Consider the following 72,089-nt stretch of genomic DNA (forward strand, 5'->3'; position numbering starts at 1 on the left):
TTTGCCCTTGTATCCAAGAAGGCTAATGGCATATTAGGATGTATTAGGAGGAGAATTGCCAGCAGATCTAGAGAAGTGATTGTTCCCCTTTATTTGTCTCTGGTGAGGCCACATCTGGACACCATTGTGTCCAATTCTGGGCCATCCCCTCCCCCCCACTACGAAAGGATGTGGATGCATTAGAGAGGGTCCAAAGGAGGGCAACCGCAATCATTAGGGGCCTGGAGCACTTATCATACAAGAAGAGGCTGAGGGATTTGGTCTTATTTACTCTGCAGAAGAGAAGAGTGAGGGGGGATTTGATAGCAGCCTTCAACTTCCTGAAGGGAGGTTCCAAAGAGGATGAAGAGAGGCTGTTCACAGTAGTAATGGATGGAAGACAAGGAGCAATGGTCTCAAGTTACAGTGGCGGAGATCTAGGTTGGATATTAGGAAAAACTATTTCACTAGGAGGGTGGTGACGCACTGGAATGGGTTACCTAGGGAGCTGGTGGAATCTCCATCCCTAGAAGTTTTTAAGTCTCAGCTTGATAAAGTCCTGTTTGGGATGATTTAATTGGGGTTGGTCTTGCTTTGGGCAGGGGGTTGGACTCAATAACCTCCTGAAGTCTCTTCCAGACCTATGATTATACAATTCTATATGATCTGGCCAACAGGATAGCAGTGCTAATCCCTAGAATTTGGCCTGAAAGCCTCTCTCTGAACGTAGCTGGGACAAACCTGAGTGCTTTTGTGAGCCTGTATGTTGAGTTTCAATACCTGGAATGAGGTGCCTGGCCCTGCCCTGGGGGACAGGAAGCCCCACTCCAGGGTGTGGGGTCACTCTCTAACTCCCCCAACCACCAGTAGAAATATTTTGGAAGGTTGTGTAGGTCGCAGTTTCAGATTTTGCCCTAGGGTCCCAGAAATCTGTGTTTCCTCGCTTCTGAAAGTTTTGGCTGAAGGGTGAAATTCTGCTTCAGTTATGCAGGCGCATGTGGTTTTACATGGGAGATGTATGTGAGGGTATTATTGTGCCAGTTATCCACTCAACTGAGGCTGTCTGAGCTTTTCAGCAGAGCTACTACATACTGTAGGATTCTTATGACAGAAGGGCAAAGAAAAGGATTGTTCCTTAGGTACAACTGTAGCTAAAGGCCGATCATGAGAGGTCTTGAGGCAGCCAATCAGAACCCAGGAGGGCTATAGAAAAGAAATAGCTGGTGAGGTGCATTCTCACTACAGCTCTGAATAAATAAGTATCTAGCTGCCTGCTAGCATGGGCACTATAGTCAGAGAAGTGCTGGGGAAAAGTAGGTTGAGCTGAGGAGCCCTGGCCTGAGCATTCCTAGGCTGAGGCCCAGCAACAGGGGCCTGATGGGCATTAGGGTTGCAGAGAGGCAGCCTGGGTAAGCAAAGGCAAGTTATTGCATTTCCTCTATTTATGTTAGTCCCAAGCCTGACTTCACTGATATGTTGTCTTACATATGGCGTTCTCAAGTACACACAGTATCTCTTGCTGCTAAGTGTTATTTTTCTCTTGTCAGAGCTATGAAGCTGGAGGACTAACTTCATGGCTGTGCACAGTGTCTCTTTATTCTTGACCTGGTCAATCTTTATCTTTTTGTTGTGGGTGTACAGTTGGTCAGTATTCAATGCAGACCATGACTTCTCTGTGACCATGCAACTAATTTAAACAAGTCTTTAGGCACAACTCAATAAGGAGGCTTATTATAGTTGAATCTCAGAGGTATGAACACTAGCTTTACGAACTGATCACTTAACCACATTTAGACCCAGACCTACACAATCAGGCAGCAGCAGAGACAAAAACAAAATAAAATAGAGTACTGTGTAAAATGTAAACTACTGTAAAAATGGAAAGCAGCAGCCTTTTTCCTCTGAATAGTAAAGCTTCAAAACTGTATTAAGTCAATTTCATTTAGTTGTAAGTTTTTGAAAGAACAACAATAATGTTTTGTTCAGAGTTATAAACATTCCAACGACAAACTGCTTCCATTCCTAATGTGTTTGGAACACTGAGGTTGTCCTGTAATGTGGATTTTGACTGTCCAGTAAGACAATACTGCCTTTGTGAGAAACACAGGTCATAGCCAAAAGAAATGCTGGCAGTTGGAATGGGAAATCTGTAGTCTCTTCCACTGGAGGACTATCTTTTATATACTTTTATGGGGATATTCTTTGGGGGAGGGATGTAGGCTTTCTTGTACACATAGTTGGAAGACTCATGCACAGTAACATATTTGCTGCTCCTTCCCAGTCCTGTGTTAAGTCTGATAAAGATACAGGATGTACCTCTATGGTCTGCCACACTCAAGACCAGACCTGTCTTGAAACAGGGAATTTGTCAGTTCAGCAGAGGTCAGTGCTGGTCCCCCTGCTGCTGCTGGCTGTGGGGCTCCTCTCTAGTGGCAATAGAGGGGCCAGTAATGACTGAATGAGGACTGGGAGAGGGGGAGCAGTCAAGCAAGAGGCAGGGAGTGCACCAAGCCCTGCAGTTTCTGCTCTGCACTTCTGGCCCCCAGCCTTGGGCCACCCTTCCTCTTCCTAAGAGTCTCCCCATTCCTGCCTTCCCTTTCTGAGTTTTAACATCACATAGTAGCTATTTGTGGTGCTCTAGAAGCTCTGAGAGAGTGGGGGAGGAGTTGCAGAGAGCAATCTCACTTTTCCCAATGAGTGCCACAGCTCATGAGGATCCAGAGGGATGCCAAACCACAGATGTTTCCAAATGGTAGAAGTCTTGACTATAGAGGTCATTTTGGTAAAACAAATGTTGTCCACTAGGGAGATAAACTCTCCTGATTTATATAGACAAACTGAGGTCAGGTTGTTGCCTTTGTGTCAATGAAAGGGGCTGGATGATCCATGGCAGAGTTAGCTTGCATATCTTTATGACAGTCAATTTCTGACTAGCTCTCCTAGCCTTGGTTCTTGTGTTCTGATAAATGAGTTGGAAAATACTTCCCCATGAGTCATGGGGCAGGAGATAGGGATCTTTGCCAAGGTATAGGATGCTGACACAGTCCTTAATGAGATTCCCCTTATGAACCCATGCACTGCACTCATTCATTGTGTTTCTAAGGTCCCCTGGGTCTGGGAAAGCACCAGGTTTTTTTTTGTTCTCTTCAGCTTGTTGATGACTGTGGTCAAAGAGTTGCTCCTACAGCATATTCCTTTGTGATCCTGAACCTTCCTGTCTTTTTCAAACCTAGTTTTAGCACCTTCCTTTTTTTTCTGTTTTTCTTCAGGATTCTCCATCACGCTAATACCTTCAGCAGACAACCTGGGTAGAAGTAGGTTTCTCTAGCCTGCAGCCCTCCCATTAGGGTTGACATTCCAATGGAAAACTGCTTAATAAGTCTCAGAGGGGTAGCCGTGTTAGTTTGTAACTGGAAGAACTTTAAAAACAACAAATAGTTTAGCAGCACCTTAGACTAACAAAACGCGTAGATGGTGTCATGAGCATTCATGGGCATAACCCACTCCTTCAGATAAATGGAGTTTAAGGGGTTCAGTTTTCAACTAAATAGCACAGAGAAGGTATGGGGGTAGGAGAAGAGGAGGAAAAAGAAGGGGGAAAAGGGGGAAAGAAATTGCCAATTAGAGTGCCCATACTAAATGAAGCTGATCAGAGTACTTAGTACCCACTCTAAGTACCCTTTCTTTGGTTTTCTTATGTCATTAGCATGTGGAATGTAGAGGGCCATCCAGCCAATGTCTTGGTTTAGACCTCTGTTGTAGGAATCAAACTTGTAAATGAAATTAAGTTCTGTAGCTTCCCTGTGGAGCTGGCTTTTGAAATTGGTTTGGAATAATACAGTGACTTTGAGATCCATCCTGGTAATTCCCAGTTTCCCAGTCTGTCTCAGATAATATCAATACAAAAACCTTAATAAAAGCCACAGAATTTTTTGACATTTATTGTCTGTTTTGAAGCCTCTTTTTATGTTTTACCTTTGATACTTTTTAATAACCTTTTGTACCATAACTTTCTTATGCATAGTTGAGGTTAACCATACATTTTGCACTGTGTTCTCAGGAAAGTATATTTGGAGAAAGTTCCATGTTTTTCCTAATTCAATCTGTAGTTTTACAGATACTTAAGAAATCAGTTGTGGAGTGGCTGGACCTACTTTTGATGGGTGCACTGATATCTCTTATTGCAGATATTGGATACTAGTATCCTAAGGATGTTAAGTATTGGGTAATTGGCTAATCTAATAGTCAATGCATTTTGCTCTTGTGCTCAGATTTTCTGCTGTTTAACGTGACAGCTGTAAGATTTAGAATTTCACATTGTTTAACAAGTGTTAAACTATCAACAGAAATGCAAACAGTAATTAATCAACTTTAACAGTGGTCAACAGCCTAGCCTACAGGGTGCTGATGAACACAGCAAAAGACTGTCTGTCTGAACAGAGAGCAAATATAGCATTTTTAAAAGTCTCTACTGTGGATTAAATGGACAAGTCTCTACTGTGGCAGAAAATTGGAATAAGGTGGAAGGAAGGGCAAACAGTGACAGAAAAAGAAGGGAGTGACAAATATGACAAATTAGAAATCAGCAGGAAAAAAGTAGAAAGAAAATTATGTATAACTCAGCTTTTATTTGCCATCTTCTACCCTTTTAATTAAGAAGTCCTCTCTGTAGAAAGATGTGTTTACAAAAAGGAGCTATTTTTAAAGCCTTGTTTTTAAAAAATGTTTTTAAATTTAGTCATAACAACATGAAGATTCTCCAGGGTATTTTTATTAGTCCATTAATACATGCCCCTGGTGACTGAAAGCAATCAGACTCAAAACACCTTGAGAAATGTCTTAATGGTATAATAAAGCATTTCCTGGAGTCTTCTAATGTTAAATTACTATAGCTTTATTTCTTAGGGGATGGGGGGGACATTTGAATGCCTAAATCACCTTACTACTTAAAATGCATCCTATTGGGGAGCTAGATGAGACTAATTCCAAGGTCATTTTTCTGTAGTTCAATTTTAACTCTTTTCAGTGACTCATCAGTCTGATTACCTGATCACATGCAGTTTGCTGAAAAACACTGTAAAAAGTAATTGTATTCAACATAATTATAGTCACAAAATGTCTTGCAGACTTCTGTATACTACTCCACGAATGTCAGACCATTATCAGTCATATGTGAAAAGAATACAGTAAAACTTGCTTGACAAACCAATACAGATGAAATATAACTACTGTTCCTCTTCAGTTAACTAGCATTTCTAGAGGAGAAAGCTCACCCTTTTTTTACTCAAACCAAGCTGGAAAAAAATTTCAGTGCATTAAAAAAAGTCAACCAAATTTCATTTTGGGTCAAACAAAATATAAAATGCCTATATAATTGTAACCCTTCCTGTTCACTAGCCCATTGTGAGGTTATTCATTGGAGGGGAAGCTTTGTGACTTCTTACACAGCTTTGGGAGACTAGGCCTGAGGCTCCTGAGTGTGCTCTGCATAGTGTATTAGTGTATGTGCACCTCAGACCAGACCTACTCAGACAAACCACCAGGAACAGGCTTCATTCTGTATAAAAACATAGAACAGGATCACAGTTCAGCAGCCCCTCCTCTCTGCAGCAGCCTGAGTGCCTCAATCCTTGCTGAGACACTGCTGGGGGCAGAGGATACAGCATACATCACAGACCCATTATAACATGTTCTAACTTCCATGGTAACTAAGCCCCACAACAACCAACTCCATGTTCTCCTTTTGGCTATGTCTCGACTATGCTCTATTTTCAAAAAAGGAAATTTGCATATCTTCTGCAGATCTTTCAAAAGTAGTGTGGATGCGTTTTTTTCAGAAAAAAACTCCCTTTTTTTAAAAAAAAACGCTCTTCCTTAAAAAGAGCATCCAGACTACTTTCACTTTCGAAAGTGAGATCGGCAGAAGATATGCATATCCTCTTTTTAAAATAGAATGTAGTTTTGATATACCCTTTGTGTCACCTAAACTCTTCTCAGGATGCTCTATAGCCCTTTTTGGTCCTACCTGTATAAAAACATAGAAAAGGATCATAGTTCAGCAGCCCCTCTTCTTTCACAAAAAGGCTTTTTCTTTGTAGAATGAGGATCACCAATGCCAGAAAAAACCCTCTGTTCTTTTGATTTTCTTGCAGAAGAATGCAATTGCAGTGTGGGCATGCCACAAGTTTTGTGAGAAAAATGACCATTTTGCCAACAAAACTGTAGTATAGACATACTCCTGGTGAAAAGGTGAACAGAAGTGTGACTCCCATCATATCTGAAGTCAATTCTTCAAAGCATGGAGATTCCAAAACTTCACATTAAAAAGATTATAGGGTAACACTGGCAAAACACTTTTTCTTATTCTGAGAAACAGCTGAACTATTTGCTTTTCGTGAAAATTTTCTCCCAAAATTCACTTTGAAACACAAACCTGCAATGGAAAATGTCAACTCTAATTGTAGAAAGTTGAAATTCTGTGCACCTAAAAACAGTGTTACAATGGAAATGTCTTTTCATGGTGTTTCTGTCCTCTCTTCTTAGCAGGCTAGAAAGAAAGAATTATACAGTGTGTAAAGGGATGGATGGTGAAGTGGAGGCCAAGGGAAGGGATTGATGAGAGTTTTACTGTTCTCATCAATCTGCTTAGTGTTTTAGCAGATCCATCATAGATCTGTATTGCATTTGAGAAACAGCACAATATTACACAACTGAAGTCACTAGGCCTGGTTCATCCATTTTTCCAATGATTACAGTGCAATTACAGGATCTGTTACAACACTGAGGGTATGTCTAGATTACATCCTTCTGTCACCAGAGGGATGTAAATTAGACATACCAACATTGCAAATGAAGTGGGGATTTAAATCCCCTGCGCTTCATTTGAATAAAAATGGTGGCCGTGTTTTGCAGAGTCAGCAGTTTGTCGGCAAAAAGCAGCTCTCAAGACAGGGATCGGGCGACAAAGCATTTGTCCCCCAATCCTGTAAACCTCCTTGCAGGATGCATAAGGACAAAGAAAGGTTTGCAGGACAAAGAAAGCCTTTGTCGCCCGATCCCTGTCTTGACAGCTGCTTTTTGCTGACAAACTGCTGACTTGGCAAAACGCAGCCGCCATTTTTATTCAAATGAAGCGCAGAGGATTTAAATCCCCACTTCATTTGCAATGTTGGTATGTCTAATTTACATCCATCTGGCAACAGAGGGATGTAATCTAGACATACCCTGAGTTACTCTTGTCTTACAGCAGGCATGTCCAAAGTCCGGCCCGCGGGCCAATTGCAGCCCGTGTTCCGGTTTAATACGGCCCCATGGGTAATTTGGCAATATCTATCTTTTATGGCCCCCAACGAATCCATATGTATTGAGATGAATACATTGTAAAATCTCAGTTAATGTCATTGGTCTAAATCAGTTATAAATATATTTGGACACAACATGTATACCTGGTGTTATGTTCCTGTTCATATTTTTTTAACTTAAAAGTTGACAGACAACCTTTATTACCAATAATATGTAATGTACTTTACAATGTTCCTGACATATATTTCAGCTTCCTGGATTTTTTCTTTCATCTGGCCTTCAGATATGAAGGGCAGAGTGATTTAACACCTGTTTAGATTTGTCATCCATGTGACGAAATGAAAAGTATGCCGTTTGCAATAAACTTTGCATAAAATAGTTAATTTGCATTTAATTTTAATGGTTCAAAGAATGTCAGGCAAAATGGTCGGCCCTCACGCATGTTCACTTCATCAAATATGGCCCTCTTTGAAAAAAGTTTGGACACCCCTGTCTTACAGTGATGTATCAGACCCTGTATAAAAATGCATATTCACAAGGGGGTAAGTTTTTTATGGTTGTATAAAGGCAACCTTAAATTCTGCATTTTCAGACTCCTGAGTGCTCCGATTTATAGAGTTAATGTTTATTCAATTAAATCTTCCCCTGAATAGGGCTCAGCACAAGACCTATTCACTACAGAAGTCATAAAATAGATAAGGGAGCTTAAGTTCTACCTAAAGGGTTCAGTGGGCCATCTACGCAGCTGGAAATTCAATGGTTAACATAACTTTTACAGCATTTGAAGACATTTTTCCTTTTCGTTTTTAAAAAAGGCATACATTATGCAACTCCAGACATGCAAGGTATTAGTCTTATCACAAGAAAAGGATATTGAATGTGTTCAATTTGTATAGACCTTTGAAATATGCAAAATCCTTTTATTTTTATAACACAGAAAATAGTTTGCTTTTCAAAGTTGTAGAAAAGTGGAGAAGTGCATTACTTTGTTCAACACATAAAGTTACGTTAAATACATAACTTCTTACTACAGTTAGAACTCTTGGTGCAGAGCTTAAACAATTGCTTCTATCAAATCTATCAGTAGTGGACTGCACAGATTGTTTTATTCAACTGCAGCATATTTTGACTTATAGTGTGAATGAAGTGCACCAGCATAGGACCATGTCATTTCTTTCTGTTCACTTAGCTGGAAAATGTATCAGACCGGAACAAAAAGACCTTGACGTATGAGCTCGAGAAGTGAGAACTTCTGACCATTAAAAATTGTTGCTCTAGGAGTATTTTCTACCTTTCAGTAACATCTATAAAATTGACCTTAAAACAACGAATAAAATAATCACTCTTATATAATAGATTCTGTTTTAATAGATTGCATCTGTTTCTCCAAATATCACTACCTCAGTTAACTCTTAAATTAGAGCCTTTAATTATAGTTTTACAGATCAAATAGTCTTGCTTCTATCTTGTAAAAACAAAGTATATCACTCTATTATCTATTGTGAATAATCTAATATAAAAAATGTGGGTAGTGTGCAAGTAGGGTTCCATTTAAAACACTTGCACATTTTGTTCGGTGGTGCTGTGTGTGTGTGTCTAGATATGGAAGCCCATGTTGTATGTCACCTTACTGAATATCTTTGCAGAAGAAAAATAATTCGGAACCCATCTCATCCCTTTATTCCTGACACTAAAATTCTTTGTCTTTCTGAATTTAAAAACTCAGTCAAGTTTTAAATGTGTAATGAGGTTGTCTTAATTTTCTTTATAATTTTTTGGTATGCTATTAAAATGTATATGCCCTGCTTTTTATTTAATAATATAAATAATTAGAAAAACCAATTACAAACATGGGCCTGATACAAGTTTATTGAAGGTATTTAGAAATATCCCATAAGGGGGATGTCTCGAAATACCACTTTATTTTGAAATTTGGTGCTGTGTAGACAGCACCAAATTTCAAAATAGCCTATTTTGAAATAAACTTGAAATAAGTACTCAATTTGCGTAGTGCAAATTGAGTATCTTATTTTGAGTTTAGAGTGCAGTGTAGACATAGCCTTCATGTTTAACTAGTCATCAGTGTAAGAAAATTTGCAGCAATTGCATTCATAAATGAAGGTGCTAACTTTTTGCTTTTTATTAAGTTAATTAAAAATGTGACTTTTTAAAATAAAGGGCATAAAATCAGAGGCATTTTTACTTGCACACTGAACTAAATCCACTAATAGGTTACTGTAATGGAACGTTAAACTGTATTATACTGATCAGTCACTATGTAATGCTATGTATAAAATAAATAATTTAAATGAAACTCAGCCACAGCTGGGAGGACATAAAGTAATTTTAGGATAATCTCTCTGTGTATAAAAAGGCTCTGTGACCAGTCTATATCAGGTGTAGAAGGATATAACATAGTGTAGACAAAGTGGTAATCTTGGTAAGTGAAGGCATACATGGAGACATTTAATCGTATAGTACATAGCGGTCATATATTTTGATTGGCTGTTGATACTGTTCTATAGGCAATCCCTTTGATAAATTAAACCAAACACACTAAATGCAAGTATCTAATTATCTTTATATAATTAGAAACAGGCAATTTGAAACAGATAGTAAATCAAGTATAATTTTTTATGAAATATTTTGTTATTACCACATCATCATTATGAGGCTTAATATCAACCATATAATACTGATGATTTACTATAAATTGGTGTTAACCAACTTACTGCTCTGCTTTTTGCAATCACAGTGCACCAAGAGAAATTAAATAAAAATATAAATTCTCTTTTTGGAAGGCTGCAGCATAACACTGTTTTATCTTAGAATTCAGAAGGATCACACAAGAACCTGAAAACAGGCTGCTTCCTATTGCAAAGAGGCACAATCACTCCACCTTGCTTTAAAATAATTCTTTCCATGATAACTCTGATTCTATGTCTTCCTACAGAGCCCCCAAGCGTGCAAACACGGCCAAGAGATTCTCCACGGTTAAAATGATAGCCTATAATTCCCACACACTTTAAATATAAAGGGCTTCCACATTTTGAGTGGGGGAGATATATTAATTTCATTTTGGGTGTTTATTTATACCATTTTTTAAATTTGATGTCGATACAAAAATTAGGGTTTCCAAGGCTCTCTCTATAATAAATACTTACAGTACATACTATTTTTAAAATTAATGGATTTAATGTAGTGTGTTTTAACATGATGTTCTTGAAACAGCACTATGTTAAAGCACACTGGGAAATGTGTAATGCATACCCACAGGGACCGCATAGGCCAATTAGTGCACAACACACTAGTGTGCTTTAGAAATCACACCCCTGTAGCTTGAATTATTACTTTTTGTAGATAAGCCTTTAGATATAAGAAAACAGTTTTGTATTTTTTCCCTCTGGGTTTGGTTATATAAACATTAATTCCACTTTTTAAAATGAGGAGTGTTTCATTGGTTAAAATTGAAAATCAGAAGCCTAATTAATGCACCACACACTTAGCCTTATATGACTACTTGTGACTCTACTTCAGTCAAGGGAGTTCTTTTTGGCCCACAACATTCATGTGCAATCACATGGTTCTAAAATGTGCATCTAAACTCTTGTCTGCATAAGCATCGGTGGATTTTCTTATTCTGTAATGTGTGACTTATTCTGAACTAACTAAACCTGCTTTGAAAGTGGACTGAGCAAATTTGGAATAAAGTGCTTTTATTGGTGAGTAAGAATTTAAAAATATGTTGCTCCTTATGCCACAATCTGGCATACTCACATTAATTCTTTGCACCTGGACTACAGAACATCTATAATAATCAAGTACAATGAGTAATTTACCATCGCTGTTTTCTAAGTTTCCAAAGGGGGTGATGAGAAATTCTATCATTGTTCAACTCATGATACAAGTTCTTTGTAGAATTTTCAAAGACATTATTAAGGGAAAGTTGAGAATATCTGATTTTGCAACCCCACAGCCTCTAACCTTGTTACTGTCAGAGGTGATGTGACTTGTTCTATATCACTTCATCCATAACCATAAATTAATTTTACCTTGAATCTCTATAATACAGGTTACTTGCTACAGTTATAATTTCTATAATTTAAATCTGCTTCAGTACCAGATTAATGGCATTACATTCGCTATCCTTCAGTTTAAAAAAAGGCTCTATAAGTGATCCTTGTACTTACAGGCCAGTAAGCCTAATGTCACTACCAGACAAAATGAGTAACTGAAAGTATAACAAGAACAGAATTATCAGACACAAAGATGAACATGACTGTTGGGGAAGAGTCAACATGGCTTTTGTTAAGGGAAATCGTGCCTATTAGAATTCTTTGGGGGGGGGGAGGGGAGACAAGGATGATTCAGTGGGTGTAATGCACTTGAGCTTTCAGAAAGCCTTTGACAAGATTTCTCACCAAATGCTCCTAAGCAAAGTAAGCAGTCATGGGAAGGTTCTCCAATGGATCAAAACCTGGGAGAGAGGGGGGGGGGGAGGGAGAGAGAGAGAGAGAGAGTTTTCAGAATTAAGAAAGGTAATAATGGTGTCCAGGGGATCTGAACAGGAATCAATGCTGTTAAACATATATTCATAAATGATCTAGAAAAAGAGGTGAGCACAGATGGCAAAATTACTTAAGATAGTTAAATCCAAAACAGACAGAAGAGTCACAAAGGTATCTAACCAAACTGGGTGACAGGGCAAGAAAATGACAGATGAAATTCACTGTTGATAAATGAAGAGGAATGCAAGCTAAAAACATAATCCCATATGAAAAGGAGGAGTCTATTTAGCTGTTAGCACTCTAGAAGGGATCTTGGGATCATTGTGTACTGTTCTATGAAAACATCAGTTCAGTGTGAAACAGCCACCAAAGCTAACAGTTAGGAAAGTGATAGATAAAGAGACACAAAATATAATGCCAATATATAAATTCATGCTATACTCACATATTGACTATAGTGTGTAGTTCTGGTCACTTCATCTAAAAAAAGAAGATGTATTAGAACTGGAAAAGATACAGAGAAATGTTATGGAACATTTTCCCTAGAAGGAGAAATTAAAGACTTCTTCACACAATGCATAGGTATCCCATTCCTCCACTGTTGCACCTGGACAACTTTTTGTGTGTGTTCACAATTTAACAACATATTTCAATAACATATATGTAGCAAAGCTTTACATTAACCAAGAATTTTAAAATAGTATCTCACACAGCATACTGTCCCAGGCCAGCTCTGACTTAAAGCTTTTTACCTGAGAAAAGCACAGCTGTTTAGGGTAAGAATTGGCATGTAACAAGTTTCTAGGTGGATTAGAACTAGCTAAGCATTTTTGTCCATTTTAATTTAGTAACTTACTTAGATCAGACTGTGGTCATTTGCAACCACTCAAATCCTACATTTTATAATTAATAAAAACATTTTTTGTTTGCTATGAAGCCCAGTGTAAATAATTGTTACCTGGGGAGCAACCACTGGGCATAGTCTCTTTAACTGACCTTATTAGCTTTCCCTTTGTATCCATTTGGGGTTTTGGTCCCTTTTGAGGATTGGGGGTTTGTTTCCTAGGTGCTGAGCCCTTATAGCTAAACCCTCCCAGAGTTGATCTGGCTCAGTGTCTGTGTTGTTCTGCAGGGATGGTGATAACCCCAACTCTATGCCTCATCTGGGGAAGTCAAGAGGATCTGTCCCAGCAGGGCAGGAGGTGGAGAGCCCCTAAGAGCAGGATGCTGGAAGTCAGTGTCATAATCAGCACACTAGGGAACAACCCCCCAAGGGGATTTCTGTGATTCAACCTGTCACAACAGGTATTGGCCTTTAATTAAACTGGCTTGCTGGAGATAACTCAGTATAAGGCAGGGAGTTGTATAGCCTCAAAACCCCTGGTTAGCAAAGAGAGAGAGAAAGAGAGAAGGGTCTCCACCCATGCAAACTTTCTGGCTCTCATTTGTCACCTCTCTTGAATAGTTCAAAGGGATCATACAGGAGAAATATAGGTGTTGTTACACTGAAAATGTGACATCAGTTGAATTGCTTATGAGAAGCTTAACAAGATGAGAATGTTTGGTGAGAAGGTATGATGGCTATTCTGTACTCAAAATTTTTTTATAGAGTTCTGGGCATTTGTATTTATCCTTTTTTAAATACAGTTAGTAAAGTAGACCAATGAATTTGAGATACACAATCTTAAAACTGAAAGTAATTGCTTTATTTTCTCTATAAAGCATAATTATTTTGTGGCATTTATTGCTACCACTGAGCTAAACCTTTATGAGGCTAATGAGAATATACAATTCTAAATTAGAAAAGATGTATTTTGGAAGGGAGATAAGCCATCATGTTTCAAAACATAAGCCAAACCTAATTTAAGGTTGTTGAGAAACTTTCCCCTATGTAAGTACTAAGTTTCCAGTAGAGTTTACATACTACTAGTTGCCTTGATGAACGCTATTTCCTGTCTATGCTAACAGCTGAGTTATGTTTAATATAATATATATTAATTCTTAAAAACTGTGGTCTAATATGACCTAATTGACTACAAAAGATATTCCTTGGGGATTCTTGCACCTTTCTCTGCAGCATCAAGTACCGTTCTCTGCCAGACAGGATACTGGATTAGATGGACCACCTGATCTTGTAAGGTGATTACAGATTAGTGGTTGCTTCAATTTGCAAATTGTATGCAAGTTAATTAGTATTTAATTCATACTTCTTTTTTTAATTAGTAAAACTTCTTAGACTCCAGAAGGCCCAGGCCCACCGACAGGAAGGGGGCAAAGGAGACAATTGTCAGGGGCCCAGAAGCAGTGGTGGCCAGAGCCTGCAACCTTTAAATCATCACTGGTGCCCTAAGCACCGTGCTCCAGAGGGCACTAAGGGCTGGCTAGTCCCAGCCATATCCCTTCTAACAGAAGACCTACCCCTTAAGGGAGCAAGGACCTTCACCCACCTTGCCCACTGACTCAGCAATTCTGTCAGCCTCTGCCCTTCTCGACCGCCCCTCCCCCCCTCTCGGTAGGACAATAGCTTTTCTCCTTTACAATATTTATTTTTATATTCTGTACTACTTTCTGCTTGCTTTCTTATTGAAAGCTGAGCACATTACTGCCTATTAAAAGTGTGATTAGTGTTATGACAATATTGTAAAAATGTGTAAAGACCAAATGAAAGAGGATGATTGGTCTGAGAGCACTGACAGCATCTTCTAACTGGATCAATGTTTATCATTCATATTTAGCAGCTGGTTTCAGAAGTAATAAATCTTCCTTGCAAAGTTTTGATTTCAGTTGTATTCAGAATGCTCTATAGTACCATCTTCTGGCTCCTCATTTGGCAAGTGCAATTGTTGACATTAAACTCTTGATTATTCTTTGAGTCTTCATTTCCTTCCTCTACAAAAGAAACAGGTGGGTCTGACAGCAGGCGCTGCATAGTTGAATGATCAAAGATGATAGTTGTTGCTGCTGATAAACAAAAATGGGGAAGATTACAGAATGCTGAGAACTTAGTAGTGTATAATTTTAATTTTAAATTAATACAAATATATGCAAAGCACAAATTACAACGACATTTAAAATTGAATTAACTTGTAAGTCTGACACAGTCTAATTTGGAAATTCTTGTTATTTGTGCACATAAAGCTAATGTTTGTAACAGACTGTGTCAGATTTGAATCAGCAGCTATGTTTTTCTTATTTGTATTCTTTCTCCTGGTTCATTTAGTTTGAAAGCATGACCTGCTGTAATTTATTATCAACAAATAGATCTATAACCATATGCTTCTCTTAAAGTAACATTGTGATGAAAAGATCTGTACAATTTTTTCTGGCATATGCAATTACTCCTGATAATTAGGTGTAGACATTAAATTCAACATACAACTCAAAGCTCTTTTGCTAAAAGGTTAATACTCTAAATGAAGTGTCCTCAATACACTTAGCAAGGCATTTAATTTAGACTCAATAGATTAATATATACTAAGTAAATGTTAGCTTACTTTTAAGAACCTAGTAAATCTTAATTGTGAGGTATAAAAGACACATATAGCCTGGGATATGAACAAGTACAAAGAAAGGGCTTCAGGGATTTGAGTTTACTGTCACTATAGACTTCCATCAGAAAAGGCATAGAAAAGGTAAGTTGGAGGACTTCCTTGAAAGAGTGGGCATAGGACTCTTCTTACCAGTCCATTGATGGCAATAGCCATTAGAGTACCTATTCAGTTTGTGAAGTTTAGTGTCAGTAGCTTATAGACATCTGTAATCTGATCATAAATGAGACCCCTCACATAGTTTCTAGAAAAGACATAGCTGCATGGTAAATAAAAGGTCTGTATTAGTCCTGTCCTTCTTTTGTTGGGTACTTGATAAAGAACTGTATTTAATGAGAATATAATAGACATTGCGAAATCTTTGTGGAATGATGATAATCAATGGGTCACAGTAATACCAGGATATAAAATATGTAGAAATGAAACAGTAGGTTGTCCTGGTGGGGGAGTGGCACTATATGTGAAATACAGCAAGGAGTCAATTATAGTAAAAACCTTAAATTACTCAAACTGTACCATAAATATTTATGATAGAAATTCTATGCTTGAATAAGAGCGTAGTAATTACCACACATTTGACCAGGATGGTTGTGGTCATGATTATGAAATGATCTGGGAGATTACAGATGCTATAAAAATGGAAAACTAAGTAATAATGAAGGATTTCAACTATCCTCATTTACTGTATATTAACAGAATGGGATGCAGAGATGTCTAGAAAAGTTACCATTGATTCTTAGAGCAGGTACTCCTGAAACCTTTAAGGGAAGAGACAATTAGTGGTTCAAGAGACTATAGCAAAATGCCTCAGTAAAAGTGACCATAATATAAGTAAAATTAAAATCCACGTGGGAGGGAAAATACCAAAGCCCACCACAATAGCATTTAATTTCAGAAAGGGTAACTACACAAAAATGAGGAAGCTAGTTAAAGGGAAATTAAAAGGTACAGTGCCAAAACTGAAACGCTTGCAAGCAGCATGGAAAATTTATGAAACACTATGATAGAGGCTCAAATTAAAGGGGTATGCAAATCTTGCACTAGGATGGAAGGAGTTAAAGGACTATATTCAGTCTGGTTAGCTCCCCTACTCCAACCTGCAGAACATGCTCCAGCTGGAAACAAGGTAAAAAATGGAGACACTCAATTTGGAAGGAGGAAGCTGGTTAAGAATAAAGAGCTATCAAGAAGGCTCCTGCCAAAAGAGGCTGGAGAAGCTTCCCTGAAGGAACAAGACCGTATGTGGAGCCTATCTGGGGCTGGGTGTTTGGTCTCCTTTCCCTTTTTCTTTTCTTCTTTTCTGGGACCAGAAGCTGAGAGAGGAAAGCCATGGTAGGAAGTGACCTAGTGAAGGTAGATCCTATAGGTCAAATGCTGCTGGCCCTTCAAGGGTGCTGGGTTGGAATTAGGGAGGGTGGGCAGGCCTGGATTCCCATACCCCTGCTCCACAACTGAGTGGACACTGGTATGCTGAAGGGCCGAAGAGGTTAAAGACCTTACTACAAAATAACACATTTAAAAAACTAATAAGAGGACTGAGAAAGTGGGACCATAGATACACAACAGAATAAAAAGTGTTTAGAGTTAAAAAGGCATCCTTTAGAAATGGAAAGTCAAATTCAACAAAGGAAAGTAGAAATAAGTATGTCTTTCAAATCAAGGCCAAAAAATAATTTGAAGAGAAACTAGCAAAAGACACAAAAAGTGTGTACATCAGAAGCATGAAGTCTGCCAATCAGTTGCACCACTGGACAATCAAGATACTATGGAGCATGCAAGGAAAACAAGGCCATTGTGGAGAAATGAAACTGATTATTTGCATTGGTCTTCACTGCAGAAGATGTGAGGAAAATTCCCACCTGAGATTAGGTGAAAAAGAGAAACTATCTCAGACTGGGGTTTAGAGGTGTTCAAACAAATCAATAAATTAAAAGAAGTAAGTCACCAGGACCAGATGGTATTGACTCAAGAGTTTTGAATGAACTAAAATAAGAAACTGCAGAACTAGAAAAATACAAAATATGATAAGCAGCCTATCACTTAAATCAGTTTTTGTACCAGATGACTGAAGAGTAGCTAATGTGATACCAATTTTTAAAGAAGGTTTAAGAGGCAATCCTGGCACTTTGCAGCCTGGTTAGCCTAACTTCAGTGTCAGGCAAATTGATTGAAACTAGAGCATAAACAGAATTATCTGACACATACATGAACATGATATTTTGATCTGAGAGGGGTAGCCATGTTGGTCTGTAACTTAAAAAAAAAAGAGTAGTTCTGTAGAGCCAAAGGGCATGTCTAAACTACATCCCTCTTTCAAAAGAGGGATGTAAATTGTAAATTAGACAGATCGAAATTGCAAATGAAGCTGTGATTTGAATTTCTGGTGCTTCATTTGCATAATGGCAGCCACAAAGAAAAGAGTATTTCAAAAGTGAAACTGCCATCTAGCTGTGGATCTTTCAAAAAAGGTGGGGTTTTTTTTTCAAAAGAACCGTGTCTAGACAGTGGTTTCACTTTTGAAATACACTTTTTCAAAAGTGTGTACGACCGCCATTATGCAAATGAAGTATGGGAAATTCAAATCCCAGCTTCATTTACAATTTCAATCTGTCTAATTTACATTCCTCTTTCGAAAGAGGGATGTAGTCTAGACATGCCCTTAGAGACTAACAAACAATATATATATACAGGCAGTCCCCGGGTTACATGGATCCGACTTACATCGGATCCCTACTTACAAACGGGGTGAGGCAACCCCGCACTAGCTGCTTCCCCCCAGCAGACCAGGGAGACACGTAGCGGCTTTTCTCAGCAGACACCTCACCTTGAGAATAAAGGACTGAGGGAAGTGAGGTGTGGGAGAATAAAACTGAGCTCTGGAGAAATGTTTGGCTAGAGTTTCCCCTACAATATGTACCAGTTCCGACTTACATACAAATTCAACTTAAGAACAAACCTACAGTCCCTATCTTGTACGTAACCCGGGGACTGCCTGTGTATGTATATATATATATATATATATATACAGGGCTCGACAAATTATGTCATCTACTCGCCCGTGGCAAGGAGATTACAAGCTGCAAAGACAGCACAGCCTGGTCTGCGCATGTGCAGACCGCAGAACTGCACGGCTGGTGAGCAGAGCTCGCTGCCACTTGGCAAGCCCTGCAATATCTATGTAGTATCATGAGGTTTCATGGGCAAAAGCTTTCTCCACTTTCATCTGGGGAAATGGGTTTTGCCCTTGACAGTTCATCTCTCTATATATATATGAAAATGTTTTTCCTGCAGGACAACAGAATGTTCCTGCCGGGTGACAGAATGACATCATCATGTCATCAGTATCATCAGTGTCCACAGTCTCTCTCAGTGAAGTGAAAGGGGCCAGAGTGTGGAGGGTAGGTGATCTGAGCAAGCAGAGGTCGCAGCCCTCTAGTGACTATATACATATTTTTGGTTGGGTATGTCTACACTGCCACCCTAGTTTGAACTAGGGTGGCTAATGTAGGCATTCAAACTTGCAAATGAAGCCTGGGATTTAAATATCCCAGGCTTCATTTGCATGTTCCCGGGCGCCGCCATTTTTAAATGCCCCATAGTTCAAACTACCTGCCCATGTCCACACGCGGCACGGACTAGGTAGTTTGAATTAAACCTCCTTGCAAGAGGAATAACGGTAGCCACGGGCAGGTAGTTCGAACTACAGGGCATTTAAAAATGGTGGTGCCCGGGAACATGCAAATGAAGCCCAGGATATTTAAATCCCAGGCTTCATTTGCAAGTTTGAATGCCTATATTAGCCACCCTAGTTCGAACTAAGGTGGTAGTGTAGACATTCCCTTAGTCTCTAAAGTGCTACAGATGTCTCATTTTTTATGATATTTGGGGAAGAGTCAACAGAAAGCACACCTCAACATTTCATTAGAATTCTTTGAGGGGGTCAACAAATTTGTGTACAAAGGTGATCCAATGGATATAATATACTTGGACTTTCAGAAAGGCTTTGAAAAGATACATCACCAAACTCTCTTAAGCAAAGTAAGCAGCCACACAATAAGAGGGAAGGCCTTCTCATGGATCAGTAACTATTTAAAAGACAAATGACAAAGGGTAGAAAGAAATGGGCAGTTCTGCAAATAAAGAGAGGTAAATTGTGGAATCCCCAGGAAATCTGTATTGGCATGAGTGCTATTCAACACATTCATGAAATATCTGGAAAAGAGAGTAATCAGTGAGGTGGCAAAATTTTCAGAATGTATGTAATTACTTAAAATAGTTAAATCCAAAGATGACTACAGTTACGGAATGATCATGCAAAATTGGGTGACTGGACAACAAAATGGCAGCTGAAATTCATTATGATAAATGTAAAAGTATTGCACAATGGAAAATATAATCCTAACTATGCACAAAAAAGGATGGGATCTAAATTAACCATTACCACTCCAGAAATAGATGATGGAGTCATTGTGGATAGTTCTCTGAAAACAAAAAAGCTAATGGAATGTTAGAAACCAGTGGGAAAGGGAGAGATAAGACAGCAAGTATCATAATTCTACTATCAATCCATGATATGTCTATGCCTTAGCTACTATATGCAGAAGTGGTAATCCAATCTCAAAAAAGATTTATTAGAATTGGAAAAAATACAGAGAACAAAAATGATTAAGGGTATGGAACAACTTCTGTATAAAAAGAGAAAAGACAAGCATGTTTCAGCTTGGAAAGACAAGGGGGATGTGATAAAGGTCCATAAAATTGTGACTGGTGCAGAAAAAATGCATAAGGAAATGTTACTTATTCTTTCACATAACACAAGAACCATGGTCACTCAATGAAATTAATAGACAACAGGTTTATAAACAAACATAAGGAAGTATTTCTTCATACAATGCACAACTAATCTTTGAAACTCATTTTCAGGGGATTTTATGAAGGACAAAATTATAATATGGTCCAGAAAATAATTAGATAACATTATGGAGATTAGATCCATCAGTAGCTATTAGCTGAGGTGATCAGGGATGTAGCCCATGTTCTGGGTGTCCCTAAATCCTTAATTGATAGAAGTTGGTAGTGGAAAACAGGCAGTAGATCATGCTGTAATTTCCCTATTCTGTTCTTCTCTCTGAAATATCTCCATCTCTTCACAATCAGAAGACAGGACACTGGACTAGATGGACTATTAGTCTAACCTATACTTGTGTGCTGGGGATAGAGATGTAGCAATATATAAAAAGTATCCATGTCCAAAAATGTATCCCTGTTTAGAGTCTCATCAGAACTTCGTAAAACTGGTAGTGTTCAGGCTATTGTGCAACTCATCATATTCCTTAGGTAAGTTGATTGGACAAGAATTCAGTGAAGTACTGAAGATACTCAGCTCAGTTACCATAACTAAATTCAGGGTCCTTCACACAAGTTTTACAAAGTCTAACAATGCTAGCCAGTGGTAGACAGCTTAATGGATGTGGATTGCCATAGCCTGGAAACAGATGAATATTTCCAGCTGTGACAAGGCTTTGAACTTTTTGTGAATAATATCCTTTGGATTCTCCTGGGAGTCTTGGCATCACTAGGGACAGAGGCTAGGGACATAGGAAAAGCTACATGTTGACTCTTTTAGCTAGTGGTTCCCCACCTTTTTATGCTGGGGACTGGCAAACCCATTCACAAACTTTTGGCAGACTGGTAACATTTTATTTGCATATTCATTATTCAAATGTACTGTTACAAGTACAATGTAACCTGACCAACTAGCACCAACCCAGTCCCTTGCTCCCCAGTGGCTAACATGCTTTGACCCCCACCCCTATGCTCCATGCCCTTTGATCCTTTAACCTCTGACCTCTATAGTCCATGGCAACACCCTCTTGCCCCATGACCCCACCATGCTTTCACCCAACACCCATTTCCCCCCCCCCCAACATGCCCTAGAGCGAGGCTGACTCCTTGGAGAGCATGGCTGTTACTGCCATGCAGATGGGGGAGTGGCTGTTGGTGGTACACACACTCCCTCCTCCTTAGTTCCCCCTCCCTTCCCAAGCATGTCTTGTGCCCCCATGGAGGGAGAGGGGGAGCATGGAGCCCCAGCCAGGCCGCCATTACTGAGGGGAGAGGAGGGAGGTGCCTTCTGCTCCTCCTGCCACCACCTCAGCCCTAGCAACTCTGCCTGCAAAAGCAGCCATGCAGGCAGGGGGAGCGGGCATTGGTGGCACGTGCACTCCCTCCCCCATTATGCCACCTCCCTCCTCAAGCATACAGGAGGGAAGAAGTCACCTCATTCTGCCATGCCACAGCCACCATGGCCCAGCTTTTAGCTAGATGCACTTACCAAGTGTGAGGTTCTGAGGAAAACTGAGAATTTACCTGTCAGAAAGACACCGGGCACTCAAACTTTTTAAAATGCAGCAACTGGGAGGGTTCATTTTTGCAAGTAGATGAAGTGGGAGGGAGGTTAGGATAATACAAATGAATTAATAGCATTAGATCCATGTTACAGGGAACATCTTTTGATTTTTGGCAATCCTTTCTTGTTTCTAACCTTCCCTTTCTGGGCTTCTGATAGAATGGGATGAATTGCTAAATATTGTCATGGATCAAGAACTACCAAAGAGTATGACTAAATAGTAACTTCTGTCTTAGCAAACAGCTCACACCGCTAGGTCTCAAGGTTCTACACTAGTTAAGGTATTTAATCAATTTGGAAAGAGGGATGAGTAGTAAAGTAGCAAAGTCTGTAGCTGAGTTATGTAGGTTACAATCAACGTTCAGAGAGAGAATGCTGAGGTAGTTCAAAGGAATTTAACTGTACTATGTGAATGAAGTTCAGTTTTGCAAAAATGAAGTACTACCCACTGCAGGGGGGAAAATGAACTTTTTATATACTTTAAAGGATTCTTAATTAACTATAAGGTGTCACTCTGGAAAACTCAAAGTAGACTTAATACGCGGCAGTAGTCAAAAAATCAAACATAAGGCTTCATAATGAGAATAACACACAATAGTATCCCATTCTGTAATTTGATGCTGTGAAGTCATTGAAAATACTGAATACAGTGTTAGTCACCCAGTCTCACAAAAGATATTGTAGAACAGACCCAATTGAAGAAAGATGAATATAATGATTAGGAGCATGGAAAAAAACTCTCTGGAAGAATGGGAAATATTGTGATTATTTACCTTTGGAAAAAAGAGAGAAAAGGGGGGGAGAACTGATGAAAGTGTATAACATCATTAATCAGTAGAAAAGGTAAATGGAGAACTTCTGTTCTCTCAAAACACAAGAATAAGGGGACATAAGGCTACGTCTAGACTTCATGCCTTTTTTGACAGAGGCTTTCCGAAAAAGAGAGTCCAGACTGCCGGATGCTCTGTCGACAAAAGAAGGGACCTGGAAGTGCTTCTGGCAAGGCATGGGGGCAGCCTTTATTTCCAGGTGCTGCTGCATGCCCTTTGCAGAGATGCATGCTTAAAGGGATGCCCCTGGATAACCATTGCTTTGCTCCTGCTTCTGACTTGCCTACCTCCTAGAGGGAAAGCAAAGCTGCTGCAGTTCTTGTTCTGGTTGCCCTGCTTCCTCGGACACCACAGCAGTTTGTTTTCTAGGTTTTTTTTCCTGATTTTCACTGTTTTTGGCCATGGAGCCTGAGCTGCCCCCGGGCAGGCGATGGCCCCACGCTGCCATACTGCAGCTTCTGCTGTATCTCCATGACTATGTCACAAATCTCCTGCCCCACATGGACCCAGACTGCACTGAGGACACCCTCCTCTGGGATGCAGGAGCTCTGTCCTTGCCCCAAAACTTTTTTGGGGACAGGCAAATTTGGAGGTATGAGGTGAGTTCAGACTGGTGGGACTGGCTTGTCATGCAGCTCTGGGATGACGACCACTAGCTCCACAACTTCTGGATGTGGAAGGCTGCATTCCTGGAGCTGTGTGCCTGGCTTGCCCCTGCTCTGGAACACAAGGACATCCATTCGCCTGCAAAAGTGGGTCACAATCACCCTGTGGAAACTGGCCACCCCTGACAGCTACCGCTCCATGGGACTCCAGTTTGGCGTGGGGAGGTCTACCATCGGGGCCATCTTGATGGAGGTAAGTCATTGTCAGGGGACAGGTCCTGCTGAATGGGGGAGTTGAGAAAGGGGGACTGCCAGGCAAGGGCAAGAGGGAGTGGAGGATGGAGTGGCACTTGGAGGTTGCTCCTCGGCCACCCCTGCACTGATGCAGGGGGAGGGAGTGTCCTGATAAGGGGAGGGATGGAGTGGGGGGAGGGTTCTCCTCCCAAGTGCTTAGGTAACCTGTCTAACACTCTGGTTTCTGTCTGTCTGCAGAACTGCTGAAGAGGCTCATCCATCTTGGGGACCTAGACAACATCATTGCCGGGTTTGCCACCCTTGGATTCCCGAGCTGCAGAGGAGTCCTTGATGGGACTCACATCGCAATCCGCACACTGTGGAGGAGCCCTTGGTGGGACACATATCGCAATCCGAGCAGCCCAGTTTATTAACAGGAAGGGCTACTATTCCATGGTGCTGCAGGACCTCATTGACCACCGGGGCCACTTTATGGACATTTATGTTGGGTGGTCGGGGCAGGCACATGATGCCTGCATATTCAGGAACTCCTACCTGTACCACAGGTTGCAGGCAGGAACAATTTTCCCCCAGAGGCACCTCGCACTCGGGGACATGCAGATGCCAGTGTGCATAGTGGCCAATGCGGCCTACCCTCTCAAGAAGCCCTACACCGGCCACCTGGATGCAAGCAAGGAGCTTTTCAATGTGCATCTTAGCCAGGTTTGTATCCAAGTGGAATGCGTCTTCGGCCGGCTGAAAGGGAGGTTCCGTTGCCTCCTCACACACCTGGAGATGGGCGAACGCAACATTCCTGAGTTGGTGGCTGCATGTTGCACTCTCCATAACCTAGTGGAGAGGATAGGGGAGGCCTTCCTGCCGGGGCAGGGGACAGGTCCTGATGGTGAGGAGAGGCAATTTCAGCAGCCCCAGATGGCTGCCATCCACCAGGCTTGCCAGGCTGGTGTCCAAATCCGAGAGGCCCTGAGGGAGAGATTCTCAGAAGGAGCCCACTGACTATCCCCAGGGCCTCTCCCATAGAGGGTTTAGCCTGGCCCACCTCTACCTTTCCCTCTACAACCCTCACTTTTTTCCCATTAAGAAGACATATAAGAGCCAGTTTTCTTTGTAAACAGAAATTTGTTTTATTAGAAACACTAGCAGTAAAGAAAATGTGTGAACTGTTTAACAAAACTTTCTCTTTTTATTGTTCAACTGTTTATAAACAAAGTAAATCTGTCAGTCAAAAATAAAGATTTTATAACATAACCTTTAACTGGGGTGACAGGGGACTGACTACATGGAGGGAGGCTGAAAACCTGGAGTGGGGAGGGAGCTCAGGTAGGTTGCTGCTTCCCTGATCACATGGTCCTGCCACCTTCCTGCAGCCTGGTATCGCCGTGGCCTTGGGATCGGGTGGAGCGAGAGCCAGTTCTGGCCTGGAAGGCAGGGGGGCAGCTGTTGGGCCTGTGAGGGCTCGGGAGCAGGAAGCTGTGGGGGGGAGGGGTCTGGAGAGGCTGGCGGGGAGCTGGAGGGGCTGTGGGGAAGGGGGAGCTGGAGGAGCAGGGTGGGCTGTGGGGAAGGGGGGGTTGGAGGGGCTGGAGGAGCAGGACATTAGATCTGGTCAACACACATTCTCTTGTGAAAAGTGCCATGATAACCTTTTCTAAAAGTGGTCAGGAGCTTGGTTTGATGTTGCATCTGAAGCCTGTCTCCTCTCCAAGCTGTGCACTTATGTGTCATCAGTCTGAGTCAGTCATTCAGTATGGATCTGTAGAGAAATCTCCTGAAGTGATTATTCTTACTATTTTTTTTTACAGAGCACTGAACTTTCTTTTCTCAGATGGCTATTAATCAAGTATGACTTCGCTAAGACTTTTAAATCTTCTGAGATCTTGGGACACTGAAAACTAAAATAGCATATGGCCTTTTAAACAATAACACTTCCATAATTATTAGGGAGGGGAAAATGCTACCTTTTACTTTTCCCATAACCAGACAATGGACTTAAATTAACACCTTTGAGAGAAACACTTGATGGGCCAAGTCATATGATCCTCTCTCAGGCAAAAGAGAAGCCTTGAAAAAGCCTTTGGGAGATTGCCTGAGTATGAACCTCAGCATTTGGCCCTCTGTAAACAAATACTGGAATGTCTTAACTGAAAATAACAAATTCTGTGACCATGTTGGGTATAGCTTTTAATTAGTGAGCTGTTAAATGTTGGGATTTGATGTAGTAAGTAGGTAAAGTTAATTAAAATATAATCAGAAATAAAATTCACTTTCAATTTAACAATGTAATTAGATGCATGCCAATTATTAGATTAATAATCTTGTATTAAAACAGTTAATCAATCACAGTAAAGATAGGGGGATTTTTTTTGAGAACTCTAAACTCAAAGCTTAAAAATGAGCTAAAGAAACCTTTCCTGTCACTTTTAAAACTGTTTAAAATCTGTGTTATCACAGATCTATTGAAAATGCTTGCCAGCAATTAACACTGGCCCATTACTTTCATCTTGTTATACACCATTGGTTTATATGCTATTTGAAATGTAAAGCCAAATTAAGCACTTTTGAAGCTACATACAGAAGAGGAAATGCCTTATGAATAATGTATAAAGGAAATTATCATTCACCCTCAATTTCTAGATTCATTGTATACCTTAAATGCATATGTGCTAAAGATATAGATTTAAAAATTCTCAGGAAATGTGTACTGAGGTTCCGTTTTAAGTGTTAGTAGCAAACTGACTGACACAGCACTTCAGAACCATCAACTGATGAGTGTGATAGATGGTGAGAAAACTGAGTTGAAGCAAAGCTATTTAACTGGTTGCTTATATGATTTACTGAAAAAAAAATAGCAGCAGTAGGAAAGGGACACCAAAGACTGCCTTCAACACTGAAAGGAACAAGATTTTAAAATTAATTTGTCAGAAGGGGTAGATTCATTTAATATTTTAAATCATCATTTTCCTACTCTGCATTCTGTGAAAGATGTAATAATTTATCTCCAATGCATTTGTATTTGTGTCAAAACTTCACTGTAGTTTTTAATGGGATGGCTCCCCTCTTAGCTGTCAGCCCCAGTCACTGGGCTCCACTCCTGCTCCTGGCTGGAGCTAGGCTATGCTCCCTGCCATCCCAGCCCTGCTTCTGCCAGCCCCAGCTGGGGATATGGTCCCCACCATGCCGACCTGGGCTTCGCTCCCAGTCACTGAACTAGCCAGGGCTCCTGGATGCAAGACTGGCTGATGGCAGCCAGGGCTTTGCTCCTAACCCTAGCTAGCCCCTGCTCCCAGCCAGGGTCTCTGGTCTAGAAATATGCATGGTCCTGCTGGACCAAGGATGTTGCTGGACAAGAGAGTACTGGATTTCAGAGGTTCAGCCTGTAATTTAAAACATAATGACTTGGTTCAAGATAGAAGCCCCACCACATCATTCCAGCAAAATTCCTGACAGAACTCCTGAATCAGGATCTGTGTTCCAAAAGGCTGGTATATTTGTTGTCTTAAGTGAAAGATCAGTTATGGCCAATGAATCTTTTAAATGGATCCTTCTGAAGGATACCTTCAGAAAAGCCTATTTCTAGTTGTGAGCAGAGGCATAGCGAAGGGGGGCAGGAGGCGGCAGTTGCCCCTGGGTGCCATGCTAGGGGGGTGCTGGGCTGGTGTGGGACTGAGCATACGCTGCTCTTGCGAGCTGCCGGCTCGGTGCTGCTGCCGCTCTCTCCAAACTGCAAGCTGAAGTAGCCAGCTGGGTGGGAGGAATAGTGGTTTTAAAGGTATGTTCCTCTGTGCCTGGGGGGGGGGGGCAGGATTTGATTGGGGGAGTGCTCCCCCCATTAGGAGGGGTGCTGGGCTGGGGTGGGACTGAGTGCGCTGCTCTTGCCCAGGTGTGATACTTTGAACCAAGATCCAGGAGCTACTGGCTAAGTGCTGCTGCTGCTGGCTCTCTCCATACTACAAGCTGAAGCAGACAGTTGGGTGGGAGGAGCAGTGGTTTTAAAGGTACATTCCTCCAGTGCCTGGCTCTTGGGGGTGGGGCAGAGGATTTGATTGGAGGAGTGCTTTTTAAGGCCTTTTAAGAATACTCTTGAAAGAGAATCCTCTGAACTGTCATTCATGCTCAAATTTGACACTTTACACTTAAGTTTGAATAAATACTCTAATTACCTTACCCATTACAAAGATAGCTTCCCCAATTATCACCTCTAATATCATTAGCTCACAGACATTTACCTCCCCCCCCATCTCCCTTCTGTTCTGAAATTTGATTTGTCCTTTTCATGTGTGTTCATTTTTTTAATTGTATCCTTTGGTATATATGGTTGTGACAATTTTCTTCCACCATTTGATCTGAGGCAGTGGGTCTGGCCCACGAAAGCTCATCACCTAATAAACCATCTTGTTAGTCTTTAAAGTGCTACATAGTCCTGTTTTTTGTTTCACTAAAGAGAATATACTTCTATAGGACAGTTGTACTTATTTATTATTATTATTATAGATTATGTTTTAAGTATATTTTGTAATACTTTCAGGTCTTGTTTTAATATAATACAATAATTTGTGTAAAATTATTTGCTGATATAAAATTATTTTTTATTTAAATATAAATTTAAGCTACTTTACATTTTTTTATGATACATAACTTCTTTTGTTGAAATAAAAACAGGTATAGACCATGGTCAATCAAATAGAACAGGCTTTTGTGAAAATTTCAGATACTTTGTAAGTCTGAGATTTTGCAGAAACATATAATTATCTGTGTAATTGGAAAAAATTGCCATATAGATACAAAATTAATATACATTTTGTGATTTTATTTGGGAATAAATAAATAAAAACCAAAACATTAACAACATATTCCCCTCCTTTCCCCCAGAATCAGGCACTCACATACCCCCATTCTAATCCAATTCTCCTCCGTTCCCCAAGAGCACCACCCCGCTGGCTCTAACTTACTGCTTCAAGTGCTTTAAAAAAAGCGAGGGCAATTCTCGATTCTGTTGCTTCTGGTGTTGAACGCATATATGACTTTTCAGTCCAACGTTTCATCCAGCTTACTCTAGACATCATCAAGGTAGTTCTATGATCTACTAACTGATCTACTAATTGATCCAAGGATCTGTGGCTATTAGTAGTGTTTGTGATTTTTTTTCTTGCATTCTTATTTTTTTGCTGAGTTAGAAATAATAACATCCACAGTAACAAATGATTGGGGGGGAAGGGGACAAATTTGGCCTTTGTCCCTGGGCGCAAAACACCCTCGGCTACGCCTCAGGTTGTGAACTAGGCAAAATGGAGACTGTGTGGGTTTTTTTTTTTTTTTTTTAAAGGAAACTGTTCTGTTTCTACTTCTCCTGTTGGGTTTGTTTACTAAAATGAAAATTATTTGATCCTTTTGGTGCAAGTGAATGAACATCAAACATGCTTTTTTTCCCCCTCAGTCTCCTTCACTGACACAGTACTCTAGAGTTTGCCTCTAACCCTTGTTAACTTCTAAATACATTAGCATTTTCTTTCAAAGCACTTTGTTAGTGGCCGCCTGATAGAAAAATGACCTTCCTTTTTCTAAGCATGGATAAGTTCTCTTAGGCTAAAAAACATTCTAATGATTATAATTTCAGCTTCGCATCCATAACTTTGCATCAATTACTTGCACCTACATTAAGAGTGATATTAATAGTTGGTAAGTTGCGAGTTGTTCTTCAATACATTGCATGATACTTATCAGATATATTTCATGATATTAAAAAATAAGGGTACACTGGAACTGATAAAGTCTACAGAAATTCATGACCAAATATCATGGTATCCTTTGCCCTTGAGCTGTTGTTAATGTCACAGACTTGCAATTCATTTTATGTCTCATTAAGACTAAAATGTCATAAAATAAGTGGATACATTGCAATTGCTTCATTATTATCACCTGCAACTTCCCCTTATTGTAAGTTTCAATGGAGATACAGAAGGTAGACCTAACCAAGGAAGTCTTATTAGTAAATAAAAAAGAAAACTAAATTCCATCACTGTCTTACTCAGCAATGGTTGTTTCATTATGCCAGAGCACTGTCATTCCAACATTGCAGTAGTAGGTACATCAATATTTAAAAAGAACACTCACAAATCAAACCCAGTAGAACTTGTCTCAATTATACTGAATTAATGAACACTTTTTTGCCTCATAATACAGATTCACAAATGGCCTATAATGCACATTTTGAAATGGCTAGGCATATACTACATCCATATAAGTGGCAAATCTTCTTGGTCCTCATAGAGCAGTACAGATTTTGATGTAGATTTGATAAGTTAATCACATTGTGTCTTTACAAGAAAGTTTGAAGATTCCAACTCACGATTTATGCTTTTGTCTAAAATGATGGGAAAGAAAACATTATTTTTGACTTTTTTGCTATGCATGTCAAGCAGTAAGTTAGATTCTATTTAGTAAGAGGTATTCCAGATAACTTTTTCTTTTGTTAAACAGCTGTTTAAAATCTTAGGCTGTGTCCAGACTCCATGCCTCCTTCGACGGAGGCATGTAGATTAGCCAGATCGGAAGAGGGAAATGAAGCCGCGATTAAAATAATCGCGGCTTCATTTAAATTTAAATGGCTGCCCCGATCTGCCGATCAGCTGTTTGTCGGCAGATCGGGAGAGTCTGGACGCGATGCCCCGACAAAGAAGCCTTTCTTCATCGACACAGGTAAACCTGGTTTCACGAGGCTTACCTGTGTCGATGAAGAAAGGCTTCTTTGTCGGGGCATCGCGTCCAGACTCTCCCGATCTGCCGACAAACAGCTGATCGGCAGATCGGGGCAGCCATTTAAATTTAAATGAAGCCGCGATTATTTTAATCGCGGCTTCATTTCCCTCTTCCGATCTGGCTAATCTACATGCCTCCGTCGAAGGAGGCATGGAGTCTGGACACAGCCTTAGGTATGAAGTCTTGCTAATTCCTGTCAGTTCTGGCATCAAGGGGTATGTCTACACAGCAGTGCTATTTCAGAATAACTGATGTTATTCCAAAGTAACATTACTAGCTTTTATTTTGAAATAATATCAAGCTAGAGGAATTCTTACTCCAAATCACGGTAACCCTCATTTCACAAGGAATAAGGGAAACTGAAAAAACAGTGTTCTTCCTTCAACTTCCTGTTGTGTAGACAGAACCAAAAGCTGATTTAAGCTATTTTGACAAGCTACACGATTGACGTAGTTAAAGTTGCGTAGACTAATTTAACTTTAGCCCTGGTGTGTAGACATGCCTAAGGGTCATTACACATTAATAGGAGAGTTAAGTCCACCTCAACAGGAGAAAAACCAAAAAGTAATAGTATTCAACTGCATATTTGTGGAGTGTTTTGGATAATATGACAAAAAGCCTATAATCATCAGCTAATATAAGTTATCTTGGTGTGAACTGAAAGCCTACAAATTATGTGTCTCTTTTATATAAAAGCAGAATATTCTTACAATGAGTTCACTTGAGTCTGAGAATTCAAGGTTTGGAGATTTGGACTATCTGTAGAAATGTCTATAGTTCACTAGACAGTATTCCAAAGGTAAAGAATCTATTAAATGTACTTCCTCTGGCCCCTTTCACTTACCACAGAATTCACTTTTGCTGTTGAAATGTACTCCCAAATCTTTTTTTTTTTTTTTTAAATCTATGCTTCTTGCTGAGAGTTTAGATTAAGCTTGCCAGAGAGTACATCTGGGGGACCTTGAATCCTAATGGTGAGAAACTTTTGCCAGTGGTAAATTTTTCCATAATGGTCTGCAATGCGGTTCCATTTTCCCATGAAGCATCTACCAATGGCCATTACTTGGGACAGTATATGGAAACAGATGGACTATGTATATGATGATTCCTGTGTTTAATTTAAAAAAAAAACTTCATCAAAATGCTATCCAATATTCTGTTTTATAATATCTGCATTACAATGTCACTAGGAGTTCTGAATAAATTCCATAGTCAGACTTTGTCTTTTTATCATCAAATAAATATGGATTACTACTTGAAAATCAAATGAGACTCTATGAGGTGACCTCATGGAAACTTTTGTGTCCATATCTCTATATTAATTGCCCAATCCCCCTTTTTTGAGACTGAAAAACAAGCATCCCTGGTGTGATCTCACTTCCATGCAGGTTTGGAATAACAAGCAATGGCTGCAGAACTTTTGGATGCAAAAGGCCACCTTCCTGGACCTGTGTGCCAAATTCATGACACCCCTCAAGTTCAGGGACACCAAAATAAGAGATTCACTGACCGCTGAGAAGGAAGTAGTGGTTACTTTGTGGAAATTAGCAATGTCAGATTGCTACTGGCAAGTAGGGAATAATTAGGAAATGGCAAATCCACTATAGGGGCCTTGCGCAACAACAGTACCTGTTCACTTTCTGCTACTCAGCGCTGTTATTCTGGACAATGTGCAGGGCATAGTGGATGGTTTTGCAGCAATGGGCATCCCAAATTCTGGTTGAGAGAGAAAAGTATGCATATACTAATTTTAACATGAGACACTTTGCCACAGAATACATGAAAAAATAGCTATGGTTATGCAAAAGCTAGTGGATCACTGGAGATGCTTTATTAACAGCAATGTGAGCTGGTCAGCAATGTAAGAGAAAAAGAGCCTAAAGCATGGTCTTGGCATAAGGCCTGAACCAAAGTTAGTAAGAGTTATACTATGAGTAACAAGCAGGCCCTGTCAAAAGCAGATGTTTGCCTGGAAGTCCATGTCTGAGATATGAACTTGGCTCTAGTTACTGTTACCATTGTAAAACATATGGAACATGTAAATACATCCCACCATGACAGTAAAAGGACTAGCACACAATAACATAATTTGACAAATGTGATGAATAGTGATATTTTGTCTAAAATGTCAGGAGTGAAAGCAAAACATATGTGGCAAATAGAAATGCTTTTCAGGAAAGTACAAGGAGAGGTAATAACATGCCGTGAAATGTGTAAGATGAAATGTAAAGTACATATCACAGGTTGTTTGAAGATTTAGAGTGTCCTTAAATTCCTAGACTGCACTGATTAGTGTGTGTGAATCTTTAATTGATACTTGAACAAGTAAAAGGCCCATTGAATTGCTTTGGCTCTGTTTTTGTTCATAGAGTTTGAGTCATCCATTCAAAGAATAGAAGTATTATTATGTGGTTTAAATGCAAAATAGAACAGATGAAATAGCAAATTCCAAATAATAATTATTTAATGGAATACAAACAACCGCTATCCTCCCATATGTTCATAAACATCCTTCATTGGATCATTTATTTAACAGAATCAGAGGTCATACAATCAACCCAGAGATTGTCAAATTTGCTGAACTGGGTGACTGGGCAACAACATGGCACACAATATTCAATGCCAATAAATGCAAAATAATGCATGTTGGCAAACATTATCCTGACTATACATAATGGCTACGTCTACACTGGCCCCAAATTCCGGAAAAGTCATGCAAAGCAGGTAAGTCAGAATAGGGAAATCCGCGGGGGATTTAAATATCCCCCGCGGATTGAAATAAACATGTCCGCCGCTTTTTTTCCGGCTTGGGGAAAAGCCGGAAAAAAGCGTCTAGACTGGCGCGATCCTCCGGAATAAAGCCCTTTTCCGGAGGATCTCTTATTCCTACTTTCAGGTAGGAATAAGAGATCCTCCGGAAAAGGGCTTTATTCCGGAGGATCGCGCCAGTCTAGACGCTTTTTTCCGGCTTTTCCCCAAGCCGGAAAAAAAGCGGCGGACATGTTTATTTCAATCCGCGGGGGATATTTAAATCCCCCGCGGATTTCCCTATTCTGACTTACCTGCTTTGCATGACTTTTTCGGAATTTGGGGTCAGTGTAGACGTAGCCAATGAGTGATGGCCATTATTACTCAGGAAAGGACAATGGAATTATTATGTATAGTTCTCTGAAAACATCCATTCAGTATGCAGCAGCAGAAAAGAAGGTTAACAATATTATAAACCTTTTGTAAAGGGCAAGATAGTACAAGAACTAGGAGTCATCCAATGAAGTTAACTCTAACTTCACATAACTTTGTAGGTTATGTGAACTAACGTCACATACCACAATGAAACTAATAAAGGGCAGATTTAAAACAAACAAGTAAATGGAAATACTTCACTCTTTTCATAGGCAATCTGTGGAACTAAACATGTGTCAGGGATGTTGTGAAGGTAAAAACTAACATGCATGATGGTTCATCAATGGCTTTTTGCCGAGATAGAGATATAAACCCAAACTTTGGAGGTCTCAAGTTTCTGTTACCAGATTTGCCCAATACTCTGGGGTATGCTCATTTATCAGGGTTACTCTTATGGGACTGGGGAAAGGTTAACCATTCTATCAGTGTGCTGTTTGTGCTTACTTGTGCTCTCATATGGAGCTGAATTCTCCCTGCTGCCAATTCCCCCTGCCACTGGAGCTCTCCTGCAGGAACTAGGTTCCTCAGGATGGGGTTCTTCCCGCCTTAGCAACACACACAGAGACTCACACCCACTAACAGAGCACGTCTGAGAGGACTGGGTACTCAGCACTCACAAGCTGACCCCCTCATATGACCCTGGAGTCAGCAGGCTGAGTTAACAGCAATACCACACTGCACCCTCATGTGCCTTTGGACTCAGTGGGCTGGATTAAACAGCACTTTAAGCTGCCATCCTCATATGCCCCCAGGTTCAGCACCCGCTATCCCCACTTTCACACCACAGTCATTCACTGGTAAACCATACAATGAGCAAACCCCACAGGATTTTGGGCACAACAGGGATCTTTAGCTTGGGTACAAGAAGTGTTGTTGCAGAGCAAATGGGGAAGACAAAACAACACCCCTTAAGGAAGAGTGAACGAAAGAGAGAGAAGCAACCAGTTTAACAATGAAAGTGATTTATTTCTGAGTAGTGAATAGATATCAAAAAGTTACAATATTAAATCTAAATTGAAACTGATTACAAATGTTACATAACCATATAACAGTTTACATAGGGCAGGGTCAGGAGGCTATGCTTAGAGAGATAGTTGATGGGAGGGAGAGAGAGAGAGACCTCATCACTCCATGGAGCTTGCACTGATCAGGGTTCCCAGATGATGGTAGCTGGGGGTCCAGAGGGCAGGAGACAAGCAGAACAGAGCCCCCAGAATGATCAGACAGGAGATGAAGAAGTCTCAATGGAACTGATGCAGTTTAAATCCAAGTATCAGAACAGTTTTTCTTGGAGCAAGGATAGGAGTTTTTATAGGGATAGTTCAAAGAGAAAGAGAAGAGACAATAGAGACTGGTTATGGGTGATGTTCCTTGAAGGAGCTCACAATGCAACTAGGCAGTTTCAGTATTTTAGATGTCAATAGGATCGTTACTAGAATTGATCTGGTAATGACTAATTTGGGTGTGAACAGGCCTGGGTTCATTAGCATCTGGACTAGAGATTTCCCATCAGGCAGTGCTTCTCTGCTTTCGGTATCCCATAGTTCACTGCGGTTCCTGCCTTGAAAGAGCTGATCTCCATTCTGTATGCTAATGAGTTCCATCTTCAATGCAGATGAGGCTGGGGTGTTTCCTTAATTAGTTTAGGTGTGTCTTCCCTGGCCTTTTCATTGCTTTTTCTGATTTCAGCTTAGGGGAAGGGAGGGTGAGGGATGGTTTTCCATGAATGTCACTCCCTGGCTCCCAAAAGCACAGGGCTGGTAGGTAACATTTCTGATTGCCAGAAGTGGGAAAAGATGACAGGGAATACATCGCTTGCTCATTACCTGTTGTGTTGATTCCTGCTGAAGCACCTTACAATAGCCATTGCTGAAAGATAGGGTACTAGGTTAGAGGGATTATTAGTCTGGGCTCATATGTCATGTTCAAACTGATAACCCTACCAGTAAAGGATGATTTTTTTTTTTTAGTTATGCTTCATGACTGCTTGGCAGGAAACTTTGTTCTGACTTTTATAAAAACCTATGTGACCTTGAGGGTCACTTGAAAGCCCTGCACTTATAAAACAGAGCTAGAGATAATGCTTAACTTCACCTTTGTGCCAATGAAAGTACTAATTCATGCCAGTTTATAAAGTATACTGGCAATGTTTGATAGAAGATAAAATTATTAAACTCTAGGAAAAAATCAAGATCTCCTACAACAATAGGAAATCACACAAATTAAACAACACGTATTAAACAAAAAGTAACACTCAGCTGCACAGCCAGAAGTTAAAACAAAAATTACAATGTGACAGTGTATGCTAATAAGATAATCATCTACTCACATCATTTTTTTTTTTGGCTGCGAGTGAATTTACCTACTTCACAATATACTGTATCAGAATGAAAATAGGAACAATATTATTATTCTTAATGTTGGACCTAAACCCATAGAGAGAGGGGTACATGGACAGAGGGCTCTTAAACTTGAATTAAATTGACTGAAATTTGGAGATTGACTCAAAGCATACAAACAAAGTGACAAATCAGCAAGGTCAAATTTTCATTGTTTCTGTAAGTATAACAATATCCCACCTACATCCAAACCCTATTAATTAAAAGTAATTTCTCTAAATACATTTATAACATTCATCAGGAAAGCTGGGAAATGAGCCAGCTAATAAAGACTAACTTAAAAGGTAATTTGGGATAGTATTATTGTGTATATAAACCATGGCCAGTCAGTTTCTGGCCCATTTTACTTGCTTGTATGCTTTTTCTTCTAACTGACTTTTCATTTTTTTGTTTGTTTGTTTTATTTTAAAAAAGTCTTGGGGGAGGGGGGGAAGAGAGAGAGAGAGAGAAAGAGAGAGAGAACAACTCATGCTTTGTACTGCACTTAGCACATTGTGGGCACTTATTGAAACAAATAGTAAGCTTGGAACCTATTTGTAGTTCAATACCTTTTTTGTTTGATATTTTCTCCCTCTCCTGGTTTACAGGTTTTTCATTACAAACTTCCTTCTGTTGATGCTGAAGCTAACAACGCTTATTCAAACAGACCATAATACTTGCACTGCAAAGACATAGCACAGAAAGATGAAAACCAAGAAACTAAAAAAGGAAGAAATGTTTTCCTACAACCAATAACCTATAGTTAATTTATCTAAAATATTTTTTCTTCATATAAAACAATAACTTACATACTTTACAAAGAGAAGATTCTAGTTCTATGTTATTCTAGTTCTATGCCACTATTGTCAGTGTATTTCTATCAAATGCTATTATTTAATACACTGATCTCTGTGTTTTATTTTGACTAAAAAGCCTCTAAAGAAATTAGCTGTTCTTGTTTCTGTCTGTTGTACACTGTTATGGCTTCCCTTTCATGTGGTTCTTCTTATCCACTTGCTTTAGATGTGTGCAAATCTCTTTGCTTTGGGTAAACAATATATAAGCTATTATTAGGACTGAAACATTTGATACTGTCATTGTTCCCTCATTCCATCTATTACATTCAACTTCGCCAATACATGTTACAGTTTCATGAGAAGACAGAAAAGTGCCATGGAGTCTCCAAAATTGATGGCACAAATTCTTGAGTCATGCACAAATCCCCTACTTCTAGTCATAGATATATATTTCTTAATACTGTTCTTGCTCACCATGTTACATGACTCATTGATGAAGGTGGGAGCAAAGACTGCATATCAGTAACACAGCAGAACATGAAATATTCATACATGCTATATTAAATGGGGTGTGTAAAGGGATGCTTAGGAACACTGAGATTTTAGACAATATGTAAGCTATTATTAGGACTGAACTATCTGATATTGTCATTTCCCCCCTCCCCATCCACTACATTTAATTTAGCCAGTACATATTACAGTTTCATGAGAAGACAGACAAAGTGCCATGGAGTCTCCAATATTGATGGGACAAATTCCTGAGTGTATGTCTATACTGCATGGCTATTTCAGGATACAGGAGGTATCCTGAAATAGCTACCCCATGTCTACACAAGCCACCCCTTATTTCAAAATATTTTTTGAAATAACAGGCATGCTATTTCACCATCCAGGTAAACCTTGTTGCATGAGGGATAACGAATGGCATGAAATAGCGCATTATTTTTAAATTTGTTGCTGTGCATATGTGCAACATTTCAAAATAAGCTGTCAAAATAGTTTTGAAATAAGACATTCAACTTGTATAGTGTAAATTGTGTATCTTATTTCAAGTTTAGGGTGCTTTGTAGATGCACCCTGAGTCATGCACAAGTTCCCTATTCTGGTTGCAGATATCCATTTCTCAATACTGTTCTTGATAATGTTACATGAGTCATTGATGCAGGTGGGAGCAAAGACTGCAGAACACGTAATATTCCTACAGGCTATTTTAAATGGGGTGTATCAAAGGATGATTAGGAACACTGAGATTTTAGACTGTTTCTGCAGGAATACTAATCTGAAGATAAATGTTAGGAAAACAAAGATTTCACATAGTGCCTAAATGTGTAAGACATATGTGATTAATCCTAAGGCTATTTCGAAAGTGGATAAAGAAAAGATAGTCTATGTGTAACCAGGACAGTTTGAAAAATATTTAGGTTCAAAGATAGACTGTCGGACCACGGAGGGTGGTAAATTGCTTACGGGAAACTGAATGGTGCAATACATTTTGTGAAACATCTTTGAAATCTGCCCAAAACTTGATGATTTTATGGAAGTATAATTTACCAAGGTTGCTTTATAATTTGCTTTTAATTGAGCCTCATCTTCATGTTTTAGAGTATTTGGATGTTTTAGTGAGGGTGTGTAAGAAGGGTTAACTTCCAAAAACTTTAGCCAATCATTTAGTTAATGTGATGAAAAGAATAGTACTTAAGTTGGAAGTACTGCAGTATTTAGAATTAGAGCTTCTGGTACTAATTTTCTATCTGATAACTTTGCTCAACAGAAGTTACAGTTTAAAACAAACACAAAAACCCACTCCCCTAAAACCAAATGGTTTCTTCAAAACTTACTTGTCCATTAAGTTTTAATATTTATTAAGGCTAAAATTTGAACAATGATTTCTGATCCATTTAAGCTGTCCCATATAAGTAGTTGGTCCTGCCTTGGACAGGGGGCTGGACTTGATGACCTCCTGAGATCTCTTCCAGCTCTGATTCTAAGTATCCCAAATCACAGTTGAAAATGTTGACTTGTGACACTACATAAGCATTTATAAGACTGATCTTGTAGTCGTTACTCCCTAAGAATACCAATTAGCCTTGAGGCAGAGGAACAGCACATTGTATGTTCACTGCTTTGTGATAGCCATCTGCACTATGATGCTTTTTTGAACAATTGACTTTCCTATGAATTTTGTTTGAGTAAGAACTTCAGGACAGAATTCTTTTTACATACATAAGAGAACAGAGCTGAATTGAAATTATGGGATTCAATTTATTTCTTGGCAGTATTGTACTTATGAGAGGATTGCTGGGGGAGGGAGGGTCTGTGATGGCATCTGAATGTCTATATAAGCTGTGCATCCAAAAGTTGGAATGCTTTTTCTAACTTAACTAAGCTGCAAAATCTTTTGAAATTGAGAGTGGCCGGTATCAATGTGCAAGTATGTTACTAAAACATAAGCATTCATGAATAAAAAATCTAAAGGTACAGATTCAGTTCACTTTTACTGCCTGCTTGCTGTTATGGTACAAGAGAAAGAAACAAAGAAGAATAAAAGGAAAACTGCTTCTGGTTTCTATCTCTGGCAATTTCACATTTGATTATGTTATCAATCCTAATATTCAGTCAAATGGCTGGGGAAAAGCCATTACAGAAATGCCATATATAGAGAGACATAGATGCTTGATAGTAGTTATCAAAAAGTGTTCATGTTTCTTACTTTCAATAATTTGTTTCTGTATTTCAGAAAGAATTAGGAAGCTTGATGTTTTTATTTACAAGCTAAATATACTTTTTAACATGCTACACATGAAAGAATTATTGGCCTCAACTAAGTCATCTTACACCTCCTCTTTATTAATAAATGTTCCCAGACTACATTCTGTATAAACTTAAAAAAACCAATAAATAGTCTGGTAGCACACATGTTTTATTAGTCTTTAAAGTGTTACCAGACTATTTGTTGGTTTTTTAAGTTTATCCTATACAGACTAACTCGGCTACCCCTCTGAAGCTTTTGCACATTCTAGATGTTAGTACTATTGAGAAACAACTGAGAAACATTATAGACAAATTTAAATTAAGGATACAAAATAATCATATTCAAATGTGTTAACTGCCTATGAGGTGAATAAAATACACACTGTTTTTGGAAAATAAATATAACATTCCATTAATATTTACTAAAGCAGTATAACATTCCCATGTTTTATTTCAAAAACTTTATGCTTGATTACCTTTGGAAAACTAGTTTTGAATTAAAATTGAAACCAAATATTCTCGGGAAATTTTAATAAGCAAAGGGATGCTGGATGTCAACATTAGGAGGAAATAGCACTTTGATTAACAATGAGTGCATCAACTTAACTAGACTGCTAATTCGAACTAGTCTTAACTAGACTGCTAATTTGAACCCTGGAAGATCGACAGCAGGAGCTTCAATCGTCCTCTGTAGTGTTGATATACCCTTGAAGATGTGTTGTAGTATTCCTGTCATGAGTTGTGAATGAGAATGCAGCATAAATGTTCTTCAGAGACTGCACAATTACACACATTCCTGCATGATGCAAAAGTGATTGTCAGGTCTTGCACTCATGCACATCCACTATTCAGCAAAAGTGGACTTGGATGAAGTGGTGGATATCTTTACCCAGATGATCCCTAGAAGACTGGAGTGTCAAACTTTCCTTTAAGGATGGATTCTAACTATGACCACTGTTGTGAACTTACCATAATGAAAAAAAGTTTGCTGTTACCTAAAATATTTCACTACTGCTAGCCTATATACTGTCTTAACTGAAAAACTCTGAAGACAAAGACTGGAATATTTTGGAATATTGTTTTTCACTTATGATATTTCAGCAAGATCCCAGAAAGTAATTTCTATAAAACCTTTATTATTGTATACATTTTTAGTATATTATAACAATCATTTTATCAATCACTGTTTTCACTCACAGTTTTCATTAACCTCTCTTATGCACACTCAAAGCATGACTATTTTGAACTCCTTTATATTTAAAAAAAATTGTGGTCCACATTTACAAAAAAGCACCCACCCCAGAAATTTCTGCATACATGCCTGATAACAATGGTGAATTTCAATTAGTAAGGATTATATTGAATCATTAGGTTCTTATTAGACTAAGGGAGTGCTAAGTAGCTGTGATGTCCCAGAGAGAACCAATGCTATGGAATTTTGATTGAGTGTTTGACCAACATTTCTTTTCAGCAAATAGGAGCAGAGGTAAAGGGTGCAAAGAAATAAACTGAATTACAGAAAGATTAAGCAGCTCATCCTAGATTACACAGGAACTCTGTGGTAGAGTAACTTGTTTTTGTTTTAATGAATTGTTTGATGCTTTTGTAACTGTTGGCTAATGTGTCTTGAGTTATGCAGGTGTACTTGGATGCCTTCAAAATCAGAACATGCCTCAGCCACTAAGATTTCATTTTTTAATGTCCCTTTTTAGAAAGCTTAATAAATTCCAGGCTTTTACAACTTTACATTAAAAATGATTTTATATGGCACTTTTCATACCTAAGTTTTCCCAAACTGTAACAATGCAATATATTTTTAAAGGAGATTATATGAACCAAAGCAATATAATAAACTATCTTCTGTGAGGACATACCTAAAACTCCTCTATGTATATAGATAGATATTCTCCCCTCTATGTAGGTGTATATCTCATGACTAATCTACCATTGCAACAGGCTGAATGGCAATAAAAAGATAAGATTTATCAGATTTTCTGGCAACAGTATTTTTCACCACATTACGCTTTGCTTAAATTGGAATAAAGTGGCAGAACTCCTGCAGTAAAACCCTTTTACAGAAAAATAACTTGACTTAAATATTAGGTTGACCTCTGATATTAAAAACTATGTTCATCAATTCAAGCACTTAAGCATAGAGTAAATCTAAGCACTTGCTTAAGTCCCAGTGGCTTCATTGCCTATGCACATACATACAGTTAAGCACATGTCCAAGTGCTTGACTGAATTGGGACCTTAGTAACATGCAGATAAATAAAAGGAATTTTGTATTGGTGAGGTTTTGCTGAATGGACATTCTGTCTCTCAAAAGCGTACTTGCTATAATTGTAAGAAAATCAAACTATCTGGAGGAAAGAAAGCGCTTAGAACCAGAGTTGTCAACTTGAGTCCTACAACTTGAACTCGAGTCTGACTTAAGTCGCATAGGTGACTCGACCTGAGACTCGACTCAGGTTCATTGTTTGTGAGTTGAGACTCAACTTGAGACTTGTTAATTTTGTTAAATCGACTTGGTGAAGAAATTGTCCGAAAATGCTGCTGTTCTGATGCACCCAGAGTGGCAATCGTGGCCCTGCCTCCCAGCTGGGACTCCCAGGCTGGGAGGCGGAGCCACAATTGCTATTCTGGATGCATCAGAAGCCTAGTGGGTGCAGGGGGAGTGGCTAGGAGTCCCATCCGCTCCCTACGCCAGACTTCCATCTGGTGCGCAGCCAGAAAAATCAGAAAATACCAAACTGTCCGGTAGAAAACTGGACACCTTGCAGCCCTAAGTACTTCAGTCAAACAATTATTATATGCATAAAGATGCGAGATTTCAGATTTGTAAAAAAATAAATTGATAAAAATATCGTGTTTACTTGTCAACAATATGCTACATTGTTGTGGGTTACTTTTTCTTTTGAAATGATGCAATACATACTGATTGTGTTCCATTGGTTTTGTTTATTTGTTTGTTTGTTTTGAACGCATCTAGGCGCAATTTCCAATTTTAACAGATACAAAAACAACAATGCGAAAATAGCTTGGGATTTGTGAAAATCTTATTGATTTTATGTGTATGTCTATTTATGAAATTTTACATTAATACACCATATTTGAAATTTCAAAGTGAACAAAAAGAAAAAAATTAAAATATTAAAATAATCAAAGTTAATATCCATCTGTGAAGAATGAGCAAGAAAACTCAATGTCATAAACTTATTGATTTGACCAAAAAACCAGAGAGAACATGATCTGCGAAGTGCAAATTCTGTGGGGTTGTAATCACTGATGGCATTGCAACAACTTCCAATTTTTACGCCATATAAAAACCCATCCGGGAAAGCACAGTGAGTAAGAAAACTATCTGCGACAAACCATCATCGATCCCACCCCACAGTATAAAATATTGGATTTCATTATAAAGCATAATGATCAAAGTGTTTATGGAATAAATCATCCCAAACAAAGAAAAATAGTCAGTTCTTTGGTTAGGGAACTGATAATCGGTTGCTCACTACCACTTTCAATAGCAGAAAAAACACAGTTCAGGTGATTTTTGTCATGTGTTGGATCCCCAGTCACAAGAAATAAGTTGGTCTTCGGTTATGACAGAACTGGACAATTTGTACCATAATGTGAAAGCTGATTTGTTGGCACTTCTTACTGATGCGGACACAATTGCATTGATGCTCGACATCTGGTCTGATAGAAGAATGAGAGGCTTTTTGGGAGTAACAGCCCACATGATGATAAGGGTCGCACTTGTGACAAAATTGTTGTCGTGGGAAAGGTTCCTTGGACGGCATACTGGCGAGAACATTGCAGAAGTGTTTGAGAACATATGTGATTCTTATAAAATCAAGGATAAAATTAGATATAACAGACAGCGCTGCGAATATGCGTAAAGCATTCACCATAGCATTTAACAACCATGAATCGGAGCGGCAAATTGATATGCAAGATGACACTTTGGAAAATGAAGAATTATGGAAAGACTTAAACCCAGAAGTTGTTACATCAGTCATCCATCATGAAACTCAAGCAGACGTCCAATTAAGAGACTAAGTTGCTTTGTTCATACTTTGCAACTCACTGTCGAGGATGGTCTCAAGGAGGCAAAATTATATGGTGCCCAGGCAAAAGTGTCAAAAATCGTCAGCTTTCTTCACACGAGTACCCTATTCAAGGAAGCCTTTGAAAGAAGGTTTGGTCTTCAAGCTAGTATTCCTCAAATCAATGCCACCTGGTAGAACAGTACTCTCAGGGTACGTCTAGACTTCATGGCTCCGTCAACAGAGCCATGTAGATGAGGTTTCTAGACATAGGGAAATGAAGCTGCTTGTCTGGATGCTCCGTGGTTGACAAGGGAATTCCATGAGGCATAATGGGGCAGTCGACAAGGGCTTCCCTTGTCAACCTCGGAGCATCCAGACTCTGCGCTGTGCTGTCAAACAGCTGATCAGCACAGCACAGCAGCCATTTTGATGTAAATGAAACGGTGATTATTTAAATCGCTGCTTCATTTTCCTTTGTCGAGAAACCTCCTCTACGTGGCTCCATCAACAGACCCATGGAGTCTAGACATACTCTCAGACAAATAAATGCTTTTTTGTCCCTGGATGAAGAAAACCTGAAACACATGCTTGAACAAAACCAGCATAATTTAAAACCCAGCCAGAGGGATTATTTCCAACTAAGAGAACAATCCATGCTACTCCAGTTATATCTGGGACGTCCCAGATAAAGTGTAAGGTGCACAGCATGTTATGATTTCAGCAGTGGTGCCTTTAATAATTGGACTATACCACCACCTTTTGGAATTTATTCCCACATACGTGGAGAACATGGTTACAGTTTTAAGAAGCAGTATTGAAAAGTGTTTCATTGTCATTTACATTAATGCTGGTTTGATACCATTACCAAATCCTTTGGATGACACAGAAAAATCGCTATTGGCTTTCAGTCATTTCATGTACTTTCTGGCGGCTGTGTTAGACCCTAATTTTTGCTTCTGGTGTCTGAAAAAAATTTGTTCTGATGATGCTAAAACTAATGCTGTGAAAGCAGAAATTGTTTCATAACTTCAGCAGTTTTGTTCAAATCCTCACAGTTTGTCTGCCTCTAGCTGTACTGGCCGTGATAATGTCTCAAACTCTGATGCTGATGGTCCACTAGTTAAAAAAAATGAAAACATACATCCTCACTGTACATTTATCAAAGGTCAGCTAACACCACGAAACCATGGTCAGGAAATTTTGATGATGAGCTGCTGCGTTATCAAGAGCTAGCTGCTAATATACCCCCAATAGATGATGGAATTGATATGTCTTTCTAGAAAAGTCATGGAGAAAGTCATGGAGTAATTGTTGCACAAGGCTGCTATGAGTGTGTTTATGGTGCCTGCCAGTAGTGCACATTGAAAGGGTGTTTAGCCAAGGAGGGATTGTAATGCACCCATATCATGCTAGACTGGGTGATAATGTGGTGGGAAAGATAATATTTCTCAAATGTAATACTGAATACTAACTTTGTTAATGAATGAAGACTTTTTTTATTTCTAATTTCATTTTTGTGCATCTAGTTTTACATAGCTGTATCTCAAGACTGCTATAAATGTTTGTATACATATATGAAGTGTGTAGTTTGTTACCTTTTAGCTGAGTAGTCAAAAACTAAACAAGACTACTAGTAGTTAGCAAGTACGGCAAGTACAATTTGGATTTATGTTAATAAATGAAAACAGTGATTATTGTTATCAATATTGATGGCTTGTACAAAAGTGACTTGACATTTTTAAAATTAAGCCTTGAGACTCGACTTGGGACTTGACTTGAAAGTGACTTTAGGCACTCAAGACTCTGAACTGTAGTGATTTGAGACTCGACTTGGACTTGACAATGACAACTTGAAGACAACACTGCTTAAAACTGTCTACAAAGATACAAGAAAGGCAAGGTAGGTGAAGTAATATCTTTTGTTGGATCATCTTCTATTAGTTAAAGAAACAAGCTTTCAACCTGCTCTTAGCTCTTCTTCAGGCCCAAGATCAGAGCTGAAGAAAATCTCTGTGGAGCTCAAAAGCTTGTTTTACACCAACAAAATTTGGTCCAGTATAACATATTATCTCACCCACTTTGTAATATTCTAGGACCAACCAGACTACACCAACACTGCACACAACAATGATAAAAATGTGAAGTCCAGAGTGTAATTCACATCATTTTAATATTCAGATATTGATAATGCCTTGGATTCAAGACTGAATTAAGATCTGGGTTCAGTTTTCAATCTGATAACTCTGAATTCTCAGAGTTCTTGCAAGCTCTTTGCCCAAAATGCATGTGAGAATTTTAACATGTTGAATTTAGGGTTCTTGAGATATAAACCATGTCTGAATTTAGATCAGCTAGAAGCCCTCCTTGACTTTGAATTAATCTAGTACAGAAATAATAGGTTTAGCGTTAAAGACTAAAATTCTATTAATAATCAATATAAGAGAGTGTTCAGATTCATGGTCCCTTTTTTATTCTTTTCTAATAAAACTGTTTTCTAGAAGTTCTAGTTTATCTTTGTTCAGCAAGTGATTGATAGATAAACTGAATCAGATGAACAATCAAAACTATTCAATTTCTGAAGAAGTGAAAGTGATTGCTTTATGTTTTGTATGAAATAGAAATACATTTATACTATTCAGTTGACACACAATAGAACTGATTAAGGGTGTGTTTCTACTGTATCTTAGATTAAAATAAGATACACAATTTGAGCTATGCAAATAGAGTGTCTTATTTTGATGTTATTTTGAAATAGTCTATTTTGAAAATTGGCACTGTCTACACAGCACTTATTTTGAAATAAATCACTATTCCAAAATGTCCCTTACTCCTCATGGAATGAGGTTTACAGGGACATCAGGATAGCGAGCCTGTTGTATTTTGAAATAATTGGCGTGTTCAAAAGACACAGAATAGCTATTTTGGGATACCTCTGGTATCCAGAAATAGTGCTACAGTGTACACATAGCCTAAATGATCACTGTACTAGAGCTCTCAGTTTATCATTTTTATAGAGCTAAAGGTGTGTAGACTGTATTTGCATAGTGTAATTGGAATGATGAAACAGAAAGATAACACATTTTGTTTCTTATTGAAAGCTGATAAGATATTTAAAAATAGCCCAAAAGGAGATTGTGAATATGACTCCTCACATACCTTGAGATGTTGTTTTCATAAACTACTTAAGCATGAGTGTCATCACAAACATTTAATGTATGTGTATCTATTCATATATCACATGCTGTATGTGTCTCAAAATGTGCCACTTTTATTTGCAGAAGAAATCACGATTGGATGTTTTCATCATGCCTCAGTGGGTCACAGCTGAGAAACAGATTAAGGCAAATTGCTGAGAAATGGGGAAGACCCACCTGCAAACTGGTGATTATTCTCCCATATGGTATATTCCACCAGTAACAAAAGTAAACTTCTGTCTTACCACATGGGTTAACAAGAAGTAAGAAATGCAGCCTCTTCAGTTGTTCTAGCCCTTGCTTCACCAACCAGTCACTAGTATTTATGATGAATGTTTATTTAAAACCAATGTAATCAAACAAAGGGTCCTTCCGATCCTAAGAGATCAGCTGCAGAGCCATTATACAAACATTTAATAAACCATTTTAATTTAATACAAAATTAGACTATTTACAAATGTCCCATCATTATAACAGCATCATCTTTCTGATTAATACTTTGATAAGTATCAGAGTTACAGATAATGAATACTGAAGTCTTCAGTCTAGCGGAGAAGGATAGCATGATGCAAAGCTCGAAGGCTGAAGTTAGCCAAAGGAGCAACATTTTTAACGGTGAGAGTAATTAACTATTAGAACAATTTGCCAAGGTCATTGTGGATTTTCCATCACTAACAATTTTTAAATAAAGATTGTGTTTTTGTAAAAGACGAGCCCCAGGGATTATTTTGAGGAAGTTCCATAGGCTGTCTTATATAGAAGGACCATCACAAAGGTGGAACCAATGAATTTCTTCTAGAGAGATCAACCAGAAGTTATTCAAGGTGACAGAATGGGAGAAAAATAAAATGTGTGATTGCTCACTCAAATGTAAAAATTTATTAATGTTGGCTGTTTTTGAACCCTTTTGTGATCATTTTGCATGAACATTCTAATCTTTTTTTTATTTGCAGAAATGCTCATAGGAAAATAGTTTTATGGTAAAACATTAAATTTGTGTCAATTCTTAGTACATAAATGTTAATATTGCTTTAGTAAAAGAGTTAGTAAAAGTAATAGTCAGATAAAAGCTATATTGAATGTACCTCTTTCTTAGAATACACTTATATGCTCTGAGGATGGAGGGGTTTCCAAACTAACTTCTACCTAATACTTCACATTTTATTTCCTCATTTTAAATACCTATGTACTTTGGGAGAAGCAAGGTGCAAATTGATTTATCTGACAGTGAATCTCATACCTTTTTAAAAGATCCAATTCTGTGAGATGCTGAACACCTTTAGCATTCAGTAGTGGAAGGCTCACACCGCTTTAAAGAAGATGTTCAGTCCCTTAGGGTATGTCTACACTGCCACCCTAGTTCGAACTAGGGTGGCAGTGTAGACAGACCCTTACAGGATCTGTCTCAAAGCCAGACATTGAGAAGCATAATTTGTAGGAGCACATAATCAATCAGATTAATTTTAATGTCTGCTTCTGAAAACTCAAAATCTTCTGTGGAAAAATAATCATTTGATTATAGAATCATATCATAGAATACTAGGAATGGAAGGGACCTTGAGAGGTCATCGACTCCACTCCCCAGCTCCCATGGCAGGACGAAATACTGTCTAGACCATCCCTGATAGATATTTATCTAAACTACTCTTAAATATCTCCAAAGATGGAGATTCCACAACCTCCCTGGGCAATTTATTCCAGTGTTTGACTACCCTGACAGTTAGGAACTTTTTCCTAATGTCCAAACTAAACCTCCCTTGCTCCAGAGGCCAAGATGAACAAGTTTTTCCCCTCCTCCTTATGACATCCTTTTAGATAACTGAAAACGGCTATCATGTCCCCCCTCAGTCTTCTCTTTTCTAAACTAAATAAACCCAATTCTTTCAGCCTTCCTTCATAGGTCATGTTCTCTAGACCTTTAATCATTCTTGTTGCTCTTCTCTGGACCCTCACCAATTTCTCCACATCTTTCTTAAAATGCGGTGCCCAGAACTGGACACAATACTCCAACTGAGGCCTAACCAGCACAGAGTAGAGCGGAGAATGACTTCTCGTGTCTTGCTCACAACACACCTGTTAAAGCATCCCAGAATCATGTTTGCTTTTTTTCCAACAGCATCACACTGCTGACTCATATTCAGCTTGTGGTCCACTATAACCCCTAGATCCCTTTCTGCCGTACTTCTTCTTAGACAGTTGCTTCTCATTCTGTATGTGTGAAACTGATAGTTCCTTCCTAAGTGGAGCATTTTACATTTGTCTTTATTAAACTTCATCCTGTTTACCTCAGACCATTTCTCCAGATCATTTTGAATTATGACCCTATTCTCCAGAGCAGTTGCAACCCCTCCCAGCTTGATATCATTTGCAAACTTAATAAGCGTACTTTCTATGCCAATATCTAAATTGTTGATGAAGATATCGAAGAGAGTCGGTCCCAAAACAGACCCCTGCGGAACCCCACTTGTTATACCTTTCCAGCAGGATTGTGAACCATTAATAACTACTCTCTGAGTATGGTTATCCAGCCAGTTATGCACCCACCTTATAGTAGCCCCATCTAAGTTGTATTTGCCTAGTTTATTGATAAGAAAATTATGTGAGACCGTATCAAATGCCTTACTAAAGTCTAGGTATACCACATCCACGGCTTCTCCTTTATCCACAAGACTTGTTATCCTATTAAAGAAAGCTATCAGATTGGTTTGACATGATTTATTCTTTACAAATCCATGCTGGCTGTTCCCTATCACCTTTCCACCTTTCAAGTGTTTACAGATGATTTCCTTAATGATTTGCTCCATTATCTTCACTGGCACAGAAGTTAAACTAACTGGTCTGTAGTTTCCTGGGTTGTTATTTCCCTTTTTATAAATAGGCACTATATTTGCCCTTTTCCAGTCTTCTGTAATCTCTCCTGTTTCCCATGAATTTTGCAAAGATAACCACCTCTATCAGCTCCTTGAGTATTCTGGGATGCATTTCATCAGGCCCTGGTGACTTGCAGGCATCTAACTTTTCTAGGTGATTTTTAACTTGTTCTTTTTTAATTTTATCTTCTAAACCTCCCCCCTTCCCACTAGCATTCACTATGTTAGTCATTCCTTCAGACTTCTCGGTGAAGTCCAAAACAAAAGTCATTACACATCTCTGCCATTTCCAAGTTTCCTGTTACTGTTTCTCCCTCCTCACTGACTAGTGGGTCTACCCTGTCCTTGGTCTTCCTCTTGCTTCTAATGTATTTATAATAAGTCTTCTTGTTTCCCTTTATTCCCGTAACTAATTTGAGCTCATTTTGTGCCTTTGCCTTGCTAATCTTTCCCCTGCATTCCTGTGTTGTTTGCCTATATTCCTCCTTTGTAATTTGTCCTACTTTCCATTTTTTATAGGACTCCTTTTTTATTTTTAGATCATGCAAGATCTCGTGGTTAAGCCAAGGCAGTCTTTTGCCATATTTTCTCTCTTTCTGATGCAGCAGAATAGCTTGCTTTTGGGCCCTTAACAATGTCCCTTTGAAAAACTGACAGCTCTCCTCAGTTATTTTTCCCCTCAGTCTTGATTCCCATGGGACCTTGCCAAGCAGCTCTCTGAGCTTACCAAAATCCGCCTTCCCAAAATCCATTGTCTCTGTTGATGTGGCACATTTTCCCTGAAGGTGCTAATGCTTTTTAGGTAATACAGGTTGAATCTCTAGCCTGACAGTCTCTGATCTGGCAAGATCTATGGTCTGGCATGATTTTAGTTCGTTGGTTGTCTGCTTATCATTGATGTGGCCAAGTTTCCCACAGTCCCATAGAGTTTGTTTACAGTCCTAGCTATCAGTGTTCTGTTCTGTTATTTTACTCTTAATTTCCCCTAAATGTCTTCTAAGAGCCCAGCAAGCAGTGAACATGTTGATAATTTTGCTTTATCAATTTGTTTAACATTATGTGCCTTTCTTTGCTCCCGTTGCTAGATGTTGCAGGTCAGACTCTGCACTTGTGCTCACACTGAATAGCATCTTACTCTGTGGACAGTGCCATTGACTATTTGATGTGTATGTATGGTTTTGCACTCTAATTATCATGTTTATCCTGCTTTTCTTATAAGTTGCATTGTCTTTATTTTATTTTACAAATTTGGTCCTGAGGTGTGTGCTAAGCATTGGAGGGAAGAGTAGGAAGGAAAGAAAAAATATAAACAAGGGCAGGGAGGCATACAGGTTCACTAAAGTTGCTTTAAGCATATGGTCACTAAGAGAAGAATGGAGATTGCCTATTACCAAAAGGGACCTTGAAAGGTCATTGAGCCAAGTCCCCTGCCTTCACAGCAGGAAAAAGTACCATCCCTGACAAATTTTTGCCCCAAATGGCCTCTGCAAGGATTGAACTCACAACTTTGGGTTTAGCAGGCCAATGCTCAAACCACTGAGCCATCCCTCCTCTGTTTTTTTTTTTAATTTATTTTCCAGTTGCAAAAATCAAAGAAAATAGATCTGGAAGAGCACAAGGAAGATGGAGGCATGTGATAGAAGGTGTCATTTAGGCCTATTTACAATGAAACGTACTGTTCCTGACATGGGACCCCCCAAGGAGAGGCAGGGCAATCCAGCATCGAGTTCAGCATCCATCCCCACCGTGCAGGGGGCAGACACTCTTTGGGGGAAGGGGCCATTCCCTTTGCAGAGGGAGTTGCAGGGAGGGGACAGGAGAGGAGAGAGGCTCACCTGCAGGCTGCAGCCTTATGACAGCCAGCAGGAGGCGACAAGCAGTGCAGTGCGAACATGGACTGGAAGGCTTCAGCTGAGCATGGGGCAGCCATATAGCCAGATGGAGAAAAGCAGCCTCTGAAGCAGGAAGGCACCACTTCTCTCTGGCTCCTTTGAAGCCTTCCAGCCAGTATTTGTGCTGCTGGCCACTGAGTGGTGGCTGCCCACAGAGAGGGGAGGGTGTCTCACTGTGACTGCTTGCGGTGGGGGTCAGTGTGACGGGGAGATGCATAGCCCACAGTCTGCTCAGCCAGGAAGAAAAAGCCACACATGGAAGCGGGAAAGCACTGCTTCTCTCTGGCAGCTGGCATCATGGTTATGTGGCCCCCATCCTCCTGAGTCTTCTAGCCCCTGTAATGTTGTGCTGCTGATGGCTGCCACTTAGGGAGTTGCCCCCATGGACAAGGGGGAGAGCAGCAGGGGAATGGAGAGCCCAGGGAGGGGTGGTCAGGTAGCTGATGGGGGAACTGTGCCCCTCCTCACCTTCAGGTAGATAAAAAAATGATGAATGATTAAAAGTTAGTACTAATAGGAACTTTGTATTAAAATAGATTGATACCTTTTGTATGGACAATTGTATCCTTTCCCACATGTGAAATAATTGTGTAGCTCCTGAGGAGGGGCAGTGAATGAGTTTGGAATGTGAGTGTTTGGAGAAAGAACAACTTGTAGGCCCAGCAGTTTCAGAGTCCAGATGGTGGAAGAAGGACCTAGAAGATTCAGAGGCATCAAGGTACCATAAATTGAGGCCCAAAGCAAAGCAGATGGATGCAGGACATTATGGATGGCCATGCAGTGTTAAGAGCAAGCATCCCATTACAAACAAGACAGCCTTTAAATAACACTGGGAAGGAACCACCAACCTACTGATGTCAGAGTAAAGAATAACTCCCAGATAGCAGATGTGAAACACAATGGATGATGATTGATTAAGAACTGATGGAGCAAAATGTATAGACCTGAACAGGATAAAAGTCTTTTAAAAGATGCAGCATCTTGCATGAATCTCTGGGTCTCATCTTGTCAGGATCAGAGTGTCAATCCGGACCCAGAGAAGCCCCCATTCCTCCCTTGCATTTTACTCACCTGGCCAGTGAGTTAATGCGAGCAACAGATTGGTAACTTTAAGCAAAAGCAAGATGGGGTTTTGTTTGTTTGTTTGTAGATGAATGTATGGATGTATATGTGTGATCAGGTTCAATCCCTTTCCATTTAATTCATCAGTGGCATTTAATAAAAGCAATAGAAGTGCAACCCTGGTTGATCTTTAGTGAAAATAAGGTAACAACCCTCAGCAATTTAAGTGATCTGTGAAAAAAGTTAGACTACAAAAACAAACAAGGTACCTCACTTTATCTTCTTACTGATAATATAGGAGGAAGTGGAAGAAAAAATAAAGAAAAATAGGAGGGGCAGGAAGAGTGAATGTTCTTTTCCTTGTGTGGGTCACCAAGGGGGCTCTAAAAATGAACTGGGTCCCACTAACTCTAAATCCATCACTGGAGCTATGTGTAGCTTTGAAGGCAAAAATGAGAATGTGAATTTGATGGAGGCAGAGATATGAGTCCAGTAAATGGACTAAAAAATGATGCGGGTGTATCTCTATAGGAATAAATCAAATAGTTCATACAATTACCGGTAAGTCAAAAATATCTATTTTTGGAAATATCTTATCTTTGTGTTGTGAGATTGGTCTTGCTTTTTAAATAAATAAAGCCCTAGTTAGATTTAGCTATTTCACAACCCAGTGTTGTGAGGAGATAGATGTGAACACATATTGCTACATGAAGTACAGAAAATGCACCAGATTGAGGGTCACAAGTCACCCTACATACAAATAAGTGGTCTGGGGGAGATTATAGCCTATAAAGATTAAATAACTGCCAAACAAAAGCTGAAAACACATGATTCTTGAATGTCTTGAATTATCCAGCCTCTGTAAAAATGATACACAGACATCTTAAATGATGTCACTTCTACAAGAAATATTGATGTTTTATAGCAGTACTTTCCTGAGTAAACTTCCATGACAGATAAAGCTGACCAGTTTCCTGATATTTGATGTATGTGTGAGATAAATAGAAATGCTAGATGTTTTATCATCAGAAGTTGGCATCGGCAATAGTTATTTTCAATTGTGTGAGTTTATTTTGGAACTAGTTGTTCAGATATATTCCACTGAGTTTTGTTTTTGTGAGGACTGCAGGTTCAGGTGCTAACCGGTAGAAAAATAGAAAGTAGAAAAACTGCAGACTCTACCTATTTATGTGCAAACAGAATTACAGGATTTGTTATTCATGATTTCAACTAATAAAATTCGGATACAGGGACCAAATATATGTATTCCCTTTATTTGTATTTAGTGAAATAGAGATGCTGATTACCATGGGCAGCAGGTGAAGGCCCAGCTAGAGAAGGCAAGCCCCAGCCCTGTCCCTTCTACCTGAGGCCTTTTCCCTGGAGTCAAGCCCCACCCACCCCCAACCTGATCCTTTCTGGCCAGCTGGAGGGCCGGGGCTGCCATGCTGTGGCCTCGGCCCAGTCCCAGCTCTCCCTGGTGACCAGAAAGCAGGGCCACTGCCTCAGCCTTCCCCAGCCACTGTGGAGCTGGGCTGCCCCACTGTGGCCCCTGCCTTCCTGAGAGCTGTGCCTGGCTGTAACTTCCCTTACTTACATTATCAGCCAACTCTACTTATTACAGGTATATCACTGTCAGGCACAATAGCGGCCTGGATATATAACATGCCTTCTCTTTTCTCCAGTATTACTGTTTTGTCAGTGATCTGGTTCAGAGCAGCTTAATGATTGACAAGTACAATGAACATCATATGAAGCAAAAATTTCTTTCTGCATAAATGTACTTCTAAATGTGTCAACATCTAGTGTCTTCCATGACTAGATATTAATCCTAGTTAATCTGTCAAAATTGTACACTTTATACTCTCTCTTGATTTATGGTCTCTTCTAACAAGAAGATTAGAGCTTTTATGTTCAGGGTACTATAGTGTAGTGACATCATTATAAATCAGAAGAGAAATGTTTGTAACTTTATCATTCAGTTGAATATTTTAGTATCTGATGGATGAGAACACACTGATTTCATACAAATACATCTCTGTAAACATGCATTAAATTGCCGATTGATACAATGATGAGAAAATTGTGTTAATTTCTCCTCATTTAAATCTTAACTGTCTTCTACTTTTTCAAAAAATTATATGGATCTGTTTTACTGAAAGATGCAGCAATCATTTGCCATATTATTTCATTTGCATTTCAACCAGACAACGGAAATTAATAGTTCATAAAGTCAAGACCTCATTCCTTTATTCTGTGAATCTGAATAGCAGTCTGCTGTTCGTAATCTAATAGTTGCATAAACTAATGTCAAATATAAGTACAATTGTCATTCAGATACACATTAGACCGTGGGTGAACATTTACAGAATCTGATAAGGAACATTGATTAAATAAAAAAGGCCAACCTTTATTTACAACATTAATTCATTGTCAATATATGGAGCTTTCTTTCTCCTTGAGCAAAAAACTCCCTGCTCAAAGCAGGACCAACTCCAACTAAACCATACCAGCCAGAGCTTTGTTAAGACTTGCCTTAAAAACTTCTAGGGATGGAGATTCCACCACCACTGTAGGCAATACTCATAGTTAAAAAGTTTTTCCTAATATCCAACTTACATCTCCCCCACTGCACTTTAATATCAGTGCTTCTTGTTCTATCTGCCACCACGGAGAATAGTTCAGTTCCATCCTCTTTGGAACCCTCCTTCAGGTGCTGGAAGTCTGCTATCAAATCTTCCTTCATTCTTCTCTTCTCTGGGCTAAATAAGCCCAGTTCCCTCAGACTCTCCTAATAGGTCATGTACCCCAGCATCTAATCATTTTCATTTCCCTCCATTGGACTCTCTCTAATTTGTCCACATCATTTCTCTAGTGGGGGTACAAAACTGGACACGATACTCCAGCTGTGGTCTCACCAGTGTCGAATAGAGGGATATAGTCGCTTCTCTCAATCTGCTGACAATGGTCATACTAATGTACCCGAAATATGCCATTAGCCATCTTGGCAGCAAGAGCATGCTGTTGACTCACATCCAGCTCTCATTTACTGTAATCTCCAGATTCTTTCCTGTAGAACTACTACTTAGCAAGTCAGTCCCCAGACTATAGAATTGCATGAGATTCTTCCCTCCTAGGAGCAGAACTCTGCACTTGTCCTTGTTGAACATCCTCAGATTTCTTTCAGCCCAATCCTCCAATTTGTCTAGGTCATGCTAAACCTTATTCCTGCCCTTAAACCACATCTACCTTTCTCCAGCTCTTAGTGTCATCCACAAACTTGCTGAGGGTGTAATCCATGCCATTATCAAGGTCATTAATGAAGATATTGAACAAAACCAGCCTCTGGACTGGCCCACAGCGCATTCCACTTTAGAGTGGCTATCAACTAGACATCGGGTCATTGATCATTGCTCATTTAGCCAGCTATCCATCCACTTGATAGTCCATCAATCCAAGCCATACTTGTCAAGAATACTGTGGAACACCACATCAAAATCTTTACTAAGATCATATCACATCCCCCACTTACCCCATTTCCACAGAACACGTTATCTCATCATAGAAGGGAATTAGGTTGGTCAGGCATGACTTCCCTTGGTGAATCCATGTTGACTGTTCCTGATCACCACCTTCTTCTTTAAGTGTTTCAAAATGGATTCCTTGAGGACCTGGTCCATAATTTTTCCAGGTACTGAGGTGAGGCTGACAAGTCTATAGTTCCCTGGATTTTCCATCATTTGTGTATGAATGGCAAAAACTGGCCCATAATAATTTTGACTCTGGTGTAGGATCAGATGCCAGTGGCATTTTGCAATTTTCTTGCATAGTTGCAGGGATACCCATGAATTGTTATTGAAATATATCCATACCATAATATTTTGCTATTAGAATAGGTACCTTTTTAGAATCTTAACTCTTGACGATATGATATAATATGGAGGCATGATGTGATGGAATATGCTGATATTAGATCTATCTCTGATGGGTGACACATATTTATAAACTCAGAATCACAGCATAATCTAACATTATCCACTGGAATGCTTGTATTTGCACAGAACATAATTTTACTTCAGATTCAGGTAAATCTTATTTCTATCTGTGAAGACTGAGCAAGGTGTGGTTAGATGTTGACAGATGTTTGGCTGCATGCGTGTATTCCCTCTGTGCCACAATAGCCCCGTGCAGACAGCTGGCATGGGACACCTCATGTGTGATGCCACCCAACTGTAGTTATTGTTGATGAAGCACTCTTATTCTGAAATAAGATTTTATATGAGGGCTCAAAGCAAAATAAAATATGTTCTAGAATAGTTATTTTGGTAAATTTCCAAGTTACCTTTTCCAAAAACTTAATTATGAGAATAGAACCTATTTTATTTCTTCCTTTACATTGTCCCATTTAAATATAGGCCATGACAGGAAGCTAACTAATTGGCCAGCATTAAAACATATGGCATGTCAACATAATGCAGATTTATAAACCATTTGCATAATCGGAGCCATACTTTTGGAATATTTATGTGTAATAGATTAGAATATGGTCAAAGTTTTGCACTTTGACTCACACACAGAATACATCAAGTGTCAAGTGTAGAGCAAATTCCTAACAGTAGACTTTTGTTCATGCTCTGATAATCTTAGCGCTATAAATCATAATGAGAAGTTCATTCTTGGTATACTCCATTATGTTTAGGTTTTACCTCTATTTTGCAAATGGGCGCATGTGGGTGCCTGTGTTAAGCAACTAAATCCATACTTAATACAGGACTATGTAGCACTTTAAAGACTAACAAGATAGTTTATTAGATGATGAGCTTTCGTGGGCCAGACCCACTTCCTCAGATCAAATAGTGGAAGAAAATAGTCACAACCACATATACCAAAGGATACAATTTAAAAAAATGAACACATATGAAAAGGACAAATCACATTTCAGAACAGAAGAGGGATGCAGGGGGGGTGGAAAGGAAGGTGAATGCCAGTGAGTTAATGATATTAGAGGTGGGGAAGGGGAGATGTCTGTGAGTTAATAGTATTAGAGGTGATAATTGGGGAAGCTATCTTTGTAATGGCTAAGATAGTTGGAGTCTTTGTTAAGTCCCCTGCGGAGAGTGTCGAATTTTAGCATGAATGCCAGTTCAGAGGATTCCCTTTCAAGTGCAGATTTGAATGTCTTCTGAAGTAGAATGTAGGTTAGCAGGTCATTGAGACAGTGTCCTTTCTGGTTGAAATGACAAGCAACTGTTTTTTCTTTGTGATCCTGTCTAATGTCTGTTTTGTGGGCATTGATTCTTTGGCGAAGTGTCTGAGACGTTTGTCCAATGTACATAGCGGACGGACACTTTCGGCACATGATAGCATAGTCCATACTTAGACTCTGTACTAAATGGCATGATAACATAATCATGATAACATAATGACATGATAACATAATCCATACTTAGACTCTGTACTAAATGGCTTGAACTTTAAGGGGGGGTGAACCCCTGCATCATTCCATCAGTATCATGAAAGATGCAGTTGGTTAACTCCTTTGAAAACCATGCTACTTAATTCAGCGTTAAATTGTACACAACAAAGTTTGAAAATCATGTCCTCCTAGAACGGGCATGAATCACACAAACATTGTGCAGGTTTTCCACATGTCTGAGTCTTGACTTGCTGCATAACTGTGATGGGCCTAGTGGTGGATTGCTCTTGAGCAGAGACTGCTGGATGTGCTGTATGTGGTTATGAGGGACATTCACGAAAAAGCCTCTAATAGTCTAATTCATTTCATGTTGAATACTAGCTAAGGGCAATGTAATATGCTATCAGGCTAACTAGCCCATTCACCATACAGTAATGGTAGTTAAGAGTCACTTATTATTATACTAAACTGCTTTTTCCATTGGACTATATATATTCACACTCAAGATAGATCCAAGCCAAGAAGCTCAGATAGGATTTTAGAGGTGGGAGCAAAAACTGCTTAATGAATTTGCTGTGCCCCTGTTTTCAGTTTTCAGAAACATGTCTATGATTGTGTTTTAATTGTTCTTTTTTTGAGCATTCCTGCTAGAAACCTAATTTGAGATTATGCTCACCCCAGTCAGGAAACACAAATAACATTCTGTGACCACATACCAACATACCTCAAACGGCAAATGTTTGAGTAAGAAAACTTTCTAACACAATTTAATCACATTTTAAACTAAAAATACATTTTTGGAAATCACAATTAGTCTACAGCTATTGCAGAAATAGAAAGAAGCAACATATGTAATTTGTTACAAATTACTCATTCGATCCTACACGATCTGAAGACGTTTAGCGGTTTAAAGGGTTTTTTTATTTGCTTGTTTGTGTTTGTTTGTATGTTTATTTGCTTGGACACATCTTTAAGTGAAAACAGTTGGTGGTTAAAGACCAGATCCAATGTCCATTAATATAAATGTGTGTCTTTCCATTGAATCCAGTGAACTTGCATCAAGTTTTCATCTAGGCTGGTACCCTACCTTTCACCTAATTTTAAAATATTTACCATTTACCCTAACGTGTTGAAATTCACATCTTCACTAATCTATGTTATAATATCCAGGGCATTTGTAGTGAAACAGCCACAATAGAGTTATTGCCCTGTTTTATGAGGCAATCATGCAATTGTAATTAAGTTAAAATTAAGCCAGAAAATAAAAGTAAGGTTAAACATCAAGGAAAATAATTACCTTTTTTATTTTACTTGTCCTGCCTCTTTGTGATAGAGCTGATTTAGAAACTGTTTTCATGAAGGGATGCAGGGAAGGAGGAGAAAAAGAAGGCAAATGTGAAATAGCAAGCACTGTATATGACTCTGAAAGGGACAACTGGACAGGAAAAGGTGAAGATTGCTATGTTATAAATTGCTAAAGACTCTCATTTTCTCTAATAATATTTCCAAACCTGCATGGCTCATTAAAAATATGGAAACAACAACTTAAAGTAGTGGGAAGCTGTCTCTGCCAACAAGGATGCCCATAATGTTTTTGTATTGGTCTCTTACTACACCATCTAGCTGGTGTTACTGTGAAGTCCAAATACCAAATCACATGAGATCACAGTTGCAACTGAGACACTTCTCTGAGAATGACGGAATCATTTTTACATTATGTATGTGATAGCATTTTTCCCCCTTTGAAAATGGATTGTCATTCAAGGTTGAATAGTATTTAAATTAACCGGGCTTCCTTTCCATTACCTTTCCTCCTCATTATTGATTAGTACAAATTGATCTTCAGTAATAGAGCATTTTAGTACCGTATTTGAAAAAAAAAGTGATATAACTGTGTCTCAGATTTATTTCTGACCATGAATAAATAAAATCATGTGGGTCAAATGGGAAGTCTGTGTCTTACATGGTGAGACTAAGAGTGATTCCTAATCAATGGGAATGTTCTTCAGCTGGAGTTCTGAATCCCTGACAAACTGAAATACAAGAATGACTTGAACATACCAGCAAGAGATAAATAATGTGGATAATTTAGCAGCAAGCCTCCTCTTAGAGAAAGGAAATTGCTAGTAGTTCAGGCAAATGAGCTGGCAGAATAATTATGCCTCAATATCTTACGAGTTAGACTAGTTAGGCTTTTACTTTATCAAAGCAAATAAACATGAATGAACCTGGTAAATTTTCTTATAATAAAACAATGGATCATTTAAGGCTAGAACATGGCCATGAGTAGCACCACCTTAAAAGAAGATGGGGAGACTTTGTGGCTGAGCTCCCTAGTGGGAGTGGCAGGAGGTCCCTAAAAATGTAGAGGGCCATTTGTGCCCAAGGCATATCACTGCCCCTTCTAGTGGAGGTCTCACTCCTCGTACTTCCCCTTCTCCCAGTGGCCTCACCCCTACACTGCCTCTTATCCCCGAAGCACTTCCTCATCTCTGCCACCCCCATCCATTGCTTGCTCTTACAGACAGTAAAACATGGGTGAGGTTATTCCTCCTACTTTTAAAAATGACTCCTGTGGTGCCCCTCCTCTCCAGTATGCAGGAAAACAGGCATCTTTCCTTGGCATAAGGTAGATCTATTTTTCTTTTTGTGACTAGTCATCAATCTTGCAGGCAGACTTGGCGGGATTTTAGGACCTCATCCTCATCCTGCCCAGTCAAAGAAGGGTGGGTGTTCACTGTAGTACCACTGAGATTTTAAAACAGCAGTAATCAGTATCTGTTGTTATCCATAAATTAAGTTTCTCAGATCAGGGACAAGGAGGCAGTACCTCAGCTAGTATACATTGGGGAAGGTCCATTGAAGTCATTAGGGATCTGGTCCAGACTACACGCCTATTTCAAAAGAGAATGTCTAGACTACAGCCAGTACTTTTGAAAAAGCGAGCCGCTTTTTCGAAAGAGAGCACCCAGGCAGTCTGGATGCTCTCTTTCAAAAAAGCACAGTTTACGTTCAATATCGCCTTTTTTTCGAAAGAGCACTTTCAAAAAAAGGCGTTATTCCTTGTAAAATGAGGTTTACTGCGATCGAAAAAACTACCACTTTTTTTCAATTTACTTTCGAAAGAATGCAGTGCTAGTCTAGACGCAGGAGAACTTTTTTTGAAAAAACCCTGTAGTATAGATACATGTCTCTTGTTTGTCCTTTTGAGCACTATAAAGCCCTATGAAGCAATATAAATAAATTTTTAAAAGATCCTGAACTAATCTTAGTCCAGCATTACATCATGTTTTATGAGGCAATAATATAACTAAATATATTACTCATGCATCAGCCTTCCAGTATATGTCTGTGTAAAAAGCCAGAAAATGAAACCAGAAGCTCTGATTCTCAGAACATGCACTAATGGCAAAACAATCTAACACTATTTATAGTGAAGTAGAAGAAAAGTACTGAATTGCCAGTTCATCACAGTGTGAAATTTAATTTTAGTTATAGTGGGTCTGTGGAATTTTACTTGAAATAAAAAAAAGTACTTTAAAAAAGTTATATTTTCCATACACTGTAAGCATTGTAATATGTTACTAAATGAAAAAAAAAAACCAAACCAAAAACCTGAGCAGGAAAGAAGGCATAGAGAGAGAAGGATTTTTTTCATTCATTTTCTTAAGTGTTAACTCAATATTTTGTAATGTGTCAAAGCAAAATAAATACATTTGCTTGCTCTCTCTATCTCCCCCCTCCCTTTTTCTCTCTTTACGCTAGATGGCAAACCTTTTCAAATAGTGAAGAACTATGGAGAAACACTACTGAAAAATTTTGAAAAATCTGAAAAACACTTCCGATAAATGGGAAGTTTATCTTCCCTTCATTTACCAAATGCATTAGGCTGATTTAGTATCAATAGAGGGGCTAGCAAAGGCAAAATTGTCTAATATGCAACAGATTATGAGATCAAGGTGTTTAAAATAAATGTGTAATATGTTCAGACATAGTGAGAATGAGAGCCCTTTTAAACTGACACCTATAATTGCAGGATTAGTTACGGGTTTGTCAGATTTTCATTATAAACTGCTACCATCAGAAGTGCATAATTTAGCCACAGCTATCTCTACAATACAGTGGGCTTCTAAAATCTCAGGCAAGAAAATTTTTCACTTGCACAGTTAGGAAAAAACCGAGAGTGCTAAATCTGAGATAATTCCTTACACACCAATCCTGTTTCAGCAACAGTCAGTGACATAACTTCAATGGACTTCAGTGCCAAAATGATTGCACCCTGAAGTTTTATCATCTCCTGTGTATTTACTCATGCAAAATACTTATTGGCTTCCAAAACTTAAATGGAAGTTCTGCCAAAGTAAGAAGTAGGGATATAGGCCATTATTTCAACATTTTTATATTGAAGGGGAACACACTATACACTTTCCCCCCACCATCCTTATCTGTCCAAATGTCCTGCAATTGCATTTTCAATAGAATACTAACAGGGAAATCTTGGGATGATAACTAAGGGTATGTCTACACTACAAAGTTAATTCGAACTAGCGGAGCACTTAGTTCGAACTAGGTAAACCTCATTCTACGAGGACTAAGCCTAGTTCGAACTTACTAGTTCAAATTAAGGGGTGTGTAGCCTCTTAATTCGAACTAGTGGGAGGCTAGCCCTCCCCAGCTTTACCTGGTGGCCACTCTGGCCAACACCAGGGAAACTCTATTGCCCCCCTCCCGGCCCCGGACCCCTTAAAGGGGCACGGGCTGGCTACAGTGCCCGTGCCAGGTGCAAGCCTGCCAGCACCCAGCCAGCAGACCCTGCACCTAGCACGCCTCGAGCCAGCCACCCGATACCCCCCAGCACTCCCCCTCTTCCTGGGACCAGGCTGGCGGCTCCCGGGAGCTTGCACAGGACCGCAAGAGGCGAGCACCCGCTTGGTCCAGTGCAGACATCGTGGACCTCGTCCACGATCTCCGCACTAGGCACAGGAAAGCGGCCATCTAGGGCAGGAGAGCTGCCAGCCTGGCCACCCAGGAGCAGGTTTGCATGAAAATCAAGGTGGTCCACTGAGACCCCCGACCCTGAGCCCTGAGCTTACAATGGCCGTACTGGGTCAGACCAAAGGTCCATCTAGCCCAGTAGCCTGTCTGCCGACAGCGGCCAACCCTAGAAACCTGGAGGGGATGGATCAAAGACAGTGACCAAGCCATTTGTCTCATGCCATCCCTCTCCAGCCTTCCACAAACTTCGGGCAGGGACACTACTCCTGCTCCCTGGCTAATAGCACTCCATGGACCCAACCTCCATGAATTGATCTCACTTCTCTTTAAACTCCGTTCTAGTTCTAGCCTTCACAGCCTCCTGCAGCAAGGAGTTCCACAGGTTGACTATTTGCTTTGTGAAGAAGAACTTTCTGTTATTAGTTTGAAGCCTGCTACCCATTCCTTTCCTTTGGTGTCCTCTAGTCCTTCTATTATGGGAACTAATGATGCCCCAGATGGCAGCCTGCGGCAAGTTCAGCCGGTCTGATGGCTGAGTGCTGTGATGTGCCCAGTGTGGGTACTCCGGGCAATCCAAGCCAGGACTGCTTTGCAAGTGGGGCACCCCTGAGAACTGTCTGTCCGGGGTGAGGGTCGGGTCCCTTTAAGCACAGCCCTTGGCTAGCCTGAGACAGCAGCTCCACGCTCTAAGTCCTCATCTGATGCCCTGCCGGCACTGCTTCCGGCCATCCTTAACCCCGGTTCAGGGTCCACTCTGTGTGGACATGCTAGTTCAAATTAGCAAAACGCTAATTTGAACTAGTTTTTTAGTCTGGATGCGTTAGTTCAAATTAGCTAATTCGAACTAAGTTAGTTCGAATTAGCGCTGTAGTGTAGACATACCCTAACATTATTAACTGTTACCCTGCTATCATTTTAGCATACAGCTACTTGTAGCAATATGGAAAGAAGGTGAACAAATGATCACCACTTACTTTACTATTGAAATTCAATCCAAACAAGATGCATTAAGGAAGAGATTTTAGCCTTACACTGGAACTTCATTGTTTTTGCTGGCCCAGGGTCACATCTATAAAACTAACTTGAACACAGCCTCTCTGCTTGCCTTCAATTTCTGAGCTTTCATTTTTGCTTCTTCTTTGGTAGAAATTGTTTTGTGAGATGTAGAGAATTATAAGAATACAGAGAAGCAGCTAATACAAAGATAAAGAAAAATCCGGGATTGTCTGAATAAAAAGATGGAATTATGAATATGATATGGCTGTAATGTGCAAAGAATCCTCAAACAGAATAGTCCAGTTTTTCCTTTTTTGCTTTTAAGACAAAATGCTTTTAAGCAAGATGCTTATAAGACAAAAACAAGAAGCCTCATATCCTCTTCTGTTTCAATTGCTGATTCCAAAACTGTACTGTTCAAAAACACAACGTCTCTTTGGGTATTCTACACTGCCACCCTAGTTTGAACCAGCTCAGTAAGTGGAGGGACTTCTTCTGGCTCCCTGCCAACAACCTTGTTAGCTACCTTAGTTTAACATCTTAGTCACCTTAGCACTTCTCTTATCTATCACAGGGATGAAGGCACCTGGTTAGATTTATTGCTAAATGAAGCACAGTAATAATTGCTAGCAACTCTACTGGACCGTACACATATGACAATGGACCAGCTCAGTAAGTGGAGGGACTTTCCACTGTCCCCAGGCCAGAAAAAACGAGCTCCTCTGAAATGATTTTGTATACACTAATATAAACAAGTTATGCATCACTCCTGATGCGTATAGGTGCCACCCTCTGGCATACCTGGATGTCACCCCTTACCTTGAACATGTTGGTTCAATCAAAACATCCCATTCATCATGTTGTCATCCTTTTATTATTCTGAGGGTGGGTCAGTATGTTGTTCTTGTTAACTATGTGTGCTGATATAATCCTGAAATGTGTCTGAATGACCTGTGGCTAGTACCTCTTAGGCAGGGGCAGATGACCGTTTTGTGGGGCCCCGGGCAGCATAAGTCCGCGGGGCCCCCCCTTTGCCACGGCGCATGCGCAGTGACGCCATGCGCATGCGCAGGGCTTTCTGAAGCACAGGGCCCGGGGCGGCCACCCCGTTCGCCCTGCCCTATATCCGCCCCTGCTCTTAGGTATGTGTATTTCTGCAATATCAGTCCTATTTCTATCAGATTCTGTGAGCAGGGATTATGGATCTGCTACCTTCTCCTGCTCTGACTGCTTCCCTTCAGCCCTGGTATCCTCATTCCCTTAAAGCAAGGTTTTAGCCTAGGGGTTTACTTGGCTAGAGCTCCCCATCTCTGCCTGACTTTTCCCTTCACTGTTCTGTCTCAGGTACCCTGTGTAGCTTACCAAGCAGACAGATCCTTCTTGCTCCCCAGCTGGAGCAAGAATATGTTCCTCTTCTTTATGACCCTTCTTATAAGGCCTAGCCAGGCCTTGATTGGTTGTCTCTAGACCTCTTCTGATTGTTTCTAGGCTTCTGAAATTTGGAAGCTATAGCATTAACAAAAGACATCCAGGGCCCAATTCTACAAAGACTTATCCAAGTACTTAACTTTAGCTGTTAAGTATCTTTTGTACTACCTTCCATGGATCACAGGTTTTTGTTTTGTTTTCTTTCTGTTAATATGAAAATTTCTAACCATTTCTTTATAGAAGAGATTCCCAGATTGTGGAAGTAATCTGCAGAAAGCTGACACTACATTAAAAGCCAGCTAGAAAAACAATGTTTCCAAAGGGTAGCTGTGTTAGTTTCTTAACTTTAAAAACAATGAGTAGTCCTGTGGCACCTTAGAACATGTCTACACTGCAGTGTTATTTTGAAATAACAAGATAAGTGTTAATACAACAAGTCCAGGGACTGGACCAAGCCAAGAAAGTCCCATCAGGTGAGTTCCATTACCTTCCCTAGACACACGAGGGGGGAAGGCAGCAGGTGTCTAGGGACTGTGTGCTCCTCGCCCAGTCTTTTCGGCTTGGTGATCGCACAGCTGCCTGTGCGTGTGGGTGCACATTGAGCACCAGTCCATAGGCTGTCACACAGGAACCTTACACTCCTGCTCACAAGGTTCCTGCACAGGCCTGCCTTACTCTGACCCCGTGGGAGAACACTTTCCTACCACAAGCCACCACTAAGGAGGATGGGGACAAGGACACACACACAGCAGTGCCACACATGGGCAGGCCTACACTCTTGGGGCAGCAACTGCTCACAGGCAAGTGTGGCAATGTGCAGGACACTGGTCCCCTGCCAGGGGAGCCTGCTGGGAGGGGAGAAAATGGAGGGGAACCCAGTAGCACCCTCCCCAGAAAGCGATGTCCGCTCTCACAAACCTTCCCTCACACCCTCCCCCGCTCTCCTCCAGAAGGTGGGGACACAAATCTTCTCCATGTGGGATACCACCACTGCCAGACCCATCATGTGAGCACCACAGAGGAAAGCTGAGCCGCCCCTTCACCCCCCTCCCAGCCACAAGCTCACAGCCTGGCTGGCATCTTCCCATGCTTGCTTGTCCCCGGAGGTATGGGGGTACTGAGGCTCCCCGCTGGGACATCTATGTGCCTATAGGAAAGGACCCACTGTCTAGGCCTCAGATGTCCTTGCTCAAAGCACATCTCCTTCACCTGACCCAAGACCTTTCCGTATTGGTTCAGAGATGAGGGCTAGGAGTCATGCACCGTATCTCCTGGGAGGACTGCCCTTCTCTTTGTTCGTCACTGGTGGATCAGCTGCAAGTGGGGTACAAGCCACATTTCCTGTGCCAGTCTCACAACCCTGCAAAACCTACAGATGCTGCATCCCTGCAAGGACCTTGAGCAAGAACACTCAGGCTGTCTCTGTTTCCTACAGCAGTCTCTGGAGTGGTAGGAGTGGAGATTGGACGCGCACCTGGAGAAGTGCCGTGCTGAGTGGAAGCTATGCCACACCACCTGGCAGGAGCTATACCAAGAGACCCAGAGCATGTGTGTAGCATACAGCCCCAGTGTCTACTGCTTGGTTGCCGTGACTGAGCAGTCCAACAGCCACTCCCCACACATACCCGCTTCCACCATCCTTCCATTCCTTAGGAAACCCAATTCCAGTAGTTCATCACCTTCCTAGGACAATAGTAAGAGCACTATACCTGTATGACCAGGGGCCCAACAGTCGACCTTCCCACACTGAGCTGATTCCCAACAGAGCAGTAGCTGTCTGGTGTGGTGAGCTTCTAAAGTGTGATGGAGATCTACCTCTGGAGAGGGATGGTGGGTCTCATGTGGGTGTTCCGTCACCAGAGGGGATGGGGGGGATCCACTTACACAGCTCCAGAAGGTGTCATTCTGCATGCAGAAGTTCTGGAGCCACTGCTGGTCGTCCCACCACTCCATGACAATCCAGTCCCACCAGTTGGAACTGGTGTTCAGTCACCAGAAGTGGCAGTGCACAGTGTGCTGGGGAGGGTTGGAGGCTATGCTTCATGAGCAGCCATGGATAGAGGAGAGGAGGTACCCCTCAGGGAGCTGCAGGTCCTTTTCTTGAAGAACCACAAGGGCAGCCTGCAGTAACTACACCAGGAGGTGCAGCAGAAGGTCTAAGAGCTGGTAACTGCTTTCCAGCATGTCTGCTCCATGGCTGGAGTGCCGTGATGTCCACTAGGGCAACCAGAAGAGGCAGTGCGATGAGTTTGCTGTGTCTCATGGAGGTAGCAAAGGTCAAGATCCTGAGAACGACTGTACAAGGGGGTCCCTTTACGCATTAGCCTCAGGCAGCAGCTACAGGAAGTGTGTGTTGTCCTGATGCCCTGCCTAAAGTGCTTGCAGGAGGCTTTTTCAGGTTCTAATCAGTGTGGGTGTTCTATATTTGAAATAGCTCAGTGCTATTTCAGTGTACATTTGTGGACACGCTATTTTGAAATAAGGTATTTCGGAGGGTTTTTTTTTCTAAATAAGCACATAGTATAGACATACGCTTAGGCTATGTCTACACTACAAGGTTTTTGTGCAAAACCAGCCATTTTTGTGCAAAAACAGGTGGATCGTACACATTTCAAGTGCGTTTTTGTGCAAAAAAAAATTACAGTAAAACAACAGAACAGAGGGCTTTCTGCAGTAGAGTTATTCCTCTCCCCACAAGGAATAACTCCTTTTGGAGCTACAGCTCTTGCTCAAAAAGGTGCATGTGGACGCTCCACAGGGGATTTCTTGTGCAAAAATAGGTTATCAGAAAAAGCACACATGCTCTGATCGTCATTCTGTGAATGGCAATCAGAACTTTCTTGCACAAGAGCGTCCATACAGTGTGGATGCTCTCTTCAGCAAAAGTACATCGCTTTAGTGATGCACTTTTGAGGTGTGGACACGCTTTTGAGCAAGATATTTTTGTGGAAGATCTTTCCCGCAAAAAGCTTCTTGCGCAAAAACCCTGCAGTGTAGAGAAATTCACAGTGTGCTACCCTCTCTCTGCGCAGCATTCCACTGTTAGAAAACAGTCGTGTAACCATACAACTGTTATTAACATTCAAATAATATGTATTAGCATGAATAATAAAAAAGAATCAGAGGGGTAGCCGAGTTAATCTGTCACAGGAAAAACTTAAAAACCAACAAATAGTCTAGTAGCACTTAAAAGACTAACAAAACATGTAGATGGTATCATGAGCTTTCGTGGTTACAACCCACTTCTCCATATGACCGGAGTGTTGAAAGTCCAGATCCAATAAAAAAAGAAATTATTTACATGTTGCTTGTGCTGCTGAACTTTTACAGTGGCTTTTCAAAAAATGCAGTAGTAAAAAATATCATATCTAAAATATGTTTTGTCCCCACTACTGAAGCTCAAGTAGCAACAGCCTGTAATCTATTCTGCAGTACAAGTTGCTCTGTGCAGTCCCCAAAGGCAGAGAGATAAATGACAAATTGCTATCTTCACAGTAAGTTGTGTTCTGTCTGGTTACTGTGTCTCACACCAGTTTTATGTAGGTTCATATGAATATACAGCACATAACCCAATATAAAAGTCAGAAATTTTAAAAACATTTTCCCCCACGTGCTGGCTGCTATAAATTCAGATAATGATCAAACCTAATTTATTATAGAATACCATGGAGAAAGATAAAATAAGAAAAGCACTGTACTGTAAGTATCTGCATTAGGCACAATGCAGTATTTCAGTCCATCTAGCTATTCTGACAGCGTTAGAGGTTTCATAATTTAAATTTACAGTATGCTCTATGTTGATTTGGGAGTTAATGGAGATATAGTTGTTGCTGTTTATAAACTGTGGCCTTACATATTTTTTGTTTGTTTCCTAATCAGATTGTAATGGTGTGTGTTCTATTTATCTACCCACCTTCACTTCTGCATTTCTGTTCCTTATATCCATATCTAAATTCACATTTACCAGAAGAAATCAAGAGCCAACAAGGGCTCTCGAGATGCCAGTCAAACTTGCTGTGCATGTTAGCAAGCTTCTTACTATAAACCTTCTTTGTGAAAATCCTGTTTGAAATTACATAGCTTGCATTTGAAATGATAATGCTAAATTAACTACTGATTTACAGGTTTATGAGAATACATAAAAATGAGTCTTTCTAAGGAAATCTCCTCCTTTTTGTCTTGAAGAAAAAACTGAAGTTTAGAGATCAGTTGACTTCATAGAACAGTCTCTGATCAGCTGGCTGGAGGGAATCCTGAGCTTAAGGATGTCTTTGGCTAAGCATCTTAGGAGACATATCAATACACTTGTACAGTTAATCCAAATAACCAGCCTTCAAAAAGACATGACAACACAACATATGGGTTGTAACTTGTAAAAACATCCATAAATCATTGTGGCATGAATAAGAAGTTTAGCCATATACATGGTTGTCGTTTCTGTGGGATTAGCAGGTTTATTTGAAGGGTTTAATTTAAAGGATCCATATAAATATACTTAAGACCAGGCATTAATGCACAAACTACTGGGTGAATCTGTGTTTTGAAGTGCCAGGAACAGCAAAAATTGGTTTATTTTTGCTCATTATAAAACCCTTGCATACATGGCAAAATATCATAGAAAAGTTTAAGTGATTATGAATTTTTAAAATATATTAATGTGGGAGGGTAAAAGAAAAACCAGTCTCTATCCTCTTTAAAGTGATCTCCATCCTACTCAACTATTCTCCGATTCATACTATTTAGCATGAATTGCCTTTTCTAAAGTATTTTTTCACTTAAAAATGGAACTTTCTTCAGTTAACCCCCTTTCGTCAGCCTGGATAGCTAGGCTGTTGTGTGCTGATCTTGGAACAAGCAAAATCCTGTCACGTTGCACTTTCGAAGAAGAGGGAAGAGTATGACTTCTAACTAGCAGACAGCAAGGGAGGTGAGATTTTAACTGAGCATTTCCTTAAGAGCCAGATTGCCTAGCTAATATGCCTAATAAAGCCCCAAAGCATTGAGAGAATGTATTACACTGATTTGGATACATGGCTGGGCCCCCAGATTTCTATATCCATTCCTCTGCCCCGCCTGGTTCTAATGGAGATGGAAACATGCTCTTTTTCTTGCCTTCATGAGACATTTTGTCTTGCTCTAACAGAAAGGCTCCTGTCCCTCTCCCTAGCCTACATTGCTGCTCCTGTTTCTTTTCTCCCTAGCAGCATAGCAGCAGTCTGTGATAGGCCTCCAGAAGCAATAACATATGTAATCTGCTGCTGCTGCTGTGGCTGTCTAATATTCAGCAGATCTAGAATTCTGAGTCATTTCAATGCCACTTTTTGTGACAAAGATGTGAAATTTTAGATAGCTCTTATTTTGAAAAAGTAAAGCAAAACATTTCTGTGCTGGCATTGAAATCATCCTGCCATCACTGGAAGTGTTAGGGCATGACTACACCAACAGTAATTTCATGGCAAAGTGAAGTGTGTGTATGTACCCTACACTTGCCCCCTTCAGATTAACTCTTTGTGTGGTTGCTGCGGAGACTCATTAACATCGCATTAATGAACTGTGATCCAGTCTTCTTTGAAACAGGCTAGATCCAAGTGCATTGTTCAACTACTTATGTGCCTCAGAAGGCTCTATATGGACAGTTAGTCCACAGCAGGCAAGTGTGGGATAGATTCACAACTCAGCTTGCTGTAAACTAAACAGGCAGAAAGCTAATTTCTCTCTCTCTCTGTTGCTCATTGTGTGTTCATGTGAGAGAGAGACGTTGGAGGTAGGGGTGGGAGGGAAGAAGAGAGAGAATATATAAAATGGAATACCCTGTAGCTAGAGCCAATTAACAATAACATTATTATTTTTCTGTTCTAGTGTCAATAGATCATTGAACCATGACTTTGGAAATAAGTTTTAATAATGCTTACTAGAAACTGCTTTAATTATTTTATTTTATTTTATTTCAATTTTAAAAATTAATTGTAGAAGGCTCTGGACTACAATGGAGTGCTTTACATGGAGAAGAAGGGATGATCACTTATTAAATTGTACATTTATAATTAAATCTTCTTTTCTTATTCATATTCAGTACTCCCATCCCTGTGAATCTTCTCTCTCTCTCTCTCTCTCTCTCTCTCTCTCTCTTTTTCTCCCTCCCTCTCTCCCTTCCCCCAGTATGGACTATGCTACAAAGTTTGGTTGACATAAGTAATCTTGCATCTACCTATTTGTACATCTGTCTGTGCCCTAATTCATTTCCAGCTGATCCAAATGCCTCATTATGGTGATACAATAAAAGCACGTTCCTGAATGGCATTGACCCATAGTCAATCTGCTGAGGCTGATGCAGTATGAGCGTATATCTATATAACCAATGATTACCTAAGAGCTATCTGACAATGCACCATGCCCTGTGGTACTGAACACTACTGTACAGTGGGGTCATGGAGACTGGAAAATTACCCCTTTTATTTTTAAATACATTTTCCTAATAGTCCCAGCTAGCATCTCACCCTTTTCGTTTATAGCGATCAAATCCATCATGCTGCAACCAGACACTGGATATGCCCATGCTCAGAATAGAAAGGAGGTAATGGATCTTCTGGGACAGTGGCGGGAAGAGGCTGGGCAAACACAGCCATAGACCAGTTGTAAAAATCATGGACACACATAATTGCACAGAGGATGCAGGCAAAGAGAGATCAGATGCAATGTCATGTAAAAGCAAAGGAATGGCACTAGACGTATCATCTGGCCAGGAAGGCCAACAATCGATCTAGTGCTAACTCATAGTCATGCTGTTTTTTGACTGGCATAGTTGGCAGACACTGCTGGGCATACCTCAGAGGAGCCTGAGACAAAGACCTCCAACATGAACAGTAAGAAAAATGGTGGGGGA

Source organism: Pelodiscus sinensis, chromosome 2, assembly GCF_052426305.1.
Source record: "Pelodiscus sinensis isolate ZL-2025 chromosome 2, ASM5242630v1, whole genome shotgun sequence".
In the NCBI taxonomy this organism is placed as follows: Eukaryota; Metazoa; Chordata; order Testudines; family Trionychidae; genus Pelodiscus; species Pelodiscus sinensis.